The sequence below is a fragment of the Budorcas taxicolor genome, chromosome 7 (assembly GCF_023091745.1).
Source record: "Budorcas taxicolor isolate Tak-1 chromosome 7, Takin1.1, whole genome shotgun sequence".
Taxonomy (NCBI): domain Eukaryota; kingdom Metazoa; phylum Chordata; class Mammalia; order Artiodactyla; family Bovidae; genus Budorcas; species Budorcas taxicolor.
Window position 1 is genome coordinate 22,121,531 of NC_068916.1, and position 68,481 is coordinate 22,190,011.

Consider the following 68,481-nt stretch of genomic DNA (forward strand, 5'->3'; position numbering starts at 1 on the left):
CATATCACCATAGTCACGTCTTTGTTGGTGGTGAACGGTCCAGGAAAGGTGGAACCAATCCTGACACCTCAGTTAGGCTGACCTGCAGGCTCTTCTTTTGAACACTCTGGATCTTAAAACTGTGCCAGGTTCTCATACACCAAAAAGAAAAGAAAAAAACTGATGGACACAGCGCCCTAGAAACAGCAGAAGTTGTCACATTTTTACTCCCTTTCATCTTCTACCTAGATATGATGGTCCTTTGCTTCAAATGTGCTTCCCTGATAGCTCAGTTGGTAAAGAATCTGCCTGCAATGCGGGAGACCTGGGTTTGATCCCTGGGTTGGGAGGATCCCCTGGAGAAGGGAAAGGCTACCTACTCCAGGATTCTGGCCTGGAGAATCCCATGGACTGTACAGTCTATGGGATCACAGAGAGTCAGACACGACTGAGCGCCTTTCACTCTCACTCACTCTCTTTGCCTCAGTCCCAGCTCCTCCACTGTCTTGCCATTTTCTCCTGAGCTGCAAAATCCCCAGTCCAGCCCTTTGTGCATTTCATTCTGACCCTGGGACAGTAGAGATCACACAACTATGTGAATTGGTGTCTCTACAAATTTACCATTTCAATCACAGGTGGACTTTTGCCCCGTCTGTTATTCTCCCAACTCAAATGTTCCTCCAGCCCATCAGTGATCCCCCTTCCCTTCTTCATCTTGATTCAGAAGCAGATTGAGAGTGAAGAGTAAAATGGTTTTGATTTATCTTGGGCTTAGAGTTTGTAAGATGGGTAAACAGAATGACTCGGGTAGCAGTGTGAGTGTAACGAAGGGATCATGAGGTATCAACTGGAAGGGAAAGGAACGGATGTCAAGGTCAGAGCTAAACAGTTGTGAAGAAAATAAAAGGTCCTGGAATGAGGTGGAGTAGTTGTGACTGATGATGGGGCCCAGGGTGTGTCCTTGTCAGGGAGGGATTATAGAACTGTAAAGGTCAAGTTAGTATGAGGATGTGGTGTAGGATTACTCATTACCTGAGCACAAAAGTCATCAATACCTCAGGTTGGATTCCAGACAACTCACAGAATGTGGATAAACAACTGGCATGTCGTTGGTAACAGGAAACAGAAGGGCAGAGCATAAACCTTGAAGGAAACATTTTATATATGTGAAGGTGAGGAAGTTATGGTGGAGAACAAGGAATGTCCTAAGATCTTACCTGGCTCTGAAGTTCACAGGAGGTCAAAAAGAAAGAGCCTCCGTTTGAAAGACAGGAGCACGAGGAAGTGGAGTGCTCAGGGGAAGCTGGAGCTCTGTCAAGGCGAGGATGTGGAGAGAGCAACCAGGGATGTTCTTGATGGAGGAAAGCTGCCTATCCACAGTGGAGCAGGGTTTCAGAGGACACAGTAGCAGGGAAGGGGGCAGTAGGAATGGGAGCCGGTGGGCTATGCCGGGACAGGGAGCAGCCAGAGGGGAGCCAGAATGAGAGTATTCAACGAAAGGGGTTAAATTTGCAGCGCTGCTTTCAAGGTTCCAAAAATCAGGTTTCAGACATTTTTGTTCTAACTCAGAGACACTGAGTGATAGTTCAGATCTTCATAATTTTTTATGACCCATTCATCAGTCTGTTAAATATGACCTCATGATAAGGTAATTTACATCAGCAGAGCAAGTTTGACTTGATCTAAATCAGGGTAGAGGTGACTGTGAGAGGAGAGATAAAAATGCCAGGTTGGGATGGGAGAAAATGACTTTGACCTGGGTTTCAACTCCACAGAGCTCAGATCCAGGTTGGGGCACTGGCCTAGTTACTGAGGCCAAAAGGAAGGAGCTTATGATCTGGCTAGACTGTGTCCATGGAGAGCTCCAGTTTTATATTCTTTATGTTTTTCATCTTTGCTCCCCAGGACTTTGTACTTTATAATCATATAGAAATTAAAAAAGAAAAACTTTTATTAAGTTAATAAAATGAAAGTAAAAAATAAAAAGTTTAATTTTAACTTCTATATGATTATAAAAATGTTATTTGTAAACAATTCTAAAGTATGAAAGACTGCAGAAAAGAAACTAAAATAGAAGTCATCTATAATCCCCCATCCAAACATACCTACTGTTAATACCTTGAGATATTTCCTTCAGGTTATTTTTTTCATGTTTTTTAAACATAGTTTATTCATCCATGAATTCATTAATTGGTCAGTACTACTGTATACGTTTAAAAATACTTGCCCTATATCACAAGTATTGTATCATGTTATTAAAAATAATTCTTAAGCAATATTTTTGAAGGCTGAATAACGTACTTTCATAAAAACACACCGTTATTGATTTAACTATTTACATACTGAGTTTTTAAAATTGTAATTAAAAAAATTTAAATTTACCATCTTAACTATTTTTATGAGTACAGCTCTGTAGTACTAAATATATTTACATTGTTGTACACAGATCTCTAGAACTTTTTCATCTTGCAAAACCAAAAGGTACCAAGAACTAATTCCTCTTCATCTCTTTTTCTCTCTTTCCCCCTGACTTGGTAACTGTCTTTCTAATTTCTATGATTTTGACTGTTTTAGATACTTCCTATGAGTGGAATCATACAGAATTTGTCCTTTTGTGACTGGCTTATTTCACTTAGCATAGTATCTTGAGGTTCATCTGTTTTTAAGGCTTTATAGCATTCCATTGTATGTATAAGCCACATTATCTTTATCCACTCATTTGTAGATGGACATTTGGGCTGCTTCCAGCTCTTTGCTATTGTGAATAATGCTGTGATGAACATGGGTGTGCAAAACAGCTCTTTGAGATCCTGCTTTGAATCATTTTAGATATATACCAGAATTGGGATTGATAGATGATATGATAATTCTATTTTTAATTTTTTGAGAAAACTCTGTAATCTGTGTGTTATGGAAAATTTCTGTTTTCCATAATGGCTGTACCATCATACATTCTCACCAGTGGTGCACAAGAATTCCAATTTCTCCACATCCTTACCCATACACATCTTCTGTTCTGTTGATAATGGCTATACTAATGAGTATTAGGTAGTATCTCATTATGGTTTCAATTTCCATTTGCATTTCTTTAATGATGAAAACAATTGGAAAGACTAGAGATCTCTTCAAGAAAATTGGAGATACCAACATTTCATGCAAAGATGGGCTCAATAAAGGACAGAAATGGTATGGACCTAACAGAAGCAGAAGATATTAAGAAGACATGGCAAGAATATACAGAGGAACTATACAAAGGGATTTTCACAGCCCAGATGATCACGATGGTGTGATCACTCACCTAGAACCAGACATCCTGGAATGTGAAGTCAAGTGGGCCTTAGGAAGCATCACTACAGAAAAAGCTAGTGGAGGTGATGGAATTCCAGTTGAGCTATTTCAAATCCTGAATGATGATGCTGTGAAAGTGCTGCACTCAATATACCAGAAAATTTGGAAAACTCAGCAGTGGCCACAGGACTGGAAAAGGTCAGTTTCCATTCCAATCCCAAAGAAAGGGAATGCCAAAGAATGCTCAAACTACCGCACAATTGTACTCATCTCACACACTAGTAAAGTAATGCTCAAAATTCTCCAAGCCAGGCTTCAGCAATACATGAACTGTGAATTTCCTGATGTTCAAGCTGGTTTTAGAAAAGGCAGAGGAACCAGAGATCAAATTGGCAACATCTGCTGGATCATGGAAAAAGCAAGAGAGTTCCAGAAAAACATCTATTTCTGCTTTCTTGACTATGCCAAAGCCTTTGACTGTGTGGATCACAATAAACTGTGGAAAATTCTGAAGGAGAAGGGAATACCAGACCACCTGACCTGCCTCTTGAGAAATCTGTATGCAGGCCAGGAAGCAACAGTTAGAACTGGACATGGAACAACAGACTGGTTCCAAATAGGAAAAGGAGTACGTCAAGGCTGTATATTGTCACCCTGCTTATTTAACTTATATGCAGAGTACATCATGAAAAACGCTGGGCTGGATGAAGCACAGCTGGAATCAAGATTGTGGGAGAAATATCAATAACCTCAGATATGCAGATGACACCGTTCTTATGGCAGAAAGTGAAGAGGAATTAAAAAGCCTCTTGATGAAAGTGAAAGCAGAGAGTGAAAAAGTTGACTTAAAACTCAACATTCAGAAAACTAAGATCATGTCATCCGGTCCCATCACTTCATGGCAAATAGATGGGGAAGTAGTGGAAAGAGTGTCAGACTTTATATTTTGGGGCTCCAAAATCACTGCAGACAGTGACTGCAGCCATTAAATTAAAAGATGCTTACTCCTTCGAAGCAAAGTTATGACCAACCTAGACAGCATATTAAAAAGCAGAGACATTACTTGGCCAACAAAGGTCCGTCTCGTCAAGGCTATGGTTTATCCAGTAGTCATGTATTGATGTGAGAGTTGGACTATTAAAGAAAGCTGAGTGCTGAAGAATTGATGCTTTTGAACTGTGGTGCTGGAGAACACTCTTGAGAGTCCCTTGGACTGCAAGGACATCTAACCAATCCATCATAAAGTAAATCAGTCCCGAATATTCATTGGAAGGACTGATGTTGAAGCTGAAACTCCAATACTTTGGCCACCTGATGCAAAGAACTGACTCATTTGAAAAGACCCTGATGCTGGGAAAGATTGACGGCAGGAGGTGAAGGGAATGACAGTGGATGAGATGGTTGGATGGCATCACCAACTCGATGGACATGAGTTTGAGTAAAGTCCAGGAATTGGTGATGGACAGGGAGGCATGGCGTGCTGCTGTCCATGGGGTCGCAAAGAGTCAGACACAACTGAGCAACTGAACTGAACTGAACTGAATGATGAGTGATGTTGAGCATCATTTCTTACAAATGCCTGCCATTTTCATATCTTCTTTGGGGAACTGTCTGTTCAGTTCCTTTGCTCATTTTAAAACAGGTTATTTGCTTTTTTGTTGTTGAGTTGTATGAGTTCTTTTCGTATTCTAGGTATTAACCCTTTAGCAGATATATGATTTGCAAATATTTGCCCTCATTTCCTGGGTTGTCTTTTTGTTCTGGTGTATCCTTTGACACTCAGAAGTTTTAAATGATGATGCAATCCCATTTGTCTGTTTTTGCTTTTGTTGCCAGTGCTTCAATGTCATAGCCAAGAAATCATTGCCAAATTCAAAGTCCTGAAGCTTTTCTTCTCAGAGTTTATAGTTTTAGGTCTTACAGTTAAGTCTGTTTTGAGCTCATTTTTATATATGGTGTAAGATATGGGTCCAATTTCATTGTTTTGCACATGAATGTACAGTTTTTAAAAAAATTCGTTGTCGGGATTGTCCTTTTACCATTGTGAGGTCTTGGCATGCTTGTGAACATTGTTTGGCTATATGTGCAAGTTTGTTTCTGGCACCCCTACTTTGTTCCATTGGTTCATATATCTTGCTTTATGCCAGTATCAAACTATCTTGATTGCTGTTGCTCTTTAGTATTGCTTTTGAAACTGGGAAGTGAGAGGCCTCCAGTTCTTTTCTTCTGTTTGAAAATTGTTTTGGCTCTTCAGAGTTCCTTAAGATTCCACATGAATTTTAGGATGATTCTTTTTCCTAGTTCTGCAAAAATGCCGTTGGGGTTATGATAACGATGATGTTGAATCTGTAGATGAGTTTGGTTAGTAGGGACATTCCACTGATTTCTGAGACTTCCAATCCATAAGCGCAGCATGTCTTTCCATCTGTTTCTAACTTCTTTTAGCAGTGTTTCATATTTTCAGGCCTTTTACCTCCTTTGCTAGGCCATGTTTTGCTGTTTAATCACTAAATCGTGTCTGACACTTTTGCAACCCCATGAACTGTAGCCTGCCAGGCTCCTCTATCCATGGGATTTCCCAGGCAAGAATACTGGCATGAGTTGCCATTTCCTTCTTCAGGGGATCTTCCCAACTCAGGGATTGAACCTTTATCTCCCTCATTGGCAGGCCGATTCTTAACCACTAAGCCACCAGGGAAGTCCCTTGTTAGGCCATACTTAATTTTTTAAGATTGCAAATAATGCTTTGATAAACATCTATGTTCATAAATATTTCATGTATCGCTGATTATTTCTTAGCTGTTGAGTTACTATATTAAAAAAAAAAACACAGGCATTTTAAGACTCTTGATACACTTTGCCATCTTCTTTCTAGAAAAAATAAACCAGTTTACATTTCCAAGAGAAGAGCATGAATGTGTATCTCATTATACTCAATATTGACACAGTCATTTTGTATTCTTTATTAAAGTGTTACATGGAAAATGGAATCACATTGTCACTTCACCTGTGAAGCAGGAACACTTTTTTTTCTTTTGTAAGGCATATGAAATCTTAGTTCCCCAATCAAGGATTAAACCTGGCCCCTGGGCGGTGAAAGCTCAGAGTCCTAACCACAAGACCACTGGACCAGTGGGGAATTCCCAAGGACACTTTTTTTTTTGGCATATTTATTGGCCAGCCAATGTTTTCTTCTTTGAAAATTAATAATTTCTTTTACCCATTTAACTATAATAATGATAACAGTAACACATGCATTCATTTTTTTCAACAAACATTTATCGAGCACTGCTTTGTGCTAAGCACTATTTTAACTGCTGAGGAGACAAACGTATTCCTCATGGGATGTAAGTTCCATGAGAAAATAGAAGAATGCAAAGTGAAGAAGTAAATAGTTAGGATGTCAGGGAGTGATATGGAGAAACACGAAGCAGGAACAGGTAAGGTTAGATGAAGAGAGAACAGGCTACAGTTTTAAATAGGGTCTTCAAGGAAGGATTGATTAGGCAGGTGACATTTGAGCAAAGACATAAAGGAGATAGGGGCCCAGCCACGTAGATACGGGAAGAGCATTCCCAAGAAGAGGGAACATGCAGAAGCACATGTTATAAACGACGAGGTCCTACTGTAGAGCACAGGGAACTATAGTCAATATCCTGTGATAAACCATAATGGAAAAGAACATGAAAAAGAGTGTGTGTATACATATATATATACACAACTGAGTCACTTTTCTGTATAGCAGAAATTAAACATAACATTGTAAATTAACTATATTTCAATAAAATGAAGAAGCATGTTCAAAGGAGAACAAGGCCTGAGTAACCTGAATGAAGACAGCAAAGGAGAGAGTAATAGGAGACGAAGTCAGGGAACTAAAGGGGGAGGGGGACACGTGGAGCAGGGTCCTAAAATTTGGGTGACCGTATACAATGTATTATCCAAGTTGGGACATTTTTAGAGTGAAAGGTGGGAGGTATTAGTAGGTACTGGGAAGTGTGTGAAAGTGTTAGTCGCTCAGTCGTGTCCGACTCTTTGCAACCCCTTGGGCTGTAGCCCACCAGGCTCCTCTGTCCATGGGATCTTCCAGGTAAGAATACTGTAGTGGGTTGCCATTTCCTTCTCCAGGGGATCTTCCTGACCCAGGCATCAAGCCTGGGTCTCCGGCACTGCAGGCAGATTCTTTACTGTCTGAGCCACCAGAGAGGTCCATTAATGGGTATTACACTGGGTCTATAGATAGAAGCTGCAAGTGTCCTGGGAAAACTGGGTCGTGAGATCATCCTACTTATAGACTACTGTAAAGACTTTAGCTTTTAAGAACTCTGACTGAGATGGAAATCTACAGAAAGATTTTGAGCAGTAACAAGATATGATCTCATTTAGATAACTCATATTGCCCTGCTAAGAACAGACTGAAGGAAAGCAGAAGCAGGATTAAGGAGGGGGGAACCAGTTAGGCAGCTAACAGAAGCTAGATTCTAGGTCTTAAAACTCAGCATTCAAAAAACTAAGACCACCACATCCAGTCCCATCACTTCATGGCAAATAGATGGTGAAACAATGAAAACAGTGAGAATCTTTATTTTCTTGGGGCTCCAGAATCATGGCAGATGGTGACTGCAGGCATGAAATTAAAAGATGCTTGCTTTTTGGAAAAAAAGCTATGACGAACATAGACAGCATATTAATAAGTAGAGACATTACTTTGCCAACAAAGGTCTGAATCATTAAAGCTATGGTTTTTCCAGTAATCATGTATGGATGTGAGAGTTGGACCATAAAGAAAGCTGAGTGCCGAAGAATCGATGCTTTTGAACTGTGGTGTTGGAGAAGACTCCTGAGAGTCCCTTGGACTACAAGGAGATCAAACTAATCAATCCTAAAGGTAATCAGTCCTGAATATTCATTGGAATGACTTGATGCTGAAGCTGAAGCTCCAATACTTTGGCCACCTGATGCGAAGAACTGACTCATTGGAAGGGACCCTGATGCTGGGAAAGATTGAAGGCAGGAGGAGAAGGGGATGACAGAGGATGAGATGTTTGGATGGCATCACTGACTGGATGGACATGAGACTCCTGAGCAAGCTCCGGGAGCTGGTAAAAGACAGGGAAGCTGGCATGCTGCAGTCCATGGAGTTGCACACAGTCAGACACGACTGAGCGACTAAACTGAACTGAGCTGTGTAGGGAGTTCTGACCATCATAATAATTGGGCAAGAAGAAGAAATGAAAAGTAACCAAATTAAGAAGAACAAAATGAAGCTACAGTAATGAAAACACTGTGGTGCTGGCAGAAAGACAGATATACAGACCAATGAAACAGAATAGGAAAAGCAGATTTGGGACAGAAGTGGGAGAGAGTAAGAGTACAAAGTAAACTGGGGTGTGTTAAGTGTAAGATTCCCATTAGACATCTGTGAGGACAGTGAATTGGTGTGTGAACCTGAAGTTAAGCTCTCTCTGTGTTTGGGGGTCGTTAATATAGAAGTGACATTTAAAACTGTAAGACTGGTTTTTTAGAAACGGAAGAAGACCAAAGACTAAGTTCTGGGCGCTCTGATGGTTAGCAGTAGAGGAGACGAGAAAGGACCAGTGAAGGAAATTGTGAAGGGACAGTCAACAAAGCAAGAGGAAAACCAAGCAAATGTGATATCCGGAAAACATTTCAAGGAAAGAGAAATCAGTTTGTCTGATCCCTTGAGAGGGGCGATAAGATGAAGACTATGAATTGACCATTCAGTTCAGAAACATATAGGCCACTGGGGACCTTGAAGGTTGCTCTGGTGAAGAGGTGGGGGCTAAAACTTAATTGTAATGGGCTCAAGAGAAAACTGGAAAGAAAAACCTGGAGGTAGCAAATATTGAGCTATCTGTATCTATTGAGAAGTTATGCTGTAAAGGGATAGGGAGAGATGGGGCAGTAGTTAAAGGCAGAAGTGGGGTCAAGGGAGAGCTTTTTCAGTATTGTAGAAATAATATGTTTGCATGAAAGTGAAAGTGAAGTCGCTCAGTTGTGTCCGACTCTTTGCGACCCCATGGACTGGAGCCTACAGGGCTTCTCCGTCCACAGGATTCTCCAGGCAAGAATACTGGAGTGGGTTACCATTTCCTTCTCCAGGAGATCTTCCTGACCCAGGGATCGAACCTGGATCTGCCACATTGGAGGCAGATGCTTTAACCTCTGAGCCACCAGGGAAACCCCAAAATGTTTGCATGCTGAATGATAAAGATCCAGTAGAGAGAGAAAAGAGTGATAGATCAATCATAGAGCAGACAGGATAATTAATTGCTGGAGCAATGTCCTTGAGTAGGTAAGGAGGGGATGTGGGCACCAAGTACAGAAACACACACATACAGAGGGAGAGAGAGAGAGAATTCTCTGCTAGGAGCAGAGACCATTAATCTCAAATAATAGGAGAAAAGACAGAGTGTATGGATACAAATGCAGTTAGATTGGTAGATTAAGATGATACATGCTTAAGTGAAATAGGAAGAAAAGGCACAGCTGAGGGTGAGCATGGGGGAGGAGACATTAGAGTCCTGAAGACAAAGGTCATTGAGGATAGAGAATGGACCAGGGCAGTGGAGCATGACTGTCAGTCAGCATTAAAGTTCCTCTTGATGACTGATGATTAATTTTAAATGAAACCAGTCAGCATGTTTGCATATTTTTCCCCCCAGCGCTATCTAGCTGTGCAGGTGCTGGTGGAAGGAGGAGGGGGGCTGGATTTAACCAGTGCTGCAGTTTGCCCAGGAGAGTAAGGTGGAATAAGAAAGGGGCAGGGAAGTTGATTATAATGATTAACTATTGGGTACAGTGAGATGTGAGATAGAGGAAAACATCTAAGTTGGCTAGGTAGGGGGCTAAATATGTGCATTATCTCATGTACTCCTCAGAGTCACCCCATGGAACTGTTTGGCCTCCTTCAGAGATGAACAGGCTGAGATTTAGGAGGATTCAAGAATATCAGAGATATCAAGCATATCTCAGAGATACTGCGGGTCCAATTCCAGACCACCATCATATCACAATAAAGTGAGCCACAAGAATCTTTTGGTTTTCCAGTGCACATAAAAATTGTTTACACCACACCACAGTCTGTTAAGTGTGTAATAGCATGGTGTCTTAAAAAAATATTCAAACCTTAATTTAAAAATACTTTATTGCTAAAAAATGCTAACCATCATCTGAAAATGTAAGGTTGCACAAAGCTTTGTAAAAAAAAAATGCAGTATCAGTGAAGCACAATAAAGCAAAGCACAATAAAATGAGGTGTGCCTGTATAACTTGCTCAAGGCTACCCAACCAATAAACGACAGACCCTGCACTAGGCCCAAGGACACTGGTCTCCAAAGATGCACTTAACCTTCCTACTATGTGCTTCAACTGGCGTATTAGCTGGTACTTTTAAATTGATGAATAAACAGAAAGGAAATTAACTTGTCCAGTATATTTTTGTTAACATTTTTCAAATTTGTGTTAATTTTAAGATTTTTGGTGTACAGAAAATTTTTAAAGTTTATGGCAAAATCTGTTTACCTTATCTTTAATTCCCTGTCCATCCTGAGATTAAACAATCACCATATTTTCTTTCAGCTTATTTATTACCTTTGAATCTTTAATCCATTAAGAATTAATTTGGTATGTGTTTTATGGTAAGATGCTGTTTTTTCCCCAGCTTGTCTGTTGTCCCAGAACTAGTTTTGAATAGTTTATCTTTTTCTTGATAATTGGTAATATACTTTATCATATGTTATAATTTTATAAACATTTGGGTCTGTTTCTGGCCTTCCTATTTATCTTTGTGTTTTGAAATCTGAAGAATGTTTTACCTTACAACTCTTCTTTCCCCAGAATTTCTTAGTCTTGCCTATTATTCTCAGATGCCCTTTAAAATTATTTTTTGAGTTCCTAAAATATGTCACTGAAATATTAATTTTAGTGAGTTGATTTGGTAAGAATGGTAGGTCCACAGCATTCATTTTACACACAGCATGTCTCTAGTCAACTCTTAATAAAATGGAATAATTTTTTCACTTAGACTTTATATGTTTGTTTAGAGATTATTTGTAGGTATTTTTTGTTTTTATGACTATTAAGAATGGAATCTGTTTTTTTCTAGTGTATTTTCTAGCTGATTATTTCTAGTACATAAATAGTTACTGATTTTGGAACACTTCTTATATGCCTCCACTTAAGCTGAAACTCCTAAACATTAGAATTTTTAGTTAATTCTCTTGGATTTTAAAAATAAAATAGAATATGATTTTAGAATCCTTGTAATATTGATAATTTTGCCTATTTTCTAATAGTTTTATTTTTATCTATATTTTATACTATGACTATAGTTACTAAAACCCAAAAATGTTGAAAAGGTGCTAAAACACATATCCATAAAATTACTGTTAATGGGATGCCTCCAATATTTCATTCTAACATACAGTGTAATACTGGCTGTCAGTCTGAGACTGATATTCATAAGCCAGTTCAGGTCATTGCCTTGTAGGCCTAATTTTAAAAGTTGTTTTTTAAAATCAGGAATACATCTATTTTGGCATGTATTGATCTATTTGGGCTTTGAACTACCAAAGAGATAATGCATTTGTGTACTCATTGCTTTTTTATAAACAGATTTTAAAAAGTCATGTTTTTACAGTTATAAAATATAATTATAAAGCACCCATATAATCTGCATATAATCATTGCAGTAAAAGACAATGATCATATCCTTCATTTTTACATTTAAAAAAAAGCTTTAAGAGCATTTTATACTTCAGCATTTAAAAATTTAAATGTCTGTGTTTCAAACAACATTTTCACCAAGCTAGCATTACAAAGTATTTTAATTGAAAGGAGTATCATCAAATGCCTGTTACATGCAAGAAAGCACTACAGTAAGGATAAAAAGATAAGCAAGGCGAGGTCCCTGGCCTCCCAGAGGCTTATAGACATGTGGGGAAGGGGAAGGGTGTGGGCAACTAGACAAGAACCCAACAGAGGCAAGGTATAAAAACAAGTACCAGAAGAGCACAGAGGAGTGAACAGCCATTGCTGGTGGGAAGTTGAAGGAGCATTTCCTGGAAGGCAGCAGGACCTGCTCTTTGCATGACAGGCAGCTAGTATCCAGCAGGGTAGGTAGAAAGGTGGTTCAGACAGGTTGCACCAGTGGGGGAGATAAAGGTGCTGGGTAGATGAAGCTGTGTACCTGAGTCCCCAGTAAGAAAGTGTAAACTATCTCAAGAATTCTAGTGGGTTTTAAGGTAACACTCAAAAGTGGGACTAGTGTGTCAGTAGGGATATATATATGTGTTAGAAATATGGTAATATAAAGAAAAACTTCTGAGATAATCTGAAAAGCTCAAGATAAGGGTCTTGAAGCAATAAGGATTATTTACCAAGATGTTTCATCAAAGGTTCCTTTGAAACATATTTAGATAGTGAACATTTATATTTGGGGATAATTAATTTTAGGAGATGATGCCAACGAGCAGCATATTAAAACCAGCGGCTGCCTGTACTGTAAGCAAGGACTGGAAAAACTGGAAAACTGGTGTTAAAGGGTCACCAGCTTGTCTCTTGCTGCTCCGAAAGGAGCTGCTCCTGGTGAGAGTATGGGGCCCAGGTCTTCAGGAGGAACTGTTCGCTATGTTATCATCTCAGCATGCCTCAAATGTGGTGAGACACAGAGCTGACATTTATCTTCTGAGCTTATGTCAATACATTATCCCATTTGTGGCTTTTACCTTGCTCATTCCTGGAACTGAGATTCCGCTATTGCTGACCAGATGCACCCATGGTTAAAGAAACTACAACTGCGTATTGTATTTAGGGAGGTATGTATTAAAGGAAAGAACTGGTTTAAAAGGGTCTCCAGATTGTTAGCTTGGATAGTCTTCTTCTGTGGTGCTGATTTCTCTTGGCTATGGGGCACACAAACCACCTCTACCAATCTAACTAGTTTGTGGTTTTCCTGATTTTCTTTTTACAAAACAAAACAAAACAAAACAAGGCCCTTTAAGCCAGTCTTAGGGAACAGAAAGCTTAGTCAAGTGCTCACAAAGAGCACAACAAATGTGAATCATTCGATAGCCTGTGAGCCATAGCCGCTGACATGGTAGCCAGGAGCCGCCTTGCTTGCTTCTTAAATGCTGACAGGCCAGAGAGCCAGGCTGTCTGATCTCTTGATGCATTTCACTTGTAAATGCTATTAGTATCTGCCATCAATTCTTCTCAAAGGAGTGTATAAAATTTGCTGGGTAGGAATACTGCATAAAATTGGTCATTTTGAATGAGCTGGTTTACTTATACACATACACACACACACATACACACAAGCCTGATAGCTGTGTTAATTCAATGAATTTTTTAAAATTTGGATAGTCTTTGTATTTGGAAATGAGTTTAATCTTTATATATGAGTTTTCCAGTCCTTGACCAACACGTTTTCTAAAAATCCGACAAACCCAATTCATCGAATTAATTAGGAAAAGTCTCTAGAAATGGTTTGTTTTAAAAAATAAGGAGTTATCTATAAGTCTGGTCCAGAGTTTGTCATATAGCAAGCATTTCTTAATAGCAAGGTCCATTTTAGTGTTTTTCCTCCTAGTCAGTCCTTTTCATCAGGAACAGGTTTAGTTTCTTCACAGGCTTATGGATGTTTTTCAATTCACCAAATAGGATGGGAATTTTATTAGAATGAAGTTATTATAACTTTGGGATTTTCTTCTTTCTCCATTGAACCTTTTGTTTTTTTCCCATATCTGAACCTGAAAATAAGATAAATGCCAAAGAAAATTAAACGAAAAAAAAAAAATGCCAGATTGACACAGAAAAACATTTCTCTAGTCAATGAACAAGTAATTACTTTAAAAAGAACCTCATAAGGATAGCTAGCACTAGTATTCACGATTTTATAGTTTTCACTGAGGAAAGAATAGAGTGGTAAGCATGAAGTTCTTGGTAAGTTAAAGTTGATATTGAAGTAGTTTTATCATTAGGAGAAACAACCTATCAAAACTGGGCATCTTTTGCTATGTACATCCAGTCTGGATCACAATCCATTCACATATGGATTTATTTTTATCATGGCTATGCACTAAAAACACATTATCTTATATAATATCACAAAAGCCATATGAACTATTCCCACATAACAGATGGGAATACTGAGGTCTAGTGAAAACTAAGCAAATTGCCCACGTTTGCAGTAGATTTGGGTTTTGAAGCCAGGCAGTTTCACTCTAGGATCTAAACTTCTCTTGGACTTCCCTGGTGGCCCAGTGGTTGAGAATCCGCCTGCCAATTCAGGGGGCATGGATTCAACCCCTGGCTGGGGAAGCTCCCACATGCTGCGGGGCCAGTAAGTTCTAGAGCCACAACTGCTGAGCCAGCACTCTGGAGCCTGCGAGCTCCAGTTACTGAAGCCCGTGGGCCTAGAGCCGTGCTCTGCAACGAGAGAAGCCACTACAATGAGAAACTGGCACGCTGCAGTGAAGAGCAGCCATTGCCTGCCACATCTAGAGAAACCCTGCAGCAACGAAGACCCAGTGCAGACAAAGATAAATAAACCTTAAACTTCTACTACCATACCACTGATCTTTTAAATGTTTGCCCATCTGTGTTGTCATAGAAAGATATTTGATTTTTGTCCCTGGTTTCTGAATAGAGCTCCTAAATCCCTTGTAATTTTCTGAGTGACAAGGGTAACAGGAGTGTCTTGCCTCTTATTCTGATAAGGTGACTCTTGGTGAGTCCCTAGATAGCTTCACAATGGAGGCTGGTTTCCAGAAAGATCGAGCCTTGACTAGAAGCCTGGAACTTTCCGCCCACCCCCCGGCCCCCAGAGAAGGGAGAAGGGCTGAGGTTAAATCAATACTGATCATGCCTATGTGGTGAAAAACCTCCATAAAATCTCCTAAACGTTTACTGGGGTCTGGAGAGCTTCTGAACTGGCAAACACATCCACGTGCCGGGATGGTGATGCTCCCCAGCTCCACAGGACAGAGACTCCTGTGCGCTGGACACTTCTGGACCTCACGTTTCCCCCCGGCTGTTCATTTGTGTTGTTTATAACAAATGAGTAAGTAAAATGTTTTCCTGAGTTCTGTGCATCACTCTAGCAAATTCCTGAACGTGAGGAGGGGGGTTGTGGAAACGCCAGACTTTGTAGTCAAGTTGGACATGTTGGAGCTCAGGGCAGGCTGCCCCCAAACATGCCACAATGGCATATTGATTATTTTGCATTTTGATTTTGTTTTTGCTTTGGGTCACGCAGCAGGTGGGATCTTAGTTCCCCAACCAGGGACTGAACCTGCGCCCTCAGCAATGAAGGCACTGAATCCTAACCACTGGACTGCTAGGGAAGTCCCCATTATGATTATTTTGAATTCAAGTTGCTTCTCAAGGAGCTGATGCAGAAGGAAGCTCTGGCCTCCTCTGTGCCCCTGAAAGCAGGAAATAAATCCCTCTTGGAAAATGCCCACTCCCCACATATGGAGGTAGAAGGAAACCCTTATTACCAGAGATGGAGAATTCAGGGAAGGACCAAAAAATCTGTATAAATAAGCCTTGCTGCTGCTTTACTAATTTACTACCCAGGCCCACACTTCATTTAAATTCCTTACTAATTAAGTACCCAAGTTCATGTCTTTGATAAACTCCAGAAGATGGTGAGGGACAGGGAAGCCTGGCTTGCTGTGGTCCATGGGGTCGCAGAGTCTGACACTACTTGGCGACTGAACGATAACAATTAAGTACTGAAACCTAAATTTCTTTGTCCTATCAATTCCTCTCAGTTTTATTGTTTCTTTGTCTAAGAAGTGTAAAAGCTGCCTGCTTTGGCCATGTCTGCAGTCCTCTTTCTGAGAAATCTCTGTATGCATGTATTAAAATGTGTTTTTCTCCTCCTGACTTGACTTGTGTCAATTTTATTATTAGTTCAGCCAGAGAGTAAATTTCCCCCTCCCCAACAGCCAGAAATGTGGATAACCTTGGGGACCCATTACTTGTGACTGGCAGCTGAAGAGTAAGCTGTCTTAGGGGACTGAGCCTTTAACCTATAGGGTCTGATGCTAGTCCTGGGTAATTAGTGTCATAACTGGATGATATTATAGGACACTTCTTTGGTGTCAGAATTGGTTGATACCAGGAAGAAAACTCTCACACAATCTCACAGGCCAAAAAATGATATTGCATTAAAAATTCTTTTTGATAATGTGGACAGGTATTTCCTTTTCATAAATATATTTGCCCCGGAAATGTTCTTTTCGATAAACTGCTTGTTCATGACTTTTACCGGTTTGCTTTCTGAGTTGTGGGTCTTTTTCCCACTGATCGCTAAGAGCTTCTTGTATCTTAAGTTTATTAACTCTGTCTATCTCATATCTTGAGTTTATTAACTCTGTCTAGTGTGTTGCAAATATTTCCCCCCTGGTTTGCCGACCTTTGTTCTAATTTACGGTTTCACTTTTGCCCTACTGACAATATCTAAACTTGCTTAATCCAATATGTCCATCTTTTCCTTGACGGCATTTTGTTTTTCATATCACGCTCAGAAAGGCCGTCTTTAATGTTATAAAATATTTATGTTTTCTTCTGGTACATTTATGACTTTATATTTTTAGGTCTCAATTTTTAATCTTTCTGGAATTTATCATGATATATTTTGAAGTAGGATTTCAGCTTTTTTATGTAGCCAAAATGGCTAGTTGAATATTCTACCACTTTTTACTGAATAATCTAATTTTTCCCCACTGATTTTGAAGTGCTCCTTGTTATCTCACACTGAATTCTCTTATTTTATTCAGTTTAATTTTGAACCCTATCCCATTCGTGATTTATTTTTCTATACTGTTATCACACTGTTTGAATTGCCATTGCTTAATAATGTGCTTTATTATCTGATAGTGCTACTCTCCACTTGTTATTCTTCCTTTTCAGAACCTTCCTATTTATCCTATCATGTTCATTCTTTTTTTATACATGTAATCTTTTAAAGTTTCACTTACCCTTTCACTTTCTGCATCTGCTCTAGGGTCTCTGGTAGAGTCCTTCCAAAACTTTCAGGGAAAAAAAGAGTGATGATTCCGATCAGGACAGTCAGGCTACCCATGAGGATGTAGGGCAGAACTCTGTTGTAAGCACCTGTAAGACACAGGACGTAAGGACATCAGTTAGATATAGGGACTCTCCAGATGCTCTTGAGAATCACTTTGTAATGGTGGCACACAGTTTTAAATCTGAATACTTACAGAAGAAGTGTGCAAAATAAACAGTTTCTGTTTGGCAGATGTCATTGCCTCTGAATTTCCATAATTATTCACCCTTGATCTTGCATTATCAAAAAGTCTTTCATGTCAACTGGTATTCTCTAAGCTACTACTTAGTCAGGTGTGATAAATGTTCTTTTGATAGAAATCTTTACCTACCAAAGTTCTCTTCAGGTAAAAGTCACTGGAGATGGGGGATGGGAGGACGTCACAGGGAAAGAGGTGGACCAGGATGTTGCAGGGATAGATACTGGCTGTGATGACTGATATGACCTTTGCACTTGCCCAGACCAGCAGGCTGCTGTAGAAAGCTAGGTCCACAGAGCTGTGAGACTCTCAAAGAAAATCTAAGTAATATATTCAATCCAATTTAAATCAATAAATGTCAGGCACTGTGGTTTCTTTCTGAAGCATTTATATGTCTTGGTTTTATATGTAACTGGAAGAACCACTCCACCTCTTCTTTATCTGGTGTTACTCGGACAGGAGAATAATAGATCTTCATCTTGCTTCCCTTCTACATACAGAGATTACAGAGGAATAACACAACCAAGAATTTTATTTGACAAAAAATGTATAAATCTTGAAGCTTCTCCAAGGCCTCTGTTGTCAGCAATAGGAGCTGCTACTGTGGAATAGAAAGCTCTTTCTCAGACTCCTGCACTTCTAATGTAAATGGTCCACCATTAGACCACATGAGCATGGTTTGAAAGTATAGGGAAGATGAAAAGACACCATTCTACATAATAATGGACTTTCTCAGGTGTTCAGGGCAGCTGTGTAGAAAATGTCTGTCTTTCTCTGTAAGGTTTTAGAGTGTACCTTGTCTGAGAATTCACATATGTCTTTGGGGATGTATGTGTGTGTGTTTGAACCAGTAGGTAACCAATGAATAACTAGGAAGAATAAGGAACTGTGTCTCCACCTCTCACCAGTGAAGTTCTTATGAGGTTTAGGCTTCGAGTGCTAGATCCTACACACATGGAACATCTCATGAAAGCCCTTCTGATGAATAAATATGATCACACAAAAGCTAAAGTTCCTGCACTGCAAAAAAAGTCATGAAGTCAAAATGGAAATGATAAACTAGGAAAAAATATTTACTATATATATACAGAAGGCTAATTTTTTCAATTACAAAAAGCTCCCCCCCTCAAAATATAAAGTTGAATAAACCATTAGGAAGATGGGAAAAGACATGAACAGTCAGATATCTTAAAAATAAATAGAATGTCAATAAATACATGAAAAAAAGTTCAACCTCATTCATAGTTGAAAAAGAAATGAAAGCAACAATGATATCCATTTTTCACACAACAGATTATCAATGATTAAAAAATTGGATGATTCCCATTGTTGGTGAGGATGTGGAGAAACAGACACTGTCATATATTGATAGTTGGATTGTAAACTGGTACAGTATTCAGAAATCAATTTGGAAATATTTATGAAATTTTTAAATTGTTCCAGCAATCCATTGATCCATGTATACAAAGGCTGTGGGGGTGTAGGGGAATGTTCACTGTAATGTTATTTGCAATAACAAAAACCTGGAAATGGTCTAAATATTCATCCATGAACCTAGTTAAATAAATTATGTGTACACATATATTAGAAGTCTATGTACTAACTAAATAGAAGAGAAAAGAACTACATACATACCAATTAGACCACATGAGCATGGTATGAAAGTATAGGGAAGATGAAAACTATATATATACCAACCAGGAAAGATATTCTGATACAGTGTTAAGTTTAAAAAAGGTCATGAAACAATACTTATGATATAATTTTGTGTATTTAAAAATGTGTGTGTTGTACAAAACGAAATGTCTGGAGGGCTACTCACCAAATGTTAGTGTTAGGTCCTCTGAGGGCTGTGATTTGAGGAACTGAGAGAGTACAGGTGACCTTGTACTTTTTCCAGTACTTTCTGTGCTGTTTGCATTTTTCACAACAGAAAGTCTATTACTTATAGATATATTTTTAAAAAAGGATAGACTGAGAAGATGCATCTCACCTAAGTAAACAAAGTAGGGAGCAATGATGCTGCCCACCCTGGAGGCCATGGAGCCGACCCCCACTGCCATGTTCCTGACCAGGGTTGGGTAGAGCTCTGCAGTGAAGACATAGAGCATGGCAAAGGCGGAAGTGATCCCAAATTTTCCCAACATGGCCAGACCAATGGACAAGAAGTTGTAACCTGGAAAAGAGACCCAGTGTAAACAGAGGTACTTTTAGAAACAATACTTTTTTAACAGTTGCTTGTTTTGTCCTTATTGCTTGTATAGGAATGTCTTATAATGTGTTTCATATATAAATATTTTCTAATATAAAGATATTCCCCAAATTACACTTCTTCTTCAAAGTCTTACTAATTGGACATAGAAAAAGATGGAGAGGGAAGGGTGTTTTGAGTTTCACTACTGTCATTCCAGATCATTTATGCATTCCGTGACCTTATCTACACTTTAATTACAACAGTTTCATAGTCAGTTGTTAGCTTGTTAATGCAGTTAAGCTTAATCTTTGAACAGAAGAAACAATCCTTTCATCCTACTTATTATTATTGAGATATATACTTCTATATATGATACTAAATATCAATAATCTGTTGACTTAATGTAACAATATGAGAAACTTGGACATAAGAGGAAAAGAGAAGCATGTATCTTTTCATGTGCTTTCTAACTACTTAAAGAATACAGACCATAAAAATCACTGAATTTATACTGGAACTGGCATGTACTACCAACTCTTAACACTTGTATATATACATCAATCAGAGAGAAGGTTTGAAAGTACCAAGAAATTAGCACTCAGGTTTATGATTCAAAGAAAGGTTTGAGGGATTAGGTGAAAGTTTCTATGAAGGGGATGCACTGGGAGCATTACTCTTCTTCTGGTGGTGATTTCTGACTCTCTGAGGCTAACCCTTCTGTTTGAAGGGACTACTTTTGAACAAAGGAAATCACAGAGTTAGCTCTCTCTTGTGTAACTGACTTATGAATGGTTTATTATGTAAAAGCTACATAAATAGGGAACAGTGACTAATAATTAGGGCTTCTCTAGCTACTCTGATGGTAAAGCATATGCCTGCAATGCAGGAGACCCAGGTTTGATTCCTGGGTCAGGAAGACCCCCTGGAGAAGGGAATGGCTACCCACTCAAGTATTCTTGTCCATTCTTGCCATGGACAGAGGAGCCTGGTGGGCTACAGACTATGGGGTCGCAAAGAATCGGACACAACTGAACGACTAAACACAGACGCACACATGACTAATAACTAGCCTGGTGAGGTGCGGATCTTTTCTGGTAAGTTGCTAATACTGGATAGCTTCTTACCTGCAGGTACCAATTGAATTAAGAGAAGCACACTTCCTCCAAAGAACAGTACTCCAGCTATGATATAACGTCTGGGTAGGGTTCGAAGTAGCAGCCAGGCTGCAATGTAAGCTGGAACTTCAATCAAGGCAGAGAAGAAACAGTTCAGGTAGGGATCTCCATGTAAATTAGGAGTGTTGAGAGACAGAGCAAAGTAACCCACTGAGGTTAACATCCTGGAAATCAAAAGACAAAAACGACAAAAGGATGGCTTGAGTCACTTTATAATTTCGTGATGGATAGGAAGTTGTCCATATCTTGGTATCTTACAAGTAGTGACTAGCCACATAGGGCTATTTAAAAGTAAAAATTAAAATTAAATAAAATTTAAAATTTCATCCCTCACTTTGGCATTAGCCACACTTCAATTCCTTAGTAGCCATGTGGAGCTAGTGGCTACTATAATGGACAGCAGAGATATAAAATGTTTTTATCACTGCAGAAAGTTATATTGGACAGCACTAAGTCTAAATATACAAATATTCAAGTTACCTATCCTAATCTAGCTAATTTCAGGTTTCAGTAGAATAGCTTGTACAATACATTCTCATCTCCTTAGAGATATTATTTGAAGAAAGACTGTCACATCAGTGAACATAAAATCCATATTTCATTCTCCCCACCTCCCCGAAAAAGAAAAAGGTATATAGGTAATACTGTGGGATCCACTTACAGTAAATTCCAATTGACTTAGTAAAACTCACTTTAAGGAAAAAAATGAGTCTCATAATGCTTCAAGGTATCACAGAATGCATATTGCATATCCCGCCATTATAGTTAACTTCCACATAAAAGCTTTTCTGTGGAAAAAACACTAAGTTATATATAACACTAGGCAGACCCCTCTGTGGAGAAATTTGCTTATTATCAACACGACTGAAAAGCAGAGAACATCTGAAAAATATTTTCAGGAACACTGTTGGATCTTTTTACGCATACTCTACTACGTTGGATAGCACAAGGGCTAATCCAAAACAAAACAAAAAACGAAACTTCATGCCTCTAGGATCTTAGTGATCTTCACATTTGGTAATAAGAGCAGCATGAATGAAACTAATGGCTACTTCACTGTTGGCCCAGTAGTGCCCCTTCTCACGATACAATTGCGTCAGTGATACCTGCTGACATGTGAGAACTAAGTAGGTCCATTGTGAGGAAAGCCACGTGTCCAGGACACACTTGCTTAATTTAGGGGCATAAACTCTGTTATTGACGACCTCTAACTGTAATACTGAAAAAAGTGTCAAAGGGAACATTCGAGGTGGCTCTAAAATTAGACTAGCTGCAGTGTGAGCCTGGCAGTTCTGATTACCATCGTTTTTTGTGCTGCCATCATGGAGTAGGCATGTTCTTTCCTTTCTGTCTTCTTCCTAATTTCTTGGCAGATATATTATTAAACCTTGCCTACAAAGTCAGTTCATTATTTATGTGTCTTAAAAATCACTCAGTAAATTGCTATTAGCAAGTATAAAAAGCTTGTCAAAACTCCAAGTCAGGCCGTGGGGACTCAGCATATTCTAAGCTCACTAATTAATTGCCTGTACAACTTCTGGAAGCAGGAGCTGAGTCAGCATCTCAGCTTCGGGCATCCGGGATACCATTAGTTTTAATCCCAGTAACTTTAGGAGGGGCAGGGGACCCTTTCCATGTGGGTCAAAGTTCCCTTTAAATATTGTTCCCTTTGACATTTTTCAGTATCCAGTTCCATAAATTAAGTTGGAAGTGCAAGTCGCTCAGTTGTGTCCAACTCTTTGCCACCCCATGGAGTCCATGGAATTCTCCAGGGCAGAATACTTGAGTGGGTAGCGTTTCCCTTCTCCAGGGGTTCTTACCAACCCAGGGATCAAACCTAGGTCTCTCGCATTGCAGGCGGATTCTTTACCAGCTGAGCCACAAGGAAAGCTCAAGAATACTGGAGCGGGTAGCTTATCCCTTCTCTAGGGGATCTTCCCTACCCAGGAATTGAACCGGTGTCTCCTGCATTTCAGGCTGAGAGCAATACAGTTTTACCAACTGAGCTATCAGGGAAGCTCTTAAATTAAGTTAAGGGCTTTCCAAATAACTTAGATTCTAAAATTTTAATTTTGCCTCAGGAGGACCCAGGCCTTGACCCTGTCCCTTGAATTAAAGAAAATCAGCTCTATATTTACATGCTGTATGTCACATTTCCAGATCTCTTATTACTTACCACAGCAGCAAAGACATAATGGTTATTGTAGCAATGTTCCGAGTCCTAAACAGGTCCAAAATGAAAACTTTCTGCTGCTTCAGTGGGAGTTGCTCCTGTTGCTAAAGTAATGTACACAACTATGAGATTAAGAAATGATGAGGAAGTATCTTTGGCTATGACAGTATATTCTTATGCATGTAACTCACTTCACTTTGAACATGCTTAGAAGTCTGGAATTTGCTATATAGTCCATGGAATTCTCCAGGCCAGGATACTGGAGTGGGTAGCCATTCCCTTCTCCAGGGCATCTTCTCAATGCAGGGATCAAACCCAGGTCTCCCATATTGCAGGCAGACGCTTTACCCTCTGAGCCACCAGGGAAGCCCTTGCATGCAATAAGGGCATCTAAATAAAGGATGCTTATTCAATATTTAAAAATGTTTGTGGCCCATTTTAGGCAGAAACCTTTAAAATATAAAAATTGGCTTCACTATCTCTTTATGTAAAGCCTGACTGCTAACATAGATTTGCCTTGACTCATGGGCATCACTATGGGTGACCCTAATCACACTGAACCTTAGGGCCTTTTGAGCGGGTAGGGCCATATAGCCCCAAACTACCTTGAGGTTCATATCTGCTTTTTGTACTTTTCCTGTTTTTGTCTCAGTGTCAGAACACCCTTGGGTTAACTAGGGGACCTTGAAAAAGTTACTATTTATCCTCTGCGAGCCTCAGTTTACCTCTCTGTAAAATGGGTCTAATAATTAAGCCTTGAGAAGTTTAAGTGAGGTCATATATATAAATCTTAACATAGTACTTGAACCATGGTAAACACCCCATCCATTTTAACTGTTGTTTTAATTACTGCACCACTGAGGAAAACACGTAAGCTGTCAATGGTTGGTGGTATTCTTACTGCTGTTAATGGGCTTCCTTCCTTTACTTTTAATTAACTGACGTTAACTTTTCATGTGTTAGGAATCCAGATAATCAAGCTTATTAGAATTGAAACTATACTATTTACATTAGCCGAGACATGGAAACAACCCAAGTGCCAGTCATCAACAAATGATTGGCTCAAGATAATATGGTATATATACAATGGAATGTTGGTCGTAAGAAAGAATGAAATATTGCCATTTGGAACAGGAGAATATTCACTTAGTGAAGTAAGTCAGAGGGAGAAAGACAAATATTATAAGATATCATTTATATGTGCAATAAAAATGCAAATGAATCTATATAAAAAACAGAAATAGATTCACAGACATAGAAAACAAACTTATGGTTATTAAAGGGAAGAGGAAGGAGGGTTGGAGGGATAAATTGGGTATATGGGATTAACAGATACAAACCACTATACGTAAAATAGATAAGCAACAAGTATTCTTTACTATACAGCATAGGGAAATATATTCAATATCTTTTCATAACCTATAATAGAAAATAATCTGAAAGAATAACTGAATCACTTTCTTGTACACCTGAAACGAATACAATATTATAAATCAACTATACTTCAATTAAAAAAAAAGGAATTGAAACTAAAAAAGTTACGAGGCTCTGAGGTGGAGAATCTCTTCAGGATAAAGTTAAACTCTGTGGCTCTGTGCGTGTATTCAGTAAGAGGCCGAGGAAAGAATTTCCACAATGAAGGAAGTAAGAATGCCAGATCTGCCCTTGTAGTAGCTGCTTCCCAAATATTAGCATCCTTCTTTTCGAGAACAATCAGGCACCTCCTCGTGCAGCTCACAGTCATGTTACCTTTCTGCTTCTGCTCTATCTGGAGTGAAAACCTCCAGAACATGCCTCCGGCAGTAATACCCAATTATCACAAGGAAGAAAGTCCCTGCATAATCTGCTGGGGACTAGCAGTCCTTCTGAAAGTTTTATGTGCGTGGTACCAAGCACAGACAGGACCTGGGGATCAGGCCTATGCTGACAATTGGCACTTCCACAGGGTCCTTGTGAAAATGCAGATTTCCAGGTCCCACCTTGGGTTTGCTTAGTCTGAATCTTTCCTAGGGCTCAAGGGCCTGGGAATCTGTAATTTCTCAAAGCTCTTTGGGTGGTGGTGATAAGCAGCCAGATTTGGAAACCTCAGGACAAGAACATTTCCATATTCAGTGCTTGTCCCTGGCCTGTATGGAGCTGCCAAAATGCCTTTGGACCAGGCACCATGAGAAGGCTGAAGGTACTTCAGAAAGGAGGCCAAAGAAGCCCAAGATTGTGTTTGAAGATGGTATGACATGGTTTTTCTTCCTGTCCAAGTTAATGCCACTGCCCTTAACACAAGATGAGAAAGAACAGTTAAAAGCGTGCATTTTGGCACTAGAGTGAGATGTCTATCTGTGTAATCCTGGGCAAATAATTTAACTTTTCAACTAAGAAGAACTGTGCCTCAGTTACCCCTCCTGTGAAATGGGCCTATAATAATATGTACTAGCAATAACTGGCATGAGCATCAGATGAGCTGAACAATGTGCCTGGCATCTGGTGGGCTCTTTATTACCATTCCGAGCAGTTTGCATTTGTTGGCACAGGGCCCTATATATCCTCTTTCAGAGGACCCTACCTAGAAGGTGAATAGGGAGAGATGGCTGGGCCTCAGGAAAGCACAAGCTCCCTTTTCCTCCTTGGGTTTGTTCAGTTGAGGTTCAATATGCCTCACGGCAGGAAGAAAGCATATGTTTTGACCCTGGACTTTGTTCTCATTTGTCTATATAACTATGTATCTCGGAAATGTTTTATGATTGCTTTCATCCACATAGGCTTTCTCTCTACTACTAGACTCTAAGGTCCTCAAAACAGAAGTCAGACCATGTATCCATTAAACATCAAAAAAAAAAAAAAAATTCAGCACAGCCCTGAGGTCCAGAAGTGTTAGACACTCCCAGTGTTATTTTTGCATCCAGTTAAACTGACCAAGGCTGGGAACGGAATTCTTGATCCGAAGAGCAAAGGATTAAGACATATTTTTCCTGGCAGCCCTCTGAAAGCTTGGGCTCATGGCCACTGTAATTAAACCTCCAGCCATCACCAAGGTATCTGCTTCTGTAAAAGGTTCCAAAGGCCAAGAGGGAGGATAGAGGACTGGCACGCTCGTCACCATCTAAAGTCCTGGGGTGGCCAGGGGCACAGATGTGACCGTGGAGGCAAGCATACAGACTAAGATGTATGTAGTCTTCTTGGGGTGTCCTGAGCAGTCCCTGACCCTTCTAGCCACGAGTGCCCTTGCCCTATCATTTAAGTGTCCTCCCTGGTTTGGACCAGCCTCTTCAGCCCTGAATCACTTTGTTCTCTTTGCTGGCTCACCCTGTTTGCTCCTTGGGGATTTTCTTCCTCACCTCATCACTTATTTCCATCTAATTCTCTTAACACTCTGGGTTATAGTCTATGCTCCTTATGTGTCTAAGTTTTCTGGATTTCTCTGGGAGTTGGCACGAGGGATGGCCAAGGTCATGGTGAGTCCTTACTGACTGTCAGGAAGTGAGTATGCTTCCACCGAATATCTGCTTTTTCTCGTGGCCTCCTTCCTGCAGGTGTGAATCCACCAGCCTATGCTCTCAGGCCTTAGGGTTCTAGACACAATATAGCAAAACTAAAGGCAGGTACAGCTTCCCCAGCAGACTTTGATAAGATTCAGAATACAGTGGGGAACCCATGGGTGGAATATCTCTCAAACACATTTTTTCCCCACTTAATATAGATGTTAAAAAAATCACCCGTATGTAGCTGCGTCAGTGGTACGGAGCAGGAACTAATATTTAATCAACACTTGCTGTATGCTCCCTGGAGCAGGGGATGGAATGGCTACCCACTCCAGTATTCTTGACTAGAGAATTCCATGGACAGAGGAGCCTGGTGGGCTGTAGTCCATGGGGTTACAAAGAGTCGAACATGACTGAGCAACTAACGCTGTCACTGCTATTTGCTAAGCAATTTATATATATATTATTATATTTAATTGGTCCACAGCCCTTTGAGATGGGTTTTATCTCAGAACTTTATCATTTTGTCTCTAAGGTCTTGAACAGTGCCCGGTACATAGTAGGCACTCAGAATCTATTGAATCAAATTAAATTCCATAATCAAGAATGCACAGCTGATCTCAAGAGAAAACATTTTGCAAATCCTTACCTCCACAGGATCAAAAACTACCACTGGGGCAGTTACGTTGTTTATTTTTGCAGCTTTTTGGATAATATCTTCAGCTTCTTTAAATCTCCTCTGGGATAACAGCCATCGGGGAGATTCAGGAATAAACCTAAAATTCATTTTGGATGTTTTATAATTTTTCACAGTAACAAGTTTTGATGCTATCAACTGTAAGTTGCCCCCAAGTAATTTTTATTTTGTAAAATTCTAGTTTGTCTTTTTAAAGAACATCAGGAGGGAGGCTTCATAAGATCTCCATTATTTGTAGGAATAAAGAAGAGTACCTTCACATTTGAAAGTTCTGATCAAATCATAAGACCAATCATTAGTTGTACTTGAAGCCAGGGCCCGCCTAGAAAGGGTAACATTAACTATGGGCATGTTTGCACCAGGGCAGCTGGAGAATACCACCCAAAACTTCATAGCCAGCATGGCTCATTAAAGAAACAGTGTCTAGTATCTTTTCAGTGTGTCCATCCCTAGGGGAATTCCTGGTGCCCCAGCTAGTGATGCTCACAAGTTTACTGGGTAATAGAAGGCATCTGTGTTCCTCGGGCTTTTCCTTAGGCAGTCAAAGGAGGAGGCAAGCGCATTGACACACCTCTGTGGGATGTCCCATGGCTTTCAACAGATTCTCAACTCAGTGAGTACCCAAACCAGTTGTGGGGAGACAGCCAATGTGGTCTTTTTTTTTTAATTGTCTAGAAACATTTAAAATTTTTTATTTTATATTGGAGTATAGTTGATTAACAATGTTGTGTTAGTCGGAAACTGACTTTTTATTACACAATCTACCCACATTTTTAACTGATGCTCACACATGGCTGACTTCTATTCTTTCCTAATTTTTCTATTTTTATTTATCTTTTATCTTTTATAATGTTACCCCCTGACTTCTATTCTTTCCTAATCTTTATTTCTCAGAATTGCTTAGCCATTCTTTTGCTGGCTCTTGTTTTCCTTATCTATTTGTCAGTATTAAGTTGTCCTAGAAAATAAATTATATGTAGCAGATATAGTCTTCCTATAATTAACAGCCCCCTGCAAAGCCTCAACAGGAATTATCTCAGAGCAAAACACAACATATCAAATAGCTAACCCCCAGCTTCCATCCCCAGCCTACCACAAGCACATGAGTTAAAAAATGAACCCACTTTGCATTTTTTGGAATATACACTCGGTTGGTCCCTGTAGCAACTGTGATGATGTTAGTCCACTGACCCTTGGTAATTAGAGCTGTCCTGTCCCAGGGAACTTTCTCTGGTGCTGTGTATCTGTGCTGTTCAACGCAGCAGCCACTAACCAAATGTGGTTATTGAGTTGGTGTGACTAGCGTGACGGAAGAGTCCAATTTTGTATTTACTTGTGGCCCCTGGTGGTTCATATGGTAAAGAATCTTCCTGCAATGTGGGAGACCCAGGTTTGATCCCCTGGAGAAGGGATTGGCAACCCACTCCAGTATTCTTGCCTGGAGAATTCCATCGACAGAGAAGCCTGGCAGCCTGTAGTCCATGGAGTGGCAAAGAGTCAGGCATGACTGAGAGATTAACACTTGCACTTTCTTAATTTTAGCATGTCATTGCACGTGGCTAGTGGCAACTGGATCAATGAAGAACTATACAGCACGGGCACTTCTACTTCTGAGAGGTATCTTTCCCCAGCCACGTTGTTCTTAGACATATCCTACCTTTCTTAACTATCAGCTCTGAGAGCCATCACTGGCCTCAAGTTCCAAATGCTTAGTCAGCTAGATATTGCAAAACTTTCCTCATGTTGTACCTAGGGGCTCCTTCCCCACCTACAACACTCCATTCATACTTGTGGTCACTTACTGCCAAGGCTTTTAAAGGAAATTGAGCACATTAATAAGTCCCCAAACCACCTGCTCCAATTTTCAGCCCATTGAACTTAGGGTTGCTGCTATTTTAACTTTGTAATTGCCATGGTTTTTTGGTGCATAAATAATCAAGCCTAGCTCATCATTTCAAGTTAGTGGAGGGCCAAATAAGGTTTACATTACAGCCTCTCTATAGATTTCATTCAGATTGAACGGGGAAGAGTGTTGCTGGAGAGTCTGTATCACATACTGAGTTGGCAGCAGAGGTCACAGTAGCCCGAAGCCGTCCCCACATCATCCCAGCCCACCCCGATGGATGGGCATTGCTTCAGGAAATCCCACCCTCAAGGACGAGATGTTCAAAAGGGAGCTATTTTGTTTTTATTTTTATAGAAAAATGATAAGACTGTTAAACTTTCAGGACAAGCACTCAGCTTACTTGTCTTGGCCCCAGGCTGTGCTCTGTCTGGGGCAGTCCTGTCCTGGGTACAATGTGCCCACAGCCGGGAACACTCATGGAGCAGCCCGTGGGCAACATAGAAACAACTCTCCTCAGGGCAAGAGTAAGGCAGCTCCTTGTGGGATGGACCTTCTGTGCTAGAAACCCAAGAGGCTGACCTGTTCCTTGCTGTGGCATCTGGTTCCGAGGCAAAGATCCAAGTCCCACAAATTAAAATCCGTACTAATCTCTTACAGTCAGTCAGGGCCCTTCTATTTTTGTTCTCTCTCTCTGATACAATCATATAGTAATACAGTTGACTGTAACGTATTTTGAAAGTACTAGTCTCTTATGCTGAAATGACAACTAGAACCAAAGAACACAGATTATCAAAATCATTCAACTGAAGAGGCAGAAAGTAACCTCTGAATAATCTTGTCTTGTGACTTTCGAGACTGTCTGGTCACCAGCGCCTTTCACAATAAATTCAGTTAGCAGGGGATGTTGTGGAGAGAGGGTGTGATGCTGATGTGATGTGATGATGATGGTGATGATGGTGATTCTTATTCAAGAAAATTGCCCTACTCTCAGACTGGGTCAGGAAATCAGAATAGTATATAACACACTGTTTCTCAAATTCTAGGGAAATAAGAAAAAAAAAAAGTGCTTTCTTTTCCCCATGCACACTCATGCCAAGGAATTTGCACTGGTAAATCATAGCAGTCTTAGAGATCATAAAAAGACAGCAGTTTGGAGTGGTCTAACCTGCGCTATCTGGTCTAACAAGGCCAAGAAGTACTACCTGTCAGCCTCTATGGCTGCCTAACAGTTGCAGCAAGTTGAAGGTCCTTCTAGGAAACTTCCTAAGGCACACTTCCTAAGTATGTCCATAGGACAGGGCAACCACGAGGGCTAGTCTAACCTGTGAGCCCCCAAACATGATCAAAAATACTTTCATTGTTTGTAAGCAGAGAGAGGTCAAGCAATTCAGTAAAACCAGTCACTGCTGGGAGATTTGATTTTGATATCATGAAACCAAATCAAGACTAATCAATGAGAGAGAGCGAGAGAGAGAGAGAGAGAGAGAAAGTACTGAACTCAATAATGGGAAAAATCCCCTTTCCTCTTGTTTAAATATGGAAAAACCAAAGAAATGAGCAGTCTCCCCCAAATAAAACGTATGGCTGGGACCTTATTCCATTATTGTCATTCTGTTCTTTCACGTAAAGTCTTCCCCATAGACATACTCAGTAAAATTGGGGTCAGCATCTCAACACTTTGTTATTCCCACATTGATGTGTCAAAATTTGGTTGAAGGGTTGTGGGAGGAGTGAAGAGAATATTTTCTCTAACAATTAATTAAACAGATGTGATTCTCTGGCTCTTCAAGACAAAGCAGATAAACAGTCACATCTTAGGTGCTAATCATTACATGACAGGGAAGCTTGAGGAAGCTACATTAGTTGAAGCCATAAGGAGAAAGAGATTTCCTAGAGAAAATTGTTGAGCAAGGCTGCTGCTGCTGCTGCTAAGTCACTTCAGTCGTGTCCAACTCTGTGCGACCCCATAGACGGCAGCCCACCAGGCTCCCCCGTCCCTGGAATTCTCCAGGCAAGAACATGGAGTGGGTTGCCATTTCCTTCTCCCATGAAGAGCAGGGGGGCAGAGCTAAAAATAACAAAACCCAACAGTACGATTTCCACAAACAACAACAACCACCCAGTAACAGAGAAGAGTTGGGAGAACCCAAGGGGGACTGGGTTTCCTGAGAATGGTGCTTTGTGGGACGGTGGGGAATCAAACCCCAGCACACATGCCCACCCCCAACAAGGGAAATGGTCTCTGGGCTTTGAGGCCTCAGCCTGCTCCAGTGAGATCAGCAGGCCCACGCCAAGGTCAGCACCAGGCTCTGGGCTCCAGGTTGCTGGCCTGCAGTAGGGGGCTGTCTGAGACAGAGCCACACTCACCACCACAGCGGGACACACAGCAGCCCCGGCACCGTCAGCGCCAGCAGCAGCATCCGCCAGTCTCTGATGAAGTAAGCAAACAGTGGCAGCAGCATGTAGCCAACTGCAAAAAATGTGCACACGCCTAACGTAGAGAAAATAACACGAACTGACTTGCCAAGAATTTCTGCTCCTGTTCAAAACAAGGGAGGAGTATTAGCATTTTAACTCACTTTAATATTGGCTTTTTTACATCATACCTGCTAGTTAGAGTTAAAAATATAACCACTTAGAAGAGGAAAGAGTTATTTGCCTCCTGGCCCAGAGCAGGAGAGGTCGGCATGGAGGAAGGTGGGGCATGACCCAAGACTTACCACTTCATAGAAGGATGAGTTTTCATGAGATTTTAAAAGGAGCTGTAGATTTTTTTTTTTAATGTTTCCTCATGTCATATGAATATCATGCTCAGCCCTAAGAGGTTACCTCTTCTGAGAATGCCACATTTCCAAAATAAAAGCCCCAGGGTGAGGAGCAGTGAGGGTGTCTCAGGAGGCGTGGGAGCTCTCCTGAGGGTGTGTGGCTCATGCGGCATTCAGCCTCTCCCACCATTCGCCACTGTAAGTAAGCAGATGTGGGTCTCTCGGAAACAGTGGAGAGTTCAGTTACTGAGCTGTGTTAGGACCCCCTTAGCTACCCTTGAGCCCTAAGAAATGATAAAGAGGATCCGGCTGGCTCTGGAGGTCCACAGAGCAGGGCCTCAGTGCCCAGGGCTGAGTTCCACTGAGGCCACACTGTGCCCAGGGATCAGCCCCAGGCAAACACAGTCCTTATAGCCCAGTGAAAGACAAGAAGTTGCTCTTCTGGCCTGGCAGGCGGCAGCCCTGGAGCTGGCTGCACATGGAGGGAACTCACAGAGCTTTCCCAGAACACCACAAAACCACCAGATGCTTGGCATCTGGCCCTGTTTTGGGAAAGTCTCCTGCCCTGCTCAGCGCCACAGTGGATGGCTCAGCCCCAGCTCTTCAAGAGATGTTGCTTGCTTCTTGGAGTGCTTGGTTTGAGACAAGGAGTCTGAGAACAGGCTCCTTCTGTTGTCACAAAACTCAGGCCCTTTCCACAGAGTTCACTCTTGGTCCTCTGCCCCAGGGTGGAGAGGTGGCCAATGGCAATAGCTCCATCTTTTGTTTGAGATCTGCCCACCACTACCGAGAAGTAGCCCAGAAAATACAAACAGATGATTTGAAGGTTATTCAGGCTTGGGTTTTAAGAAGGAGTTTCTTAGTTATGTTTATATGCCCTGAGCACAGGCTAAGGAATTAAGGACTAATTCCAGAGAAGCAGTAAAATGACCACTTCTGCTGGTTTCCCTTTCTCCCCTTTTCCATGTTCCTCTCCTCACCTCTCTTCTTCCTCACTCAGCATAACCGAAGATGTGTCTCAGTGCTTCTGTCTTGAACAGCCATTTCTAAAACCCAGACTGATAGAAATGGCCAGTGTTGTGTATCTCTCACATCTTGGACTTCGGACAATAGTTCAAACCACCCAGGGCATTTCTTAGCCTTTAAACTCATTTCCGGGAATACGGCCAGACTTCTTTCAGGATCGTGAGCGTTGTTCCCAGATCTTTTCTTACCTCAATAATGACCTTCCTGTCACTCCATAAGAAGACTCACCAGGCCATGGTTTCTAAACACTTTGGCTGTGATTATCATGATATGAGAATGAATAGTGCTTTATTCCTAAGCAGAGATTCAGAAGTGAAGCGGCAGAGGATGTGATTGTGGAAAAGAGAGAGTGCACAGGACCGAGTGAGAATCTTGTAGACTCATGAAGCCGAGGGAGCGCCCTCACACTTCCATGATCCTGATAAGAGAAGAGAAAGAAGTTACCCCACTGAATTTCTCGATAATATCCCTCTTTAAGCTTGGGTCTCAGGCCAGGACAGAGTTGCTCTAGCTTTGCAGAGTACCCATGGCGGACAGAAGCTTCATTAATCTACCCTTCTGCCCTTATGTGGAGCAACAGGGAGGGCACAAATCTGAATAGTTTCTTGGGAGCATGACTTCCTGCTCTCTGACTTTTGGAAAATTACCCTGCCTTGAGCATCATCATCATCATCTTCATAGTTAGTATTGTTTTGCGTAGGCACTTTGAGCCAGGTTCCAGACTGTTTACATATATTATCTCTTTGACTCTTCACAACAATCATATAACAACTAATGTTACTTCTGTTTTACATATCATCAGCTGAGACTTAAAGTGTTGAAGCAAATTGCCTAAATTCACACATACGCAATAAGTGGGACAGGCAGGATTTAAGCCTGATCAGTTTAATCTATGGATACAGTCCAAAAAAAAAACCACAATTACATGGGACCAAAGCCTTCGCCCTGTCAAGCTGTCCTTCGACTGAGTTCTAGTGGAGACATGTGTGGGAGATGGATGGGGCCATACCTGCATTTTAGAAGTTAGGATTTGCATTTCACCCACCTGGACTGGTCTTCAAACTAACTAGAGGCCAACCAGTCCCCTCAGAGACACTGGAAGAGGAGTCTTATTTCCTGCAGACTTTTCACTGCCAGCAGGTGTCACAAACTCCATGGGTTCAGCTGGCAGTGAGAGAGGTGACTGGTGACTTCTGGCTCTGCTCACTAGGGGCTTCCTGTCCTGACCTCCTTTACCCCTTAGGTGTTTGCTCCTAGAACAAAGCCTGCTTGGTCTCAATCTGGTTGGGCCTCTGAGTATCACTTGTGAGTGAGACTCTGACTTCTAAGCCAAAGAAGCACGTCTTGGCCAGGAGTGTTTGCCCACTGCCTGTCACCACCTCCAGAATCTGAGCACTCTCCCCGAGAGTGAGTGACTCAGAGCGGGCCAGGCTTACCGTCATGTTGCCCAGGGCCCTGCTATGGTAGTCAGCTCAGGAACCACTGGATCCCTTCCAGGTGGAGGCAGGATCTGCCCCTCCAAGAATGACTCGCAGAGGTCTGCAGACCCCAGCTCTAGAAACATGACTGTGGTGCAGTTGCCAGGAGACAGGGTAGGACCCAGGGTCCTCTATCAGCCATGTGCAGGGGCGGGGCCCCTTGATGCTCACTGGCTACTAGGGTGGCTTAGTCCTACTTCATGGAGTTACTATTATGAGGACTGAGATTAATGGAGGTAAGGAGCCTAGTCAGGTGTCCAGCATGCGGCAGATACTCGGGAATAGTTAACTCTTTTATCCCGGTCAAACAACTGAAATGTACCAGATGTCAGGGGAATGTTGGAAAACACAGTGCCTTTGACCAAGAGATCCAACAGAAGACAGCGAAAACCTCTCTTTGCTCCTGGAAAAGACTCAGAATTCTCATCAAAATAGCAGATATTTCCTTGTCCTCTTTCTTCTCTATAAACTTTCATGATCATTCTAGTTAAAAGGGACCTTTTTTAGACAAAAGACAGTTTATCTGTGCTCCCCCCACACTCCTAGACCCAAGGCCCACATTCTCTGTAACAGCTGCCCTGGCTGCCTCTGCCAACCAGATTTGAGCTCTTGGAGGACAGACAGCAGTGAGTCCTACCTCCTCCCCGTGGCCCCCAATTCTTCCCTCTCAGGGCAGGGCAAACAAGGTTTGCCAGCAAATCTCTGCATCTTATGTGTTTATATCCCATTTCTCTCTTGAAGTAGCTTATAATTTTAATAAAATAAAATAAGGGTGACATTATAGTAAAATACAAATGAAAAGCTATGTCCTAGAGAAAACAGCAAAAATATGCAACAGATCGCTTTGGAATATAGTCTGACATTTCCTTAAATAGTAAGACCTAAAATTCCCATATGATCTAGCAAGTCCGCTCCTAGGTTCACGCCCAGGAGAACTGAAAACATAGATCCACAAAAGACTTGGACTCAAATGCTGATAGCAATGTTCTTCAAATTGGTCAAAGAATGGTAACAACCCAGATGACTGTCACCTGATGAAGAGATGGCCAAAACGTGGTATCTGCACCCAGTGGAGTACTGAGTCATTCTGCAGCACAGACCAACTTTGGCAACAGTAAGTGAAGGAGTCAGTCACAAAGGCCACCTACTGAAAAATTTTGTTTATCAGAAATGTCCAGAATATAGATAAATCCATACAGACCGAAAGTAGATTAGTGGTTGCCAAGAGCTGGGGAAAGAAAAGAATGGGGGAAGTTAACTGCTAATAAGTTTCTTTTGTGAATGATGAAATGTTCAGGAGTTAAGTACTGTCGATGATTGTATGACTTTGTGAATATACTAATAACCACTGAATGTATACACCTTTAAAAGAGTTAATATTATGCTATGTAAACTCAGTTTTAAAACTTTTAAAAACTATGTGGCTAATAAAGGCTGCATAACAGCCTGAGCTTCCTGGTAGCCAAAGTTACAAAGGAAGATGCCATCAGTTATGTACTCATCAAAAGGAAGAAAACATGAAGACATCAGAGGAAGCAGCATTTTAAGTAGTTCAGCGTGCTGGAACAAATATTGTTAAGAGTGCTGGGAAAATAGTGAATGAATGAATCACTCAAGACAGGAGACAGTTAACTTAGCAAAATAAATTCAAGCAGCTAGTTATGAGAAATAAAGGAGGATGCCTCTAGTGTTTCACCCAGAGGCTTTGGACAGGTCAAGGGTGTTATTTCTGGGAAACAGTGGGAGATTGTGAGGGGAGAGCTGGAGTGTGGGTAGGGTCGGTGTGGGTAGGTCCTGAGTGGTCACTTGCTGCTGAGCCAGCATTGTTCTGGCAGCCTCTTCACTTTCAGGTGTATCCATGTTGTTTCCCTAAGAAGCACTGTTCCTTTCTTCCCCTTTCTTGTCTCCTGTGACTCTGGCAGGCTTTATAATTGTTAAAAAGCAGAGCAAGGAGAGAATCCATTTTTGTACTGTGTGGAGAGTGGGAGTAATTCAGTTTCCTGAGTTAATGCGAGAACTCCTAAAATGGCAGATTATCACCACAGCGTCTTGCCAACCCTTCCCTGGAGCCAGAGGGCGAATATGAAGGTGAAGGGCCAGACAGAACTCAGGCCAGATCCAAAGCTTAGGTTGCTTTTGGTTAAATGAAACGCACCATTTGGCTATTTCAGTTCTAGGACACCAGAGAGCGCTGCGGCGCTGCCAGGAGCCAGAGATGGCGCTGTACCTCCCATCCCCACCCTACTCCAGGCGCTCGCGAGGGCTTCTGGCTGCTCCAAGGGGCAGACTGACTTTCAGTGACACCGAAATGTTCAGGCCTGAGAATCCAGGACAAGGAGTTTCAAGCCAGCAGTTTCCTGTGGAACACAGTGGAGTAACACCGTAGCCAGGGAGGCCCCCAGAGCACCCTGCACAGCCGATGGAGAGCCTGCTACAGCCAGTGCCCGCCCGCTGATCGCTGGCTGTACATCTAGGCTCCGGCTGACCTTAGATCTCTTACTTTTCCCTTGGCCTTCCCACTCGTGTCAGCATAAGGGGCAGGGAGAGAAGTTGGTTGTAGTGACAGGGTCAGCTGGGCAGAGACTTCCCTGCAGGAAGCCTGGAGTGGGCTCTCCCGGCCTCATCCACTCGCACAGGGGAGGAGGCTCTGTGGCTTCAGAAGCACCCTGTGGCCCTGGAAAGGCAGGTCTGAGGGCTGCCGTTCAGCAGGCCCTGGGGAATCCCGTGCACGGCGCAGACACCGCCTGACTCCTGATCCCAAGGACAGGGCTTCTCTGGCTTCACTACAACCTCGTGCCCTTCCATTTCAGGTGATTCTTTAGGTTCTCCTAAAGGTGCTCTGCTCACTTCAGGCAGATCCCTCTGTTTAGTCTCTCGTATGTGCTGGCCCAAGCAAAGCTACTCATTGGGCTTTCCAGGTATGGGGTGGTCACCAAAAGGAAGATGGAGTCTGTGGGATTTAAACCATGAGAACAACAAACTCTGCTGTGTCCAAGAGCCCTGTGTCCTTGGGGTCATCTGGCACTAGGAGGTTGCAACTTCTGTCCTGGAGTTGTCCAGTCTCCAGTTCCCAGCACCACTGGCTGGCGGCTCTCCGTGTCCTCTCAACAAATCCTTCCCCCCCCCCGGCCCCGCTTCCCCCTGAAGAAAGGAGAGGGGTCCTCTCCTGCTGAAGAGGGTGCTTCTGCTGGGGCCGTGTGACTGCAGCATGCCCTCCCCACCTCCTTCTTCAGATGCCAAGGCTAGGCCTTTGGCAAGGAGCGCTTCACAAATGATTAAAGGAGTAGAATTTGAGCAGTTCCAAGTTGGCAATCTGACAGGGTGTACATATTCTCAACGAAGAGAACACAGGATCTTGAAAGCCAACGAGTCATCCAGAATCTTAAAACCTATCAGAATCATCTTACTAGATTCAGACTTCTGAGATAAGAATCATTAGACTTACGTTAAAGGGATGCTATTGGTAATCACACTGTGGCAATAGGGACAAACTGGGACAGCCAACAAGGAAATATGATCATACTAGAGGTTATAGGAATGAGTATCTATTGTTCCAGGGGTGGCCGCATTGCCCCTTCTCTCACCTGAGGAGGTGGCCTCAGAAAGCCTGCTGGGGACTCACTCCTGCAGATGACCCTTATCAACATGCCTGGAGCTCACCCTGCTGGCTCCTGGGAAAAGCTGCTGAAGGCCCTGGGGGCCTCCTCCTGACCTCTAGCTTGTGAGTCCCCCTCATGCGGCCTGATATTCCAGAAGCAAGGCTGCTGCTAGGAGATAGGACGGCTCCCAGCAATGAGGCTTGTCCTGTATGCAGCTGATATGTTCTGGGGGTGGGCTTTGACTTAGGGGTGAAGCCAGATCTGCCCAAAGATGGACAGCTGGCACCGGACTCCTGTCTGGCACGTGCCTCCTCCACCTGTGCACCAACCATCCTTAATCCCCCTGAGGGCCAGGCCCAGCTCAGGGGAGACCATTTAGCCGTGGCCCAGGCAGAAGTCTTGAGCCTTCATAGCTCAGATCAGATACATCCCTGGACTGTCTCTCCCTCAAGAATCCCTCTTCTGTGTCCCTCCCGAGCCCTGTGCTCCTGAAACGTGTCTCAGTTATCACTTGGTCAGCTCTTACTCACAGTCACATTTCAGGGCCAGCAAAGAGCTGGCTCCCTATGAGTGCCTGCCTTGCCTGTGACCTGTCAAAGACCCTGTGACCACAGCCTCCTCCCCGGCGCATATATCCCCGAAGCTGGTCGCATTTTGGAAGCACAGACCATGAATTACAGTGCTTCCTTCTGCGCTGAGTAAGAGTGCTCCCTGTGCCCTCTTCAGCGGCCCCCTCTTCCCAGGCTTCTCAGAGGACTGGAAGGAGGGGCCCTGCAGGTCAGAAGCCATTCCTACCTAGAATGAAGGCTACCACGTAGTTGGAGATCTGGCCCATGCCGACGATGACAAATAACACGGTGAACATCTCCCAGTTGATGGAAAAAATCTGCAGAAAGCTGAAGCCAGTCTGCACAGCCATGGTTGCGAAGAGGATGGTCTTTCTGCCAAATCTGTAGAGTATAGCACAACACAAGAAGTGGCCTGTGCAGATCACAGCAGCACCGAACTCAGGGCTTGGGGAAGCCCCAAGTCAGGCATCCCTGCAGACTGTTTTTCTCAGGGCTGTGACAGGCTTTTCTCCTATCACATCCTCCTAGGTTCTTCCTGGGTGAGGTCTCAGGCATCCTTCTGCCCAGGAGGTAAGTTTCTGAGATTCTGAGCCTCCTGTGGAGGCAGCATATCTCGAAATCACAGAGCAGCTTATGTCAGGACCACGTGGAAATTTGCTCTTTAGAATGAGTCGTAGGTAGAAGCTGCCATCACATTTCTGGAACATGCTGCTGCTGCTGCCGCTAAGTCGCTTCAGTCGTGTCCGACTCTGTGCAGCCCCATAGATGGCAGCCCACCGGGCTCCCCCATCCTTGGGATTCTCCAGGGAAGAATACTGGAGTGGGTTGCCATTTCCTTCTCCAATGCGTGAAAGTGAGAAGTGAAAGTGAAGTCCCTCAGTCGTGTCTGACTCTTAGCGACCCCATGGACTGCAGCCCACCAGGCTTCTCCATCCATGGGATTTTCCAGGCAAGAGTACTGGAGTGGGGTGCCATTGCCTTCTCCGTCTGGAACATGAGCACGGTACAAACTGAAGATACATCCAATGTCAACAACATGAGAATTCTGTCAACCTAGAGCCAAGAGTCCCTCTGTGTCAGTGGTCTCCAAACTAGGCTGTGCTTGGAATCAAGAGAGCTTAAAAAACTACTGTGATGGCCTTCTGAGATTCTTATTGTCTGGATGCAGACAGTTGGATGCAGTATGGGTATCAGGGCTTAAAGATATTATTTCCCAGGTGACTCTACTGTGTATCCCAAATTGGGAACCACTGCCCTGTGGAAAGTAGCTTCCAGCAACATCCATAAATGACACTACAGCTGGCTTAAGTCTTAACTTCATTTTCTGATAGTGTCCAGTAGCTCAAAGGGAACACAGGACATCTCCCATCTCATCTTCCATACTCGGGTCATCTCAGGCTTTTGGGTCGGGAGTCCCATTGGGCTTCATGACTAAGGGAGGGACAGCTATTCCTCTGGAAAGCCTTCCCCAACACTGCCATTGAGCACTCCCACCTTCCTGCTCTGGTCCCTACAGAACATTCAGGGGTCAGTGTGGTCACGTCTCCCCAAGCTGCGATGCTGTCTCCTCCCGACAGTGCACTCCAGGAGGACCTGAAGCAGCCTTAATCAGCTCTGCGGCCCCAGTGTCCAGCCAGGGGCCTGACCCACAGCAGAGGCAGGTGCACAGTTAAGGAGGGGTACTCACCATCTGGCTTTGCCTCTGGCTAATGGCTGGTTGTGGATAGATCACATGGCAACAAAAAACTGAGGGTGGGGTGAGGAGGCCGTGAGGCAGAAGTGTATATTTTTGAGGAGCTCAGATGGTAAAGAATCTGCCCACAATGTTGGAGACCCTGGTTCGATCCCTGCGTCGGGAAGATCCCCTGGAGTAAGAAAAGGCAACCCACTCTAGTATGCTTGCCTGGAGAATTCTGTGGACAGAAGAGCCTGGCAGGCTACAGTCACGAGGTCGCAAAGAGTTGGGCACAACTAAGCAACTAACAGTTGGTGATATAAGGGCCCCATTTTCCAGTGGTTCCCCACAAGGGGCTGAGCACAGAGGATACAGGATACATCATAGTTCCTCCTGTGACTCACTTGGTGGCCTATGGGGTCTCCCTTTCTCTGGTGAAAATACCCTAAATTCAGTCCAGCCCCAGGACAGGTAGTGTATTGACAATCACCTTTCCTTCCTCCCACCATTCTTACCTGTCTGATAGCTGCCCAGACACAAAGGAGCCGAGAAGCACGCCTACAAAGAACAGGGAAGTGGTAAGGGGCGTCTTCCAATCCTCCTCACACACCAGACTCCACTGCCAGGGAAAAACACAAAGTGTGAGCCCAGCCCTCCAGCAGGTCCAGCCCCTGCCCAGCTCCGAAGGCATATTAGTGTGGCAGCCAGGCAGGCTCTCCTCCCCTGTGCCAGGCTCACTACTGTGCAAAGGGCATAAGCTTCACAGTCCTGGGGTTGACTGCTGACTGTCAGTCACTGGGGCAAGTCACTGTCCTTCCTGAGGCTCACCTTCCTCTTCCGAAAGGAGGGGTGGTACCTCTGGCCCTGCTTACATTGTGTACTGAGAATTGAGCTGTGGCATGGCTTTGACTGGCAACCCCTCAACTGTGAAGTAGTATGAAGCAGAGGTGCCATTTCTGCTTCAGAAGGTACTGAAGCATGACCCTCTGGCATGGAGGAACCGTGTTCGAAATGCCTGCAGGGCAGGGTGGTGGGCATGGTCACTTGATCCAGGTAGAAAAGCTTCTTCTACCTGTTGAAAAATGCAAGTGGTCCCCAAACACTTGTGATTATATTTTCTGAGCAGAATCCTCCAGAGAACCCTGTGCTCCCTGGGCCATGCAACACTGTAGGCCATGCAACACCGTAGGCCATGCAACCCCGTAGACCATGCAACACCGTAGGCCATGCAACCCCATAGGCCATGCGTAGGGCTTGATCCGGAGCCCCACTGTGCTAGGGGTGGTGTTCCCGCCCCTCTTCAGTGCTTCTTATCTCCCCTCTACACTCCTCCACCCTCCTTTCCATGCAGCCCTCCCAGAAGTGTGGTCCCTCCCACTCCCCAGGGCCCATGGGCTGTTGTAGCTCTAACAAGTCCCTGCTTGTGGACCCACAAAATGAGACTTTCAGCTAGAGTTTGTTACCAGCTCTTGACTTAAGTCAATTCAGCATAATCTCAAGGGGAGTTTGCAAAAATTTCAAAATGTGTTCAGTGAGCTTTTGTGAATCAAAAAAGAAGCAGGTGGCAATTAAGTATTTTGGGATAATGGGCCAGGATTTCTGTGTGTGGTAAGATGATAAAGTCTATAGGAAAAATCCCCTGGCCCCCACCCAACCCCAGCCCGCCACTCAGCAGTGGTACTGTACCCATGACATTCCTAAGGCAGTTTGGTTCTTAATCCTTTCAACTTCCCTGACATAGATTTAAAAGTGAATTCACATATTTGTATCATGCCCCATTTGCAGCAGAGAGAGGTGGATATAAGGATACATACAAGAAAAATGTGTACAACAAAACGCTAAGGGAATCGTGACAAATGAAAATCTCAGAGGAGCAGGGGTTACAAAAATAACCAAGACTGACCTCTGGCTGTCCTGCCCAAGGGCCTGTCAGCTTGCCAGGGAAGCCCTGAAATCTGGCTTCGAATATCCCAGCAGCTTGGCTCTCAGGATCACAGTGTGCAGAGTAATAAACTCATTCTGCAGAAGCTCAGTTTGCCTGAGTACCGAGACCGAGGAGAAGCCTCTCCTCTATACTTCCTTCCACAAAGGGGCCACTCTGTTATGCTGACTATAATGTCCTTGAGCACACGCCATCCTGGAGACAACAGCACGATTCATGGGACCGCCTCACACTGTGCTCACAAAGCTGCTCGCAGGCGGGCTGCCCGAGCACAGCTCTGCAGAAGAAAAACCGACGTGAACCAGAAACTCTCTACCCCTCAGGCACAACTGAGGATATGTCTGAACCCACACCCAGAGGAAGGCTTCTTCAACTGGGGTACCTTGAATGGGCTTCAGGGGAAAAGGCACCAACTCTCCAAAACTGTATGGCCAGATTCACGTGCTCCGCCAGGCCACGAGTCAAGGGAGATATGTTCTTCTAAAAATCACAGATTGAAGCCCCAAAGCCTCATGGTGTGGTTCATAACCCATTAGGCAGAAGAGTAAACTTTGTTTCTGAGACTAGTGTTTGCCTGAAGTCAAAGCAAGTAAATGGGCAAGGCAAGCGAGATAACTACTTGGGCCTTAGAACTTTACCTCGTACCCATGTTCTGCTTTGGACAAGAACACCAAAGGCCAGATAAAATGAGTTTATTACATACCACCCCTACACTTCTTCAAGGAATGTGACATCAAGACTAGGGGCAGAAGACCTCCACCACAGCCGTTACCCTTGAACAGAACTAAGAAAATCCCAGGTTTGGTGGGGCTATTAAGTATTCATTATCAACCATCACCATTCCATCTGCAGCCAAGCAGGAAAGCTCTTCCCAAGATAACATGCTCTCCTTTGCGGTTTTAAAAACATTTTTCTATCAGGACGTTGCCTTTGGGCAGCATAGATAGGACTTAAGAGACAGAAAGGAAGGAGGACAGCTGTCAGATGGCAGGCCTTGCATGAGCAAAACAGTAAACAGAACTGGCTCCCTAAGTTTCAGGCCCAGTGTAACCAGAAAATATAGGACCCCTTGTTCAAAATGATTAAGAATTTCAAGATGTCAATAGCAGAGCATTAAAAATAAATGTGGGGCCCTAGGTGACTACAGGGATTGGTGCCCATCAAGCCGGCCCTGATGGTGAGTCAAGCCTGGTCTGTTTGGGGAATGCAGCAAGGAAAGGAATTGTGAACTGAGTTCTGAGAAAGGTGAGGCAGGGGCCAGCTTCCCATTGCTCTAGGTCCCCCTTCCCTCCCTGAAGAGGTGCCCCCGCAGCCATCAGCATCGCAGCACAGAAGGTGGCCGTGTGCACACAGCAGCACCTGCCCCAGGCCCGTGGGGGTGCTGTCTGTCTTTGGTAGAGAGCGCTGTCTGTCTCTGCTCACGTGTGGTAGAGGAGGGCAGCTGGACCTCATGCTACTTATGGTTGTTTCTAAGGCTGGGTTCCCTCTTGGGGAGTCATTGTACCCAAAGAGTCTCTTTGAAAGTTGCAAGAGGCCTGGTAACAGGATACAAAATTGGTGGATAAAATATTGGCTTCAGCTCACGGGCCTGGTGTTCCAATACATCAGCTGCCAGCCTATAGGGGGACCCTTTTCTCTATGGGGCCATTCTTGAGAAGGCCAGGCCCTGCCTGCCCCAGGCCCTTGGGCTTTTAGGGGTGTATCTTAGGGCCTCAATTGTCAGGTCCCAGGGAACTCCCTGTGGTTGACAATGACATGGCAGGACCAGTGGGAGACGGTCTTTTCCTTGATGAGATAGAAGTATCCTGTGGGTCTCCGCACACGTGTGTACACACATACAGACACAAACATACATACACAAGGTCAGCTTAGAGATGAATGGCTGATGGCCTGGTGAGAGGCTGCCTGGCATTGGCCTGGAGCTATGCCCTCAGGTCAAACACTACCATTTCTGAAACATAACCCACACTCCCACGTGCACTCTGGACAAAGAGTGGAACGTCCCACACTGTGCACGGTTGAGGCACTGGATATACTCTCATAGGATTACTGTGTCTGTCTCATCCTCCAGGTCTTAGACCAATATTCCCCATTTGACTGGGTCATGTAGCCTTAAAGAACAAAAAACCAGGTCCCAAGGGAATAGATGACATGAGGACACTTGACCTGGAAGAACACACATCTCATGCCCTCAACAGTAATAGCAGAAAGGACAAGTACAGTGTATGGATTGCTCACTGTGCGCCTTGCATCATTCAGGGGATCTCAAAGTTGCCATCTGAAAATAGGTATTCCCTTTATCCCCATTTTACAAATGAGCAAATGAAGGCACACAGCAGTGAAGTGACTAGCCCAAGTTCTGGTGGACTGGTAAAGCGAGGCGAAAGTCACTCAGTCATGTCCGACTCTTTGTCACCCCATGCACTGTATAGCCCATGGAATTCTCTAGGCCAGAATACTGGAGTGGGTAGCCTTTCCCTTCTCCCGGGGATCTTCCCAACCCAGGGATCGAACCCAGGTCTCCAGCATTGCAGGCAGACTCTTTACCAGCTGAGCCACAAGGGAAGGACTGGTAAAAGGAACTGCTTAATCATTTATTCAATAGGCATTGAGCACCTGCTCTGGGCCAGATTCTGAAGGGGCACAAAGCAGACGTGGTCACTGCCTCCATGAAGCTGAAGGTCAAGCTTGCTTTACAGGACAGATCAGGTGTGCACATGTGCACGCATGGGCCCAGCCATCCTGGGTGGGATGTTCTTGGCCATCGTGTCCTTGCTCTCCAGCAGGACAGGAAGAGAGGCACCTCCCTCCCTGTTCAACCTCCTCCAGATGGAGAGAGTTCTAAAACCTGAACACATTCATGTAATCATTTTAGTTAACTAAAGTGTACAAGGCTAGGCACGTGGCAGATGCTTGACAAATTGTTGATGAACAAATGTTGAACAGTTAGGAATAATGGAAAACTAGTTTGGTATCACACAGTCATTTGAAAATCACCCTCAACCTTGAACTCTGCAAGTAGCCAAAGTCTAGTAATTTTAGCCTTTACCAAAGCCATAAAGGGTCATAAAGATAAGAGTATCCCGGTGACTACATAGAACTGAGAACTCTGGAAGGCAGCTTGATGCTGAGCAAAGAGTACAGGCTGTCTTGGGTTCTGCCATTTCTGACTGTGAGACTTTGGGCCGCTCATTCACCCCTGTTAGCCTGCTTTCTCATCTTCAAAGAGGTGACAATAGTACTCCCTCCCAAAGCTGTTGTGAGCATTGGATGGGAAATGTAAGTAGAGTGTCTGACAGCGTCTGACACATTACAGACCTCGTGGAAGGGTAGTTCCCTTTCTTCTAATCTCATGCCTTTTATAAACAGCATTAATGAATAAGCAAAGCAGGTTGTACTTAAATCTGACTAGGCAGAAGAGAGTGTTAGAAACGAGAACTTTCTATTCAATGACTAAAAACCAGAAAAGTTTTCATCACAAGGTGTAAAATCCCTTTATAAATGAACTTCAATCTCAGAGACAGCTGTGAATGAAAAACTAGCAATAGTTCATTTAAGAAAGAATTTCTGTGTTCTCTTATTTTTCATTCTGTGAGGGACAAGAGGAAGTAGCAGTTAGTTAATAATAGCATATACCTCCATCCACAATTTCTTCTTTATAACTTAGTTGTAAACTTAAAGCTAGAAATATACTGACCATGGAGTGGTGGGGGGAAGTTTGCTATTTAATTCTTTTCATTTATGAAAAAGCAAGAGAGTTCCAGAAAAACATCTATTTCTGCTTTATGGACTATGCCAAAGCCTTTGATTGTGTGGATCACAGTAAACTGTGGAAAATTCTGAAAGAGATGGGAATAACAGACCACCTGACCTGCCTCTTGAGAAACCTGTTTGCAGGTCAGGAAGCAAGTTAGAACTGGACATGGAACAACAGACTGGTTCCAAATAGGAAAAGGAGTACGTCAAGGCTGTATATTGTCACCCTGCTTATTTAACTTCTATGCAGAGTACATCATGAGAAATGCTGGGCTGGAGGAAGCACAAGCTGGAATCAAGATTGCTGGGAGAAATATCAATAACCTCAGATATGCAGATGACACCACCCTTATGGCAGAAAGTGAAAAGGAACTAAAGAGCCTCTTGATGAAAGTGAAAGAAGAGAGTGAAAAAGTTGGCTTAAAGCTAACATTCAGAAAACGAAGATCATGGTATCCGGTCCCATCACTTCATGGCAGATAGATGGGGAAGCAGTGGAAACTGTGGCTGAGTTTATTTCTCTGGGCTCCAAAATCACTGCAGATGGCAACTGCAGCAATGAAATTAAAAGATGCTTACTCCTTGGAAAGAAAGTTATGACCAACTTTTAATATGACAGCATATTAAAAACCAGAGACATTGCCAACAAAGGTCCGTCTAGTCAAGGCTATGGTTTTTCCAGTGGTTGTGTATGGACATGAGAGTTGGACTATAAAGAAAGCTGAGCGCCGAAGAATTGATGCTTTTGAACTGTGGTGTTGGAGAAGACTCTTGAGAGTCCCTTGGACGGCAAGGAGATCCAACCAGTCCATCCTAAAGGAGATCAGTCCTGGGTGTTCATTGGAAGGACTGATGTTACGGCTGAAACTCCAATACTTTGGCCACCTAATGCGAAGAGCTGACTCACTGGGAAAGACCCTGTGCTGGGAAAGATTGAGGGCAGGAGGGGAAGGGGACGACAGAGGATGAGATGGCTGGATGGCATCACCGACTCAATGGACATGAGTTTGGGTGGACTCCAGGAGTCGGTGATGGACAGGGAGGCCTGGTGTGCTGTGGTTCATTGGGTCGCAAAGAGCTGGACACGACTGAGTGACTGAACTGAATTGATAAGAGCTTTATTGAGATATAATTTACATACCATAAAATTCATTCTTATGTGTATAATTCAGTGTATATGTGTATAATTCATTCGTAATTTACTATATTCACAGAGTTGTGCAATCATCAGTATTATCTAATTTTAGAACAGTTTCATCACCCCTGAAAGAAACCCCATGCCCATTAGCAGTCACTTCCAATTCTCTTTTCCCAGCCTTGGCAATCACTAACATACACTCAGTCTCTTTGGATTTGCCTATTTTGGGTGTTGGGTGAGCCGACATGGATTGTGAAAGAATTCACAGAAATATTAACAAGAAAAGAAAAGAGAGTTTTTATTTCCTTTCCAAGGGAGGAAAGGGCCAGATGCATAGAGTGGTTGCTGGCCCCCAGTGGTGGGGGTTTGAGTCTTTTATTGAGTTCAAAGGGCAAGGTGCAGGAAGGGGGTGGTGGGTTCATATATTTTCTGGTCCACAGTTGCATCTGGGCTAGCTGTGCTTCAATAGGCTGTGTTTTTTGTTTTTGTTTTTTTCTGAGAATCTGTAACTTGTCTTCAGTAATTTTCCAGTCCTTGGGTGTCTGAAAGAGACTTGATAGTGGCCCTTGACAGGGGCTACTCTATTTTGAACAATGTTAGATGGGTTTACACTGGACATTTAATATAAATGGAATAATACAATATGCAATCTTTTGTGACTGGCTTCTTTCAGGTAGCATGTTTTCAAGGTTCATCCATGTTGTTCTAAGTATCAGTACTTTGTTCAAGTACTAAGTATCAGTACTTTATTCCTTTTTATGGTTGAATAATATTCCACTGTTTGGCTATACCACCTTTTATTTAGCCATTTAGCAGTTGGTAGACATTTGAGTTGTTTCTACTTTTTGGCTATTATGAATAAAGCTGTTATAAACTTTTGTATACAAGATATTGCAAGGATATATGTTCTCATTTCTCTTGGGTATTTCTAAAGTGGCTGTATCATTGTATAAACCCAACAGTAATGAACAAATGTTTCAATTTTTCCATATTCCTATCAACGTATTGTATATCTTTTTAATTTTAACCATCCCAGGAGGTATTAAGCAGTATTTCATTATGGTTTTGACTTGATTGTGGTTGTGATTTTCCTAATGACTTAACGATATTGAATCTGTTTTGTGTTGAATCTGTAGATCAGTTTGGGGAGTTGCCATCTTGACAATATTACCTACTGCTTCATGAACAGAACATGAGATATCTTTTCATTTATTTAGATTTTCATTTCTTTCAAAGATGCTTTGTAGTTTTCAAAGAATAAGTTGTGGTTTAGAAAAATAATTATTCCTGAAGAACATTCTTTAGTATTTCTTGTAAGGTAGCACTGCTAGTCAAAAATTCTCTTATGTGTGTGTGTGTGAGAGAGAGAGAATATCTATTTCAGTTTTAAAAGATAGTTTTGCTCGTTACATTAATAAGATTTTTGGTTGATGTGCTTTTTCTTTTAGCAGTTTAAATATGTTATCCCCCTGGCTTTGGCCTCCTTTGTTTCTTTTTTAAAATGTATTTGCTTATGGCAGCACTGGGTCTTTCTTGCCTTGCACAGGCTTTCATAGTTGCAGCGAGTGGGGGTTACTCTTTAGTTGTGAAGCACAGGCTTCTCGCAGTGGCTTCTCTAGCTGTGGAGTGCAGGCTCTAGGGTGTGTGGGCTTCAGTAGTTGTGGTGCTTGGGCTTAGTTGCCCCTCAACATGTAGAATCTTCCTGGACCAAGGATCAAACCCGTGGACGCTGCATTGGCAGGCAGATTCTCAACCACCGGACCACCTGGGAAGTCCCCTCCTTTCTTTCTTATGACAAGTCAAATGTAAATCTTATTAGGGCTCCTTTGTATGTGTTCTATTTTTCTTACTGTTTTCAAAAATTTCCCTTGGTGTTTGATTTTAAGTAATCTTACCATGATTTGCCTGTGTGCAAAAATCTTTTTGTTTCTTCTTGGAATTGAGCCGCTGAACTGTGTAGATGAATGATTTTAATATTTGGTAAGTTTTCAGTCAGTATTTCTTTCGCTATCTTTTTTTCTCCTTCTTTCTTTCCTCTCCTTCTAGTGTTCCCTTAATGCATATTAGTCTGGTTAACAATGTTCCGCATTGCTTTAAGAACTTGTTCATTTTTCTTCACTCTTTTTTTTCCTGTTTTTTGGATTACATAATTTCTATTTCTCTGTCTTCAAATTTGCTGATTCTTTCTTCTGTCTATTCAGAGTTACTAGTAAGGCTCTCTAGTGAACTTTTAAATTTCAGCTACTGTTTATTTCAATTACAGAACCTTTATTTGATTCTTTTTTATATAACTTTCATTTTAATATCTTAATTGGTATTCTGTATTTGATGAGACACTGTCATTGTACCTTCTTTTACTTTCTAAGCATGAATTCCTTTAGTTCTTTGACAATACTTATAATGCTGCTTTTAAGTTTTTGTTAAATCTGACATCTAGGCCCTTTCGGGCAATTTCTGTTTCCTACTTTTTTCCTGAGTGTGGGTCATGTTTTCCTGTTTCTTTGTATGCCTTGTAATTTTTGGTTAAAAACTGGACATTTCAGAAAATACACTGTAGAAACTCTGAGCATTGAATTTTCTCCCCCACACCCCTTCTCACCCCGACACACACCAGGGGTACCTGTCTTTGTTTTTGTTTGCTTTTTTGTTTGTTTAATGACTTGGCTGGACTCTTATTAAAGACTATTTCCCCTGCAGTGTGAAGCCTCTGGTGTCGCTCTTCAGAGGACACAGCCTTAGGCATGTGTGCAGTCACCTTGGGAGAACAATGGATTTAGCAGGGCTCTTTTTGACTGTCTCTTTCCCCATTTTTTCTATTAAGCTGTCTCCCTCTGCTGATATCACACCTAGCTGTTGTTGTTCTGTCGCTAAGTCGTGTCCGACTCTTTGCAACCCCATGAACTGCAGCGTGCCAGGCCTCCCTGTCCTTCACTATCTCCCTGAGTTTGCTTAAACTTATGTCCACTGAGTCAGTGATGCCATCCAACCTAGCTGTCAGGCTCCACCAATTGCTATATCATTCCTTTAGTGTGCGCTGGGGCACAAAACATGCCACAGACTAGTTCAATTAAATTCAAGCCCCTTTAAAGGAGCAGTTTTGAGGCAAGTCTGTGAGGTTTGTTCTGACTCCAGGAGTGTTGCTCTGAGCTGTCTCGTTTTTCTGGTTCTCTCCGGTAATCTAGCTGCCCTATGGGTTAGCTTGTTGCTCTAATGGAGCTACCAGTCTCCTCATAATTGTTTACCACCACGATTTCTGTTGTTTTAAAGTGCATTCTCAGGCTTCAACTTCTGTACATCCTGTGTGAAATGAAGTTATTTCCTGTGGGGACAGCTTCAGAGCTCTCTATTGTTATGGACTTCTTCTCCTGGGGGAAAATATCTGAGCCCCTGCTCAGGCTGGGGTAAGGGAAAGTGCCCTCTGAGTTAGACACTGGTTGGAGGTGGTAGTATCCTTTTTGGCTTGCCTCTCTTGGCATGGAATCTCCACTCTACAACAAACTGGGATAAGGGCATCCAGGGCCCCCGTCTTGTCAGCCTGTGGACACTAGAGTAGAGGCGCCACTACAGGAGTATGGACTGAGTGGAGGATGGGATCCCCCAATCTCCTGGCTGCACTCACCAGGAATTAAGCCTCTGCACTTGGAGCTCAGAAGCTGGGAGGCTAACTCTTAAAAATCTCAGGATCCTTCTTCTCTTATATTAGATGTAAAGAAAAAGCACCCACAGGTGGAGAGGCATTGGTGAAGAGTTCTCTGGTCATCAGAGGTGGAGCCAAAGCCAAAGACCCAGGGAGTTTAAGTGGGATGGTAGGGATGGGAATGGAGGGGCCTGAGGGAAGAAGAAGGGGCACTCAGTCCTGTTTCCAGTCCTGTAAACACAGACCAGGCACCACCAGCCTTGGACTGTCTGTGTCAATTGTTGGGATATGTGAGTCAACAGAACCTTTCCCCAGAGGCTCTATTCTTTCTACTTCAAATGGAGATCCCTGCTATTTTATTTGTTTATATATTTTTTTGGACTCTAGAGACATGCTTAAAACTATACCAAGGCTTCAGATAACAAGGCAGGCCTGCATTAGCCTGGAAGAACCCACCTGCCAATGCAGGAGACATAAGAGACATGGGTTCGATCCCTGGGTCAGGAAGATCCCCTGGAGGAGGGCATGGCAACCCACTTCAGTATTCTTGCCTGGAGAATCCCATGGACAGAGGAGCCTGGCAGGCTGCACTCCATAGGGTCAAAAAGAGTCAGACACAACTGAACTAACAGCACACACAAACAGCCTGTCACAAAGAAGAAATTACAGTCCCTTCACGGGCCCAAGGCATTTACAGCTCCTCTGGCCAGCTCTGACAAGGCTTGTTTTGGTCAATATACCACCCTATCTCTTGGACAAAGTGTGAGGGCTCTGCTGCCCACCAGGAGAGATGGACAAAATCTTTATCCAGAAACTTGGCAGGAGGCTTGGGTGAAGCAGCCTCTGGACGAAGGGACATTCTGAGATCCTGGTGGCCTTTGTTAGAGGAACAGAACTTAGAGGCAACAGACAAACTGTCTGGCATGAGGCAGCTGATAAACAGGGAAGCAAATGCAGGCCACAGCTAGGAAAAGGCCCCCAGTCTCCTGTACTTGTTCTCTTTCTGCAGCACTGCCTGGAAATAAAAGTCTGTTGGTGTTGGCTGGAGGCTGAGGTTCCCACTTTATCCCCTTTGGAATCTGCCAGAGGGCAGGTCTGATATTCAGGCTGTCCTGACAACCAAGCTGCCAGTCTCACTCTAGCCAGCAGTATTCCAGGGCAGCCTGTAAGTCTGATGGAAAGAGAACAGCCTAAACCTGCTTCTTGCTCAAACTCTTCAGCTTTGGCGGAGGCTCAAAGGAGGTACATCCCTTTGAGCTGCCATATGGAGTGCCAAGTAGTTGTCAGATGCTAAGCTCATTCTGGTCTCCTTGTTCCCTCTCTCACTGCTCCTAGTGCCTCCCGTAAGCACCCTGTTAGCAAAGGATAAGGCTCCTTTGTTCCTATTTTATACCTTTGAGCTGTGGGTGGGGAATCAGTGTGTCCTATTTTGTTCAAGCCCTAATCCCAGGTCCTAAGAAAGATAGCACAAGGCTAGTGCCTCCAGAGGCCCAGGCCCTTTGGACATTCTGTCATGGTTAAGGGCATGAAAAGTGAAAGTGAAGTCGCTCAGTCGTGTCCGACTCTTTGCGACCCCATGGACTGTAGCCTACCGTGCTCCTCCATCCATGGAATTTTCCAGGCAAGAGTACTGGAGTGGGTTGCCATTTCCTTCTCCAGGGGATCTTCCCAACCCAGGGATTGAACCCGGGTCTCCTGCACGGGTTCCTAGAGGATGCTTCCAGCTGAAGGAGAGGATAGCAATGGACATGGTGGAGCAGCAGCCCTGCCTTAGGTCGCTGGTGGTCTGCCCCAGAAAGCTGCTCTTTACCAAACAAGCCCCGCCTCCTCCCCCCGCCCAGGGCCTCTGGAATGTGCGCCCTGGCTCAGAGATGACTGCCTAGCGTTCCCAGCCCATGGACTGAAGAAGGTCAAGTCTGCCTAATGATGTTCCATGGGAGAAGAAGGCACGTTTGAGGCAAAGGCCAGCCCATGCCTAGACTCTGGCCAGGAGCCAGACTCACCCCTAACGTTTGTCCAGTGGCCCTGCTCCTGAATCTAGGCCCCCTGGAGATCAGCACATTCTCTGCACTATTTTCGCAACGTTTCTCTAAATGAAAATTATTTCAAAATAAGGTTTTGTTTTTTCAAGTGATTCTTAGCTCTGAACAGGACAAATAAATTGCATTTCACAAATAGTCCTTGAGGAAGGAAATTACCTTATACACCTATATACCCAGACAGATGCACTCACACAGGTCCCAACTCAGATACCAGGTTCTCGCCTCCTGGCATCCCATGGAAAGTACTTGCATGGCAAAACATGCCCTCCTTTGGTCCCTGACTGACTTGTCTTCCCTGTGAAGGGTTCAGGGGGTCAGTTCAGGTGGGCTCCTCTGTCCCAGAGGATATGCCCATCAGGAGATCCCATACAGAGGTATACAGAAGAGACCATCTGAGGATGATCCCTCTGCCAGTGTGGGGCCAGAGGGGTGCAGAGAACTTGCTCAGGGTCCCCAACTTGCTCTTGTCAGGGAGACGAGGGCGTTTCTCCCCTGGCAGTGGATTCAGACCTGTGTCCTATTCTCTGGCCCTAGAATTCCACCCTGGGAAAGGGGCTCTGCCTTCAGCAAGTCTCATCACCCATTGTACTGGCTGAAACCTGGCCCTTAGAACAGCTCCCCAAGTGCCCCTGATGCCCAGCCAGAGATGACGAGGTCCTGCCCTTACCGCTCCTCATCCACCCACCCGTGATGCCCGTTTGCTGGTGCTAAGGGATGTTGCATAGCACATGATCTCACTGAATCCTCTCAACAACTCAGATAAGCTGGGCATTCTTATGATCCTCATTTTTAACAACTGTAATAAAATTCACACAACATAAAATGTACAATTTTTAAGTGTACAGTTCAGTAGTATTAAATATATTCACATTATTGTGCAATCAGTCTCCAGAACTCTTTTCAACTTGCAAAACAAAACTCTATATCTATTAAATAACACCCCATTTCCCTCCCCTCCCAGCCCCTGGCAACTACCATTCTACTTTCTGTTCCCATGAGTTTGACTACTCTTCATATAGTATGTAAGTGAAATCAAACAGTCTCTGTCTTTTTTTGTGACTAGCTTATTTCATTTGGCATAATATCTTCAAGGTTCATTCATGTTGTAGCATGTGTCAGAATTTCCTTCCTCTTTGAAGGCTGAATACTATTCCATTGTGTGTATATACCACATTTTATTTATCCATTTATCTGTTGCTGGATATTTGAGTTGCTTTTACCTTTTGTGAATAATACTGCCATAAACATGAATATGCAAATATTTGAAGGCTAGTGCTTACGGGTGGGGCCAGAACCAGTCTACCTATCTGACTCCAGAACTCTTTATCCCACCACCTCTCTAGGGAGAATCACCTACCCTACTCACTTTCATGCTTCTCTCCTCCTTCCTCCCAATGACTAGTGCTCCTTTGCTTTTTATTTTACTCACATACTACTTTTTATAGTACCCAAAAAGAAAGCAAGTAAGGGAAAAGCTGCTGAAAAAGGCAAATCCGGTTGTGTGTTTGTGAGTGTGTAATGTTGTGCATCCTCAGATGGGGAATGATGTATTTTCCCAGAGGCCCACTTGGGCCAAGTGTAACAGGGATAGCCACGGACTTGTAAACCAGCAGCTACCTACCCACCCCTCACATCCTGAGGTGAACAGAACTATTAAAGAAGGGGAAAGAGATAGGTGAACCCAGCTGTCGAGGAGGACTGCAGTTAGTAGGGCCAGCTCTAGCCCAGATGCTTACCGCACTTCCAGGAACTGGGATGAGCTGACCCCTACTTTTAGATGCCTCAGGATCCGACTGTGGGCAGAAGGCAGGTAAGCACTATGAGCCCCAGTTAGGGGATCAAAGCCAGAGAAGGCCCTGAGCTCTGTGCTTATACTGTCTCTGTGAGTCTGTCCCTTCATGAGTGCCTTGGAACCAGGGTTATATCTCCTCTAGTTCCCTCCTCTCCACCAGTATCAGGAGGCCTCCTGCTCCTTTGTGGAGAAATTAGAGCCTCAGGACAGGACCCAAGCCTTACCATAGTTGTATAGCAGATCAGGAGAGCCCCTGATGCTTCCAGAAGTCTGTGGCCAGGGAACAGACCAGACCTGCCCATGCCCTGCCCAGCAATAAGACTCTTTGTGTCTGCACATGGTCTCAGCAGCATCCCCACACCCCTTCTCACGCCTGTGGCAGGAACTGGACTCAGTCTGTATATCTGGGGAGCCTGGGGTTGATAGTCGAGGCTCTTGGGAAACAACCTCCTCTTGTGAAACTGCCAGAGAAAAAGGCAGTTAACAGCTGCCTCCCTTCTCAGTTCTTCATGCCCTCCCTACTAGACAAACTGACCAGGAATGATCCCAAGTGAGGCCTGCCCTCTTGGGCTGCACACCTGTGTTATAAGTATAACCCAGATGACTGCTAGCCAGGTCTGATGAGGAATTGGGGACGCTGAGGGAGGCACGGCTGGGGTGTCTCCAGGGGGACTGATGCAGATTAAGGGTCGCTCACACACCCACCTCGGTGACGATGGTGGACAGGTAGATATCCTGGCTAAATTCCCAGCCATCCAGGCAACCCTCCTGCTCCAGCTGCTCCAGGTCCACATCGCGCCCCGGCTCCAGCCCGAGCGCCGAGAAGTTGACGATTGTAGCCAGTCGGTAACGGCGGCAGCTCTGAGGCACCTCGCGGCCGTCCTGCAGCCGCATCGGGATACTGTGGTTGCGCCACGCGCTGCTCAGGTTCGCGGTGTCCGGCACCCAGCAGCGATGTTCCGGGGTCCCTGCCAGAAACACGACTGACATACCGTTGAAGCCGTTGGGGATGATGCTGGCGCTGAGCAGGAAGAAGATGAGGCGCTGGAAAGGCCCCCACTTGCCCAGGAAGGCGGTCACTTCGTCGTAATCCCGCATGCTGCCGCGGCTCTGCAGTGGGCAACGTGGGGTGATGAGAGCGCGTTCCCGGGACAGCGCCGCGCGGTGCAGGGCGTGGGCGTCACAGCGTTCTCGCCGACCCGGCAAGCTGAGGGACGGCGCGGCACGCGGTCGGGGCCTTTCCTGGGAAACGGGCTGCGGGCGTTAGAAGGTTGCTGGGAGCTGGACGCAAAGCTGGAAGCCACTTTCTGGAAGCAGAGACTCGGGACCACACGGCCAACCCGGCCGGGGCGGGGCGGGACGGGGCCGGGTGGAGCTCGGGGCGGGGCCCAGGAGGTCGGCGGGCCGCCGGCTTAGGAAAAAGAGGACTAGTTCCAGCGCCGCCCCTACCTTGCCCCTGCTCGCCCCGGCGCCCCCTAAGTGCTGAGCGCCCAGCCCCGGGCTGCCGGGCTGGGCAGCGTGTAAGGGCAGAGTCGAGGCCGCAGAGCAAGGGCTCTGAGAGGTCGGACCTCCCTGTCGCCGTCGCCTCAGGCCTCGCCCGGGGCTGGGATCTCTCCGCTGCCGCTTCCAACTCGGGGTCTGAGCTCAGGGAGCCTCGGGCCGGGCGCGGACGGGCGAGTCCGTGGAGCCCGTGCTCCCGGGAAACCCTTGCGGGCGCAGGGGTGACAGGAGCGCGCCCGCGCCCGCCGACCGGAGCTCCCAACCCCCAGTCCTGGGCTGCCGGATTCGGTCACCTGCTGGCGGCTTCCGGACAGCCCGCAGCCTCACCTTGAATAGGGGGAAACAAGCCCAGCGCCCCGAAGAGATGCTCGAGGTCACACTTCGTCAGAGACAGGCTCGGACTGAGGGGAGGTGGGGAGCAGGGACTACCGGGTGGTCCCAGGATCCTGTTGGGGCCTCTGGAGAAGATTCTACGCGGAGCTTGACCCTTTGTGAGAGCACGGTAATGGAGACCCAGCTGTCACCACTCCTGGGCTCTGATTTTGATTCCCCGGGGCTCTTCCTCGGGGATGGCTGCCAGAAGCTTCTGGTTTGCAGAAGTGACCGCTCCCAGTCGGGGAACAGAGGGAGGCAGGAAGGGAGGAGGAAAAGGTTCAGTTTGTCGCCCAGATTTGGCAGGAGAGCCAGAGCAGGGGCCAGTCTGCTAGTGTCCAGGCCTAAGGCCCCTCTGCTGTTGTGCGAGCGAGGCCGGGACTGCAATGGGAGTCCTGGGGCTCTTGAGGTGGGAGGGACTGACAGGCTGAAGGGCCCACCTCTTGGAGATTTTATATAAATGCATTTGCGTCCAGGCCCTGATTAAGAGGTGGGAGGCATTTCTGCTCCATTTTTTATAACCTGTAGTCTTGCCTGGCTTTCTATCCACTTGGAACCTGTTTCCTTATGTGTAATAAGACCTTATGCCTGGATGTGCCAGGACAGCACTGTTTCATTAAGTGTTTTCCTTTCCTTTCAAAAGTATCCTTCTTTGAACAGTATTTCTTGCCGTCATTGTCTTACTTAGCTTAGATTTCATCCTCCCTTCAACCCCAATAAAAATCAAAGCCTGAGATAAGAATGTATGTGGAGATCATTTATTTATAGTAGCAATCCTAGGGAAAGGAATGAAGGACCAGGGAGAGTGAACAGGAAAGGAGGTAAGGCCAACACAAGACTGTGTAATTGAACTGGTCGTTGGTAGTCACCAGGATCAGTGACAGTGCCATGCTAAGACTCGAGCCTGAGGACCAAGAAAAAATCAATAATAACTGATCATATCTTTACTTAAAATTTTGGAGCTTTGTTCCTCATAGAGTTTCATATTGGTTTTGATTTTTTAAAATACTGTGTTAAAGTGTTACTTATCTTGATTATTGTATTTCCTGGCACCCTCTTAAATTTTGCACCGGAGGCAAGTGCCTCACTCATTTCACTTGCCTCAGCTTTTTCTCAACCCTAATTTCTATGGATAATTGGAGTTCAGTCCTGCTGGGATCTCCTAAACAGCCATAGAGAATGAAGTAAAGAGCCATAGAAAATGAAGAGGCTTTTTTTTTTTTTTTGGTTTAAACTAGTTCTGGCTCCATTGGTCAACTTCCCTGTACTTCCAGGCTGTACACATATGTGAGAGTCAACAGGTACCACTTGACAAAACAGTTTGCCCCAACCCACGAGTATATGTAAATCCATACCTTGAACCACTTTGCCTGCCATACATAATGAATGCCCAAGTACCCTACTTATCCCTGGACCATTGAAAAGTTTCCCTTCACCGTTGTCCTTTAGGGCCACTCCTAAGTGGGGCTATGTTGCAGTAAAAATTCGTTTTTTGGTTGATAGCATCTGTGAGACAGGGCTGAGTATTTTCTTCCCTCTGTCAGTTGGTTATAGAGAACCCCCATAAAACCATAGGTTTGAGTTGAGAAGTGTTGGTAGAGCTGAGGTGTAGGTGTCATGGAGTTAGAGCCACTGTTCATTAAGTTACATGAGCTGTATGGACCTGCTCAGTCCTGATCCTGACCCTACCATTTCTATTATATGATGGATTGCTGATGTGCCTGCTTAATCTTATGACTTGATAGAATTTGACAATGCCCAGCTCTTACTAGATATTTCTAGTTGCATAGACCCTTGATGTCACATTGCCAGGTACTCAGTTTTTACTATAGCCAAATAGCCGCTTTTCTAAAGGCAAATAGCTCTCTGCTGCAGAAGGCATGACCTTGCTCTGGCATCCTAGAGATCTTATTGAAATTATTTTATTAGGGCTTATCAGAGACTCTGGCCAGCATCGTTATCACCATGAACATCTCTAGCGCTATTGATTCTGATGGGTCACATAGTCCAAGTGGCAGGGGAGGAACTTTGGATACTCTGCAGCACTCTCTCTTGCTCTGGGCTTCACTCAAAAGTGGGAGCCTCCCAAAATACCCATTAAGTGGGTTACAGTAGTATTCCCATCAAGCACTATGTCTTTATTAGTGGTAGAGGGTACAAGGTACAACAACTTGCCTTTACCTTACAGAGGATGGCCTGGCATGCTCCAGGCAACTGGATCCCTAATAACTTCACCAGTTAGCTTCAAAATCATATGGAATGAGAGAAGTGGGCAAGGATATAGATGAAATAAGTCTGGCTATAATAGTAGCCCTAAGGATTCATTTTTCACTAGTTTGTCTACTTTTTATACATTTAACTCATTCTGGAACAAAAAAGGTAAAAAAAATCAACTTCATTGAAAGCCCTCAATCATACTTTTTATCTCCCATCTTTACGTCATTAATACATCAATACATCAATTCCATAGACCATCATGATGTTCCGTGGAATATCAAGACAATCAAAGTCACTAAATACTATATTCTGACAGAGCAGGAGAATTAACATAACCCCAGGGCAAGACAGTGATATGTCCTGCTATTTATTCCACATAAAAGTGAAGAGATTTTTATCCTCACTGAAGAATATGAAGAAGAAAACCTTCTATTGGTACGGATCTCTACATTTCTTCCCAGGAGGTGGTTTTACTTCTGATGAAATAAATTGGTCAAGAATGTGGGTGTGTTAGAAGCTTCTATTTGGTCCTTCTCACCATAATTGCTCTTATTTAATAGGTAGTAAATGTTAAGGTCTTGCCAGCTGCTAAGTGTATCTATCCTAGTTACGCACTTAGGGACCAGGGAACTACTAAAGATCCAGTGTGGATCTTTGGATCCATCACATTTGCTTGCAGGAGAACCCCATTTACCACCTGGCTTTCATGAGAGCCAAGTGTAACTAGGGGATCCTAGTATTGCTTGCTGTCCCTTGGTATCAGTGCTGGTTCATACTCTGTATCCAAAAAGGCTGGGTCTTTCCCTCTCCTCAGGCCAGAGTTATTCAGGTAAAAGGCCACAGCTATGGACTGATTGTACCCTCTCAAAATTCATATGTTAAAGCCCTAACCTCTAGTATAGAGGTGTGGTTAGAGATGGGGCCTTTGGGAAATAATTGGGTTTAGATCATGACGGTGGGATTTTCATGATGGGATTAGTGCCCTTATAAAAAAAGGATGTCAGAGAGGTATCTACAAGCCAGGAAGAAGACTCAGCAGGAACTGAATTGATTAGCAGTTGATCTTGGCCTTTCCAGTCTCCAGAATTGTGAGGAAATAAATTTCTATTGTTTAAACCCCTCAATCTGTGGTATTTTGTTATAGCAGCCTGAGTAGCCTGAGACAGTCACAGATCCCTTGTGGGGAAAAATTGAGGAAATAATGATCATATATACTTGGCAGTATAGGAGAGTTATTTCTTAAAGAGACTTGGCCTCCTTTTCAATCAATAGGTTCTGACCTTGTGAACTGGTCTGAATCTGGGAAATTGATAAGGAAATACTATTTACTGTTGTGGCAGTTGTCATCAGCCTTCTGATCACTAGCTCTAGATTTTAGGGGTGAGGTTGTCATACAAGTTAAGTAATACTATTATTTGAATGGTTCTATGAAGACCTACACAGAGAAGGCAATGGCACCCCACTCCAGTACTCTTGCCTGGAAAATCCCATGGACGGAGGAGCCTGGTAGGCTGCAGTCCATGGGGTTGCTAAGAGTCGGACACGACTGAGCGACTTCACTTTCACTTTTCACTTTCATGCATTGGAGAAGGAAATGGCAACCCACTCCAGTGTTCTTGCCTGGAAACTCCCAGGGATGGGGGTGCCTGGTGGGCTGCCGTCTATGGGGTCGCACAGAGTCGGACATGACTAAAGCAACTTAGCAGCAGTAACAGCATGAAGGTCTACAAGACCTTCTAGAACTAACACTCAAAAAAGATGCCCTTTTCATCATAGAGGACTGGAATGCAAAAGTAGGAAGTCAAGAGATACCTGGCGTAACAGGCAAATTCGGCCTTGGACTCCAAAATGAGCAGTGCAAAGGCAAACAGTTTTGTAAAAGAACATATTGGTCATAGCAAACACCCTCGTCCAACAACACAGGAGAAGACTCTACACATGGACATCACCAGATGGTCAATACTGAAATCAGATTGATTATATTCTTCGCAGCCAAAATGGAGATGCTCTATACAGTCAGCAAAAACAAGACCAGGAGCTGACTGTGACTCAGATCATGAACTCCTTATTGCCAAATTCAGACTTGAAGAAAGTAGGGAAAACCACTAGACCATTCAGATATGACCTAAATCAAATCACTTATGATTATACAGTGGAAATGATAAATAGATTCAAGGGATTAGGTCTGATAGACAGAACGCCTGAAGAACTATGGATGGAAGTTCATGACATTGTACAGGAGGCAGGGATCAAGACCATCCCCAAGAAAAAGAAGTGTAAAAAGGCAAAATGGTTGTCTGAGGAAGCCTTACAAGTAGCTGAGAAAAGAAGAGAAAAGGCAAAGGAGAAAAGGAAAGATAAACCCATTTCAATGCAGAGTTCCAAAGAATAACCCAGAGAGATAAGAAAGCCTTCCTTAGTGATCAAGGTAAAGAAATAGAGGAAAACAATAGAATGGGAAAGGCTAGAGATCTCTTCAAGAAAATTAGAGACACAAAGGGAATATTTCATGCAAAGATGGGCATAATAAAGGACAGAAATGGTATGAATCTAACAGAAGCAGAAGATATTAAGAAGAGGTGGCAAGAATACACAGAAGAACTATATAAAAAAGATCTTCATGACCCAGATAACCACGATGGTGTGATCACTCACCTAGAGCCAGACATCCTGGCATGTGAAGTCAAATGAGTTTTAGGAAGCATCACTACAACCAAAGCTATTGGAGGTGATGGAATTCCAGTTGAGCTATTTCAAATCCTAAAAGATGATGCTGTGAAAGTGCTGCATTCAATATGCCAGCAAATTTAGAAAACTCAGCAGTGGCCACAGGACTGGAAAAAGTCACTTTTCATTCCAATCCCAAAGAAAGGCAATGCCAAAGAATGCTCAAACTACCACACGATTGCACTCATCTCACAGTCTAGTAAAGTAATGCTCAAAATCCTCCAAGCCAGGCTTCAGCAATACGTGAACCATGAACTTCCAGATGTTCAAGCTGGATTTAGAAAAGGCAGAGGAACCAGAGATCAAATTGCCAACATCTGTTGAATCATTGAAAAAGCAAGAGAATTCCAGAAAAACATCTATTTCTGCTTTATTGACTACACCAAAGCCTTTGACTGTGTTGATCACAACAAAATGTGAAAAATTTTGAAAGAGATGGGAATACCAGACCACCTAACCTGCCTCCTGAGAAATATATTTGCAGGTCAAGAAGCAACAGTTAGAACCAGACATGGAACAATGGACTGGTTCCAAACAGGAAAAGAAGTACGTCAAGGCTGTATATTGTCACCCTGCTTACTTAACTTATATGAAGAGTACATTATATGAAATGCTGGGCTGGATGAAGCACATGCTGGAATCGAGATTGTCAGGAGAAATATCAATAACCTCAGATATGCAGATGATACCACTCTTATGGCAGAAAGTGAAGAGGAACTAAAAAGCCTCTTGATAAAAGTGAAAGAGGAGAGTAAAAGAGTTGGCTTAAAGCTCAACATTCAGAAAAAGATCATGGCATCTGGTCCCATCACTTCATGGGAAATAAATGGGGAAACAGTGGAAACAGTGTCAGACTTTTTTTGGGGGGTGGGGCTCCAAAATCACTGCAGATGGTGATTGTAGCCATGAAATTAAAAGACACTTACTCCTTGGAAGGAAAGTTATGACCAACCTAGATAGCATATTAAAAAGCAAAGACATTACTTTGCCAACAAAGGTCCATCTAGTCAAGGCTATGGTTTTTCCAGTGGTCATGTATGGATGTGAGAGTTGGACTGTGAAGAAAGCTGAGTGCTGAAGAATTGATGCTTTCGAACTGTGATGTTGGAGAAGACTCTTGAGAGTCCCTTGGACTGCAAGGAGATCCAACCAGTCCATCCTAAAGGAGATCAGTCCTGGGTGTTCTTTGGAAGGACTGATGCTAAAGCTGAAACTCCAATACTTTGGCCACCTCGTGCAAAGAGTTGACTCATTGGAAAAGACCCTGATGCTGGGAGGGACTAGGGGCAGGAAGAGAAGGGGACGACAGAGGATGAGATGGCTGGATGGCATCACTGAGTCAATGGACATGAGTCTGAGTGAACTCCAGGAGTTGGTAATGGACAGGGAGGCCTGGCGTGCTGCAATTCATGGGGTCGCAAAGAGTCAGACATGAGTGAGCGACTGAACTGAACTGAACTAGGTCTATCCATTTTGTGGCAAATGGCATTATTTCATTCTTTTTCATGGCTGAGTAATATTCCACTGTGTGTGTGTGTGTGTGTGTGTGTGTGTGTGTGTGTGTGTGTGTGTGTGTGTATGTGAGAGAGAGAGAGAGAGAGAGAGAGAGAGAGAGAGTCTGTGTGTGTATCTCACATCTTCTTTATCCACTCATCTGTTGATGGACATTTAGGTTGCCTACATGTCTTGGCTATTGTAAATAGTTCTGCAATGAACATTAGGGTGCATGTGTCTTCTTAAATTATGGTTTTCTACAGATATATGCCCAGGAGTGGGATTGCAGGACCATATGGTAGCTCTATTTTTAGTTTTTTTAAGAAACCTCCATACTGTTCTCCATAGTGGCTCTACCAATTAACATTCCTATCAACAGTGTAGGAAGGCTCCTTTCTCTCCACACATTCTCTGCTGCTGCTGCTGCTGAGTCGTTTCAGTCGTGTCCAACTCTGTGCGACCCCATAGACGGCAGCCCACCAAGCTCCCCCGTCCCTGGGATTCTCCAGGCTAGAACACTGGAGTGGGTTGCCATTTCCTTCTCCAATGCATGAAAGTGAGAAGTGAAAGGGAAGTCGCTCTGTCGTGTCTGACTCTTCGTGACCCCATGGGCTGCAGCCCACCAGGCTCCTCCGTCCATGGGATTTTCCAGGCAAGAGTACTGGAGTGGGGTGCCATTGCCTTCTCCCCCACACGTTCTCTAGCATTTATTATTTGTAGGCTTTTTGATGATGGCCATTCTGACTGGTGTGAGGTGATGCCTCATTGTAGTTTTGATTTGAATTTTTCTAATAATTAGTTATGTTGAGCATTTTTAAAAAATTCTTGATTGTTAAATGGCCTTAGATTTAATTCTGAGGCAGTGGAAGTCAGAGGAAAACCTTATGTTTTAGGGTGATTCCCTCTGGTGGCCAAGTTGAGAATGCAAAGGAGGGAGCTAGAATAGAAGCAGAGACACCAGGGAAGAAACTATGATTAGCTGTCCAAGAGGGTGATGGTGGTGGTGGCTGAGAAATTAGATTCTAGAACTGTTAAGGGGGCTTCCCAGGTGGCTCAGTGGTAAAAAAAAAAAAAAAATCCGCCCACCAATGCAGGAGATGCAGGAGACCCAGGTTCTATCCCTGGGTCAGGAAGACCCCCTGGAGGAGGAAATGGCAACTTCTCCAGTATTCTTGCCTGGAGAATCCCATGGACAGAGGAGCCTGGTGGGCTCCTCACCCAGCCCCACTGGGATTGGTCTGGGAGGACAGAGCTCAGAGCTCTATAGAGCTCAGTCCATGGGGTTACAGAGTCAGACACAACTGAATGACTGAGCATGCATTCAGAGCTGTTAAGGAGGTGGCAAGGACAGGTCTTGATGACCAACTAGATATGGAGATTAGGGAGGGGGAAAGACAAAGAGGATCACAAATTTGGAGAATTGGGTGGATGCGTGGATGGTGGTGTCTTTGTCTGAGAAGCACAGGAATAAGAGGTGTTGGAGAGAAGATGATGAGGTGCACTGGGGATGTTTTGAGCTTGAGGTGTCTTTGGGACATCCAGGTAGAGATGGCCAGTTGGTTAGAGGTCTGGGCTGGAGGTATAATGTTTGGAAGTGGTCCTGAGTGCAGAGTTTCTGAGGCCCTGTGCATGGACAAAGACTTCAAGGAACAGAACTCCAAGAATTGATGGGAGAGCTGGATATCTGGTAGGGAAAAGCAGAAATCTGCTGTGGAAGTGGTTCTGAGTGCTGGGAAGTAGACAAACCTAACTGGAATCATAGCCTGCTTAACATCAAGCCTGTAGAAGAGGAACCATCTCTTGGCTGGACCTCTGAGCTCTGTTCCCCCGACCAATTCCAATGGGACTGAGCGAGACTATAGAAAGAGGCGAGGAGCAGTTCAGAAGGGATCACTCTTGAGGATGAACATTTGGAGAAGGGAGAAGCTGGGTCAGAGACAGGCAGGGCAGTGGACAGGAACACAGGCTGAGAAGGCATCGCATGAAGTAGGAGGGGAAGGGGTGAGGAGTCAGAGTAGTTCTTTAGCACAGGGATCAGGACCTGACCTCAAGCACAAGTCAGGCAGGTATGGGGGTGGTTTCGTGCTGACCAGAGCTTACGAACAAGTGTTGTGGGCACCAGCCTTGTCTACACCCAGTCCCAAAGCTTGTGTGTGTGTGTGTGTGTGTGTGTGTGTGTTAGTCATTGAGTCGTGTCCGACTCTTTGGGATCCCATGGAGTATAGCCCACCAGGCACCTCTGTCCATGGAGTGGGTTGCCATTTCCTTCTCCTCGGTATCTTCCCGACCCAGGAATTGAACCTAGGTCTCCTGCACCCCACTCCAGTACTCTTGCCTGGGAAATCCCATGGACGGGGGAGCCTGGTGGGCTGCAGTCCATGGGGTCACTAAGAGTCGACACGCCTGAGTGACTTCCCTTTCACTTTTCACTTTCATGCATTAGAGAAGAAAATGGCAACCCACTCCAGTGTTCTTGCCTGGAGAATCCCAGGGACGGGGGAGCCTGGTGGGCTGCCATCTATGGGGTCACACAGAGTCGGACACGACTGATGCGGCTTAGCAGCAGTAGCAGCTCCTGCATTGCAGGTAGATTCTTTACCATTTGAGCCACCAGGGAAGCCCTTGACTCAACTCATCTTCCACCGTTTCATGGTCTGTGGAGGAGCCTGGCTGTGTGTGAGGACTTGGTGAATCTGAACCTGCACTCTGGGCTGCTCTGGGAACCTGGACAAGCAGAGATAGGTCAGCACCCTTCAGAGGTAGCCTGGCAAGGGTTTCCAGACCATTGGTAGGACAGGCAATGTTCTCCAGGGAAGACATGGACTTGCAGTCGCTCTAGGTGTGCTTGCCGTGGAGATCAGCTAACCAGCATGTGACCGTGGCGAGTTTCTCAGCTTTTCATGAAATGAGGATAATAACTGTACTTCCTTTCAGGTTTGTGTGAGGACGAAAGAAGAGTAATATCAGTTCACTAAGGACTTGAAGATGAAGGCCTGGGACATTTTAGCTCCTATTGTATTTCTTATCCAATTTGCATCCCCTGAGATGCAAACTGCATTCCTCTCTGTCCGTAACTGTGCTCTGGCTTCCCGTGAAATGTACCTTTAGGCCAAGAATACCCTGGGGAGCAGCCAAGTGTCCTTTCGCTGCTACCTATGTTGGTAAAAAAGCTGGTGTGTGGTGTGGTGCTTCAGCAGAGACAGACCTGCTCAGGGCTGGTCAGTCAGGTCTCTGAGCCCACATGGCTGAGGCCAACACCAGACACTGCAGGAAGAAGTGAGGCCTCTGGCAGCCTTTCCTGGGATTTCTAGACTCTGCCTTCAGCCACAGATGGTCCACATCAGACAGGAGCAACGATAAAGTTGTTTTCCAAGTATAGTTTCCTACTTGTGGTAGAAAGGGGACAGAAGGACAGTCCCTGCTTATTAGAGGGACCCCTCTAATACCTGTTTCTTTTTAGACTTCCACCTCTTGTTAGAGATACCAAGGACTATTTTGTGGGAAAATTTTGAATATTGTGTGAGAAAAGGATAAGTCAGGAAATTACCCAGAGCTGTGGGTAAGCAAGTCAGGGGCCCCAAATCAAGAAGGTGTTACCTTGGGTAAGAATGAGCTCCAGGATGGAGCTGGAGTGCAGATAAGCTACACAAGGAGACCCATAGGTGGAGGGGCAGGGCACTCCCCGAGTGGTCAGAGAGACTCTCTGAGCTCTTAGCCCAGGCTTCTGGGCACTACAGGGGCGGTCACACACCCCTGACTCAGCTCTTCATGGGCTATGCCCCCAGGGCCAGGCTGCAGTGCCCCCAGAGGGCCTGAGACCCTGGACAGGAAAGGAGAGCTAGCATGAAGCAGCAGCTGAGTTTCTCTTGCTCTCACCCCTTTCCTTGGTTCTCAAGGTGGAAGCTGAGGGCAATAAAGCTTGTCACACAGAACCAAAAGGGAGAACTCAGTTTTCATTGCTAACTCTTTGGAAGGTCAAGGAAGCCTGTTAGAATCTGGCAAAAGATCCTGAGGGGGCTGAATTTACAGATTAGCAAAACAGGGATTACAGCGGCCTGTGGCAGGGCTGTCAGTGAAGTCCAGCAGAGACTACTGGACATGGAACAACAGACTGGTTCAAAATAGGAAAAGGAGCATGTCAAGGCTGTACATTGTCACCCTGCTTATTTGACTTATACGCAGAGTACATCATGAGAAACGCTGGGCTGGAATCAAGATTGCTGGGAGAAATAGCAATAACCTCAGATATGCAGATGACACCACCCTTATGGCAGAAAGTGCAGAGGAACTAAAAAGCCTCTTGATGAAAGTGAAGGAGGAGAGTGAAAAAGTTGGCTTAAAGCTCAACATTCAGAAAACGAAGATCATGGCATCTGGTCCCATCACTTCATGGGAAATAGATGGGGAAATAGGGGAAACAGTGTCAGACTTTATTTTGAGGGGCTCCAAAATCACTGCAGATGGTGATTGCAGCCATGAAATTAAAAGACACTTACTTCTTGGAAGGAAAGTTATGACCAACCTAGATAGCATATTAAAAAGCAGAGATATTACTTTGCCAACAAAGATCCGTCTAGTCAAGGCTATGGTTTTTCCAGTGGTCATGTATGGATGTGAGAGTTGGACTGTGAAGAAAGCTGAGCACTGAAGAATTGATGCTTTTGAAGTGTGGTGTTGGAGAAGACTCTTGAGAGTCCCTTGGACTGCAAGGAGATCCAACCAGTCCATTCTGAAGGAGATCAGCCCTGAGGTTTCTTTGGAAGGACTGATGCTGAAGCTGAAACTCCAATACTCTGGCCACCTCATGCGAAGAGTTGACTCATTGGAAAAGACCCTGATGCTGGGAGGGATTGGGGGCAGGAGGAGAAGGGGACGACAGAGGATGAGATGGCTGGATGGCATCACCGACTCGATGCACATGAGTTTGAGGGAACTCCGGGAGTTGGTGATGGACAGGGAGGCCTGGCGTGCTGTGATTCACGGGGTTGCAAAGAGTCAGACATGAGTGAGCGACTGAACTGAACTGAACTGAACACCTCCTGGGGCCTTGTGTGCAGGAATTTAGACTTTGTCCTAAGAACAAAGGGGAGCCAGAGAAGCTTTAAAAAACAAGAGTGACATAATCAGATTTGCATTTTAAAAAACTCTTTGACTTGTGTGGAGAAAGGACTGAGGAGCCAGACAGGAGACAAGAAGGCCAGACAGGAGGCTGATACAGCCCCAGGCAGGGGAAGGTGGGGGACCTGAACTGGAGCTGGAGCTATGGAAGCAGAAGGAAGTGGGTTAGTTAGGGATTAGTTAGGGATGAATGCAGTCAGGTCTACGAAACTGGTCTCCCTGCTTCTACCTTTGCCCCTGACAGTCTATTCTCCATACAGCAGATAGTCATCCTGGTTAAAACATAAAAGCCCAGGTCATGCTACTCCTCTGGCTTCTCTTCTCAGAGTAAAAACCAAAGTCCTTCCTGAGGCGTAAAAGGTCAACGTGGGCCGTATTTCCACCCCACCTCTCTCTGAGCTCATCTGCTTCTACTAGCACCTCACTTATAGCACTCCAGACATTGCTCCTCTGTTCTTGGAACACACAAGCCTGTGTCTCCTCCCCTCTGCCCCATTCAGGGCCTC

At 44.1% G+C, this 68,481-nt stretch overlaps 1 protein-coding gene across 1 annotated transcript; it reads right to left on the bottom strand.

The window, feature by feature from the left end:
* Positions 1-13,963: 13,963 nt before the first annotated feature.
* Positions 13,964-55,645, bottom strand: SLC22A4 (solute carrier family 22 member 4). The gene is made up of 10 exons (XM_052642713.1): positions 55,253-55,645; positions 40,756-40,859; positions 38,792-38,946; positions 31,496-31,667; positions 27,235-27,361; positions 23,113-23,213; positions 20,886-21,100; positions 19,561-19,743; positions 17,280-17,415; positions 13,964-14,039 (listed from the first exon to the last, which is right to left on the bottom strand). The coding sequence occupies exons 1-10, from the start codon at positions 55,643-55,645 to the stop codon at positions 13,964-13,966; spliced, it is 1,662 nt and encodes a 553-aa protein (XP_052498673.1).
* Positions 55,646-68,481: the final 12,836 nt, after the last annotated feature.

What these genes read in the sequence shown, in the direction of transcription:
- SLC22A4 (XM_052642713.1), bottom strand. Translation starts at nt 55,645, where the DNA reads ATGCGGGATTACGACGAAGTGACCGCCTTCCTGGGCAAGTGGGGGCCT. An exon ending in AATTCAATTGGTACCTGCAG is followed by an intron (nt 19,744 to 20,885) that starts GTAAGAAGCTAT and finishes TCTCTTTTCCAG; the next exon opens with GTTACAACTTCTTGTCCATT. An exon ending in CAGATGCAGAAAGTGAAAGG is followed by an intron (nt 14,040 to 17,279) that starts GTAAGTGAAACT and finishes TCTTATTTTCAG; the next exon opens with GTTCAGATATGGGAAAAAAA.